Consider the following 69,130-nt stretch of genomic DNA (forward strand, 5'->3'; position numbering starts at 1 on the left):
GTAAAAGGTGAAGACGCACACACACTGGAGACACCTCAAGGGAAGCAGTGGGCAGCAGACTAACTGAAGCAACAGCACAAGAAGCAGCAATGATACTACTTGACACAGAAACATCTCATCTCTCTGTACTCTAATATGGATCCAGAAACGGAGGGAAAATTGCTATCCCTGGAAAAAGATGTCCTAACATCCCAGAAGCAAGCATCCAAAGAAGAGAAGAAGAAGAAGAAGAAGAAAAGGGACCAAGATGGAGCCACACCGATGAAACACGCCTAAGGATGAACAAGGGAAATTGAAGGCCTCAAACAAATGACCCTACATACTTAGTGCTAGACAGGAAACAGTGGAGCTATAGCATAGGGAGTTTTAGTCTTTCCCTTAGGTCTCACATACGCATGTGCACACACACACACACACACACTAGCAGGTCCTACAAACTCAGCACTATAGGACCCTACTAATATTCCCAGTTTAGGATTATACCTTTTCTAACTACAGTTGTCTATATGCAGACTAAGTTTTTTGTTAAATAAGGCATGTGACTAAATTTGTTCTCAAGTTCAATCCATCCCAGATCCTGAGGACCTAGAAGGTGCCCACCAGAACCTGCCCGATGACTGACTCCTCATCACCAAGAGGTTCAAACCTAGAGCTGACAGCCCGTTCCAAGTCCTGTCTACTACCACAGCAGTCCATGGGTCCACGCTTCCCACTGCAAGGAGATGCCAGATCCAGAATCCAGTGGCGGCTGCCACTCTTCATCCGTCTGACACTTATCCTTCACCTAGTCCAAGGGGTAGCCAGTCACCAAGGGGTAGTCACTCATGAGGAGGGTATAGTCACATTTTGATATAATATCTCCACCCCAAGAGTAACATATCAATTTGACTATTGCCTCATAGTAGAATGCCCAGGCCCCATGGCACAGTTTGACATCTGGCTAAACACACAATGCACAAAAGGTAAATTTTGGCTAAGAAGCATAGATACCAGTGGGGGCACACAGGGGGTACCTGATAGATTCAAAGCCAGGAACAAGACAGCAGTTGGGCTTAAACCCACCATTCCCATAAATAAGAACATACAGTGGATAAACTACCTATACTATAATCAACAACGGTTTATAAAATACACTAGGGATACCATAAAGGCACATATTGACCCATTAATTTTGCAATAGCTATTCTATCTGTTTTAACTATATTAAGCCTTAATTCTCTACCTGCATAGCTACATCTCTTAAGAAAATGATGATGAGGACCATGGAAACCAAAGTGATGACGAACATACATGCTGATTTCAAAGATCCCCTAGATGAAAGAAGCTGCTATGAAAACCATGAGAGGATCCACATCCCCCGGAATACGTCTGCCTGAAGCACACTGATGAGGGAGGGACTAGGATCTGACTCCTCCTGTGCAAAGTCCGTTAGGAGGGGGTCCATCTACTAGAGATGGACCGTCTCGTCTATACGGTGAAAATTAGTTAGATAGGCTCCAGATTTAGGCACAACAGAGCAGATCGATAGGCTCGACGAGATCAGAGTTTTGCTTTTGCATATCTCCAAAGGGGGGACTGTTAAGGGGAGAATGTATGGAATATGAAGATATACTTAAATCAAACCAATATGGACGCTTTGCTTAACATTAGACTCGTGTAGCTTTAAGGTTTTCTGATTCACTGTCACAAGACTAAATTCTGTTGATTACTCTGTACCAGGATGTACCAAGATCCGTGTAAGTCCCCTACCCTTATCTAGAGTAAATGTATCTGCACGAAGGTGAATTGATCCCCAATAAACCAAAGATAAGTAGAATACGTGCAGAGACAGATGTCAGCTTGACCCACGAGGCGCCATTAGGGCGATAACGGTACAGACATAGACTAAAAGTAATAATCATTAGAATTATGGTACTATAGTAACAAAGATAATAACATAGAACATGTAAGATCAAAAGAGTTTTCTGATAAGTATTAAGTTGGAAAAACCCATGATGTAATGTGCTGAGACTGCCCAATTTTTCCATAAAAGAGCGGTCCGACGAATAAAGAACCAGAAGTCTTTGAGAGACAATTGCTTGCATTTGTGTCCTGATTTCTCCGGCCGTAATACCTCACATCCAATTTGGCACCAGACAACTAAGATGAGAACACACGCATCCCGTGTGTCCTAACAGTATGACGGTACTATGAGAACATTATACTGTGTGTGGGTATGGCGGTACTGTAGGAACATTATACTGTGTGGGGGTATGGCTGTACTGTAGGAACATTATACTGTGTGTGGGGGTATCGTGGTACTATGAGAACATTTTACTGTGTGTGGGGGTATGGCGGGACTATGAGAACATTATACTGTGTGTGGGGGTATGGTGGTACTATGTGAACATTATACTGTGTGTGGGGGTATGGCGGTACTGTAGGAACATTATACTGTGTGTGGGGGGTATGGCGGTACTATGAGAACATTATACTGTGTGTGGGGGTATGGAAGTACTATGAGAACATTATACTGTGTGTGGGGGTATGGCGGTACTGTAGGAACATTATACTGTGTGTGGGATTATGGCGGTACTGTAGGAACCTTATACTGTGTGTGGGGGTATGGCGGTATTGTAGGAACCTTATACTGTGTGTGGGGGTACGGCGGTACTATGAGAACATTATACAGTGTGTGGGGGTATGGCAGTACTGCAGGAACATTATACTGTGTGAGGGGGTTTGGCGGTACTGTAGGAACATTATACTGTGTGTGGGGGTATGGCGGTACTATGAGAATATTATACTGTCGGTGGGGGTATGGCGGTTCTATGAGAACATTATACTGTGTGTGGGGGTCTGGCGGTACTATAGGAACATTATACTGTGTGTGGTGGGTATGGCGGTACTATGAGAACATTATACTGTGTGGGTGTATGGCAGTACTATTAGAAGATTATGCAGTGTGTGGTGGGATGGAGGTACTGTAGGAACATTATACTGTGTGTGGGGGTATGGCGGTACTATGAGAACATTATACTGTGTGTGGGGGTATGGCGGTACTGTAGGAACATTATACTGTGTGTGGGGGTATGGCGGTACTGTAGGAACATTATACTGTGTGTGGGGGTATGGTGGTACTGTGAGAACATTATGCTGTGTGTGGGGGTATGGCGGTACTGTCGGAACATTATACTGTGTGTGGGGGTATGGCGGTACTATGAGAACATTATACTGTGTGGGGGTATGGCGGTACTATGAGATTATTATACTGTGTGTGGAGGTATGGCGGTACTATGAGAACATTATACTGTGTGTGTGGGGGTATAGCGGTACTGTAGGAACATTATACTGTGTGTGGTGGGTATGGCGGTACTATGAGAACATTATACTGTGTGGGTGTATGGCGGTACTATGAGAACATTATGCCTTGTGTGGTGGGATGGAGGTACTGTAGGAACATTGTACTGTGTGTGGAGGTATGGCAGTACTATGAGAAGATTATGCTGTGTGTGGTGGGATGGAGGTACTGTAGGAACATTATACTGTGTGTGGGGGTATGGCGGTACTATGAGAACATTATACTGTGTGGGGAATGGCGGTACTGTGAGAACATTATACTGTGTGTGGGGGTATGGCGGTACTGTAGGAACATTATACTGTGTGTGGGGGTATGGCGGTACTATGAGAACATTATACTGTGTGGGGGTATGGCGGTACTATGAGAACATTATACTGTGTTTGGGGGTATAGCGGTACTGTAGGAACATTATACTGTGTGTGGGGGTATGGCGGTACTATGAGAACATTATACTGTGTGGTAGTATGGCGGTACTGTAAGAACATTATACTGTGTGTGGGGGTATGGCGGTACTGTAGGAACATTATACTGTGTGTGGGGGTATGGCGGTACTATGAGAACATTATACTGTGTGGGGGTATGGCGGTACTGTAAGAACATTATTCTGTGTGTGGGGTTATGGCGGTACTGTAGGAACATTATACTGTGTGTGGGGGTATGGCGGTACTATGAGAACATTATACTGTGTGGGGGTATGGCGGTAGTGTGAAAATCCCTTTTTTACGAGAGATGCCAGTACTGTGGAAACATTATACTGTGTGAGCGCCATCATATATATTACATTACGGGTGTAAAAAGGAGAGTCATAAAAAAGACTCCGCAGGGCTGTGCTGCATTTGTACAAAAAGACTGCTATCTGCCGTCCAGACGGGACCATGTGACATCAATGGGAAGAGGGAGGGTTTCCGGAGGGAAGAGTCTAGAGGGTGCACCTGGTCAGGAGACCTTGATGATGCAGTTACTGATATTATAAAGGCCGGAGCCCCAAAGGCAGAACAGATTTGGCGCCAACAAAGGAAAGGGGTGCGGGGAAGAATCTGAGGTACCAGCTGATGGTAAAGTGCCCGAGGCAGCTGGGTGTGGGGCAGAACCCTGCTTACAGGGCATAATGGGGGCATTACACTGTGTGGGGCCAAGAAAGGGGCCCTGTACTAGGAGAACAATCCGCTCCCTCACTTCCTGTCCTCCATAGTTGGCTCGTATGTATCTATTACAGGAAACAGAACAACAACGTTATGATTCTTATAAAGAGACTCCGTGCAGAAGGGTTAATGTCCCCGCGCTCAGTAATGGGGAATCTCCACATACCTTCACCTGCAGAGCTGCACTCCACATATATGGCTGCTCTGTGCGCACAGGACCTGTGATGAGGTCACAGGGGGAGGAGTCAGGGGTCACGTGATCCGCAGTGAAGACGCTACATGGAGACTTCTCAGTCAGTTACATTTCCGCCATTATTCGCCCTCACTACTGGCACAATTACCTCGCGCCGCCTTTTCTACACAATGTTATGTGTGGAATGTAACGTGTGATTTCTCTGGAGACAAATAGACCCCACACATGAGGGAATTATTACCGGTTACCAGACGTCTAGTATATGGCGGCATATGATTGTGCTATCGCCTCCACATCGGGGGCTAAAATGCCGATATCTCGCTTATTTACCCCCTTCCAGTGTCCGGCTAAGGGTCATATACGGCCATGCCCCTCTCCAGTCGCTGTGGGGGTTTTGTTAATAGGATCGAGGGCGGCGTCCATGCTTGGACTTCTCACAGTACCGCCATACACCCACACGCAGTGTAATGTTCTCATAGTACCGCCATACCCCCATACACAGAATAATGTTCTCATAGTACCGCCATACCCCCACACACAGTATAATGTTCTCATAGTACCGCCATACCCTCACACACAGTATAATGTTACTACAGTACCGCTATACCCCCACACACAGTATAATGTTCCTACAGTACCGCTATACCCCCACACACAGTATAATGTTCCTACATTACCGCTATACCCCCACACAGTATAATGTTCTCATAGTACCTCCATCCCACCACACACAGTATAATGTTCCTACAGAACCTCCATACCCCCACACACAGTATAATGTTCCTACAGTACCTGTTACATGTTACAGAACCCCGCAGCACCCAGAATATGTTGTGCAGTTATATGTATGTATAATAGGTTCTATGTGAGATGCATGTCCCTAATGCATCAGCCCACAGGCTGCGCCCCTGGGCAGAGGGGACAAGATATTCCCCTTCTGACCTTCCCCCTCCTTTGTAATTCCCACAGTAAATATCGGCAGGCTCCGGCCACCTGCGGCTATTGTAATGTATGTCTGGCCTGCCGCTTTTCTATTGGCCTGCTGTGAGGAAAATGTATATCATAAGTTAGTTTTCTTGCTAGCCTGCGTGGGCTAAGCCCCCCTTCTTGGAGTGATGCTGCAACAGTTTGTAGCTTCAAATTCCTGACTTTCAACTCCCAAATCCCCCATCACCCCTCGCCAAAGGTATTTACGACTGGCATTTCCTGCCGTGTAAGCTCTAACTGGACTAGAAACTTCCAGAAATCCCTGGAAGTTCTTTGTTTTGTTTTTGTAAGATATTATGCAAACCGTTTACGTTACGAACACGAAAATATATATTCTTAATCTCACTTGGTGGACCTACCCATCCCTCAAAACACGGGCTTCTAACTCCATCTGGTAAAGAAGTAGGGATTTCTCTGTAAATATGTATCCCAGATAGGACATATATGATCTCATTAGAATGCTCACGTTAATCCGAGATGAATGATGGGTTTGTTATGACTATGACATGTTTTGTAGCGGAGTTACTGAAATTAGATATAGATTAGGATAAAATGAGTTAACTGAAGAGGTAGGAGGGACGAGGTGATCCAACCCCTTTCTGGGATGTCACAGGCTGAAGCTATAACTGTCTGCCACGATCCCCAGCTCAGTCTTCTTCTTGACTTCTTGTCTTCTCCTGAAGCCCTGAGCACGTCCAATGAACTGGGACGTATGGTTGCCTGCCATGCAATGAACTGAGAACATGTGAGTGTTACCTTTTCTCATTTAATCCCTGTTTATTTTATAATTACCCTTATACAAATTTGCAATTGTCTCATTTCTTTTTGTTTCAATAATTTTTATTTAAATTTAAAGATTAATACATAAATCTCCCAACATGGAAGTTTTGATAGTACAATAAGAAGTCTCTCTTACATCATTAGTGTTATCAAATAACTATTATAATGGACCTATATGTTCCTACTTATAAGACAAAACAAGACAAAGACAAGACAGAAACAGAAGGGTAAATGGGATGGGGTATGGATCATAAAAATCCGTTTTACAGTATTCTTTACCACACTACAGTATACTTTACGTTTACATTTACACCAACAGAGTTCAGATTTTAGGTTACTACTCATAATAATAATAAAACACCCCTCACACCTATATTTATCTCTAAATATTGATTTGCGGTCTCCAGGTCTCTCCTCACGAAGAGAGTGCAAGGGCATGCGTCAGTTGATCTCCTGAATTCAAATCCAGCCACGGGGTCCACACCCGGAGAAAGTGGCTCCAATCATCAGTTCTCGTTGCTTGGATGCGCTCATACAGCATAATTGTACTCATTCTAGTCTTAACTTGGGGCATTGAAAGTGACGGCGTCCTCCATTTTGATGCTATGTGTATTTTGGCCGCCATGCAATTGTCTCATTTCTAACATCTTTATAAAATATTTTTGATAAAGCACTGCCTAATTTTTATGGGATATAATATTTAATATTAGTTCATTCTCCATGCTCTAAACGTACCCTGTCTCCCGAAGGGAATTACGCTACTGTGTTGGGTTAGCTTCGGACCCATTTAATCGAAGCTGGTGGCAGTGATACCGTGTGCAGACTTTTGTGTTATGTTGTAGCGACTGCGGCATTGATAATTATTGTTCCTGTTTGAGTGGGAGTAGTTTATCGCGTCGCTGCAGCGTGCCCATTAGCCAGTACATAGGCAGCCTGTCTGGCGACTAATTACCCAGGGTGCAGTACCTAATCTGACCTGAGAGTAAGGGGGGCGCCAGAGAGCTGCAAGTGTTAAGTGGAACTGTAAGCGGGATATACATAAATCCCTGCAGTTCGTGGTACATTGAAGAGCAATGGGATACCTAGAATAAGCCCCTGCTGTAAACTAAGAGGTCAATAGCCTTGTGTGTGTTTTTTCATCGCATTGTTAGCAGTGGAGGGATAACTAAGATAAGCCCCCCCTGCACATGTGATAGCCGTCTGTTGGCCTAAAGTCACCCCGACCCGTGACGTAGGGGTGATGGTCACGGTGTGAATCGTGACAAATTGGCAGCGGTCAGGGATTTCTGACACCTGCCCTCTGTATCTGTGTGATATATTTTGTGTCCTGTGAGTAAAGTTTTGTCAGACTGGAAATACGTGGAGAAGCAGTGAGATTTTATATGCGCCCATGTAACCAAGGAATTCCAACCAGCGTCCTTCATTCAGACTCCAGCCAAAGCATAGTGGACCTTCTGAAACACGGGGTGGTACTGAAAGAGGTACGCCAGCTTGGTAGACCCCGTTACACTGGTGGCAGACAGCGGGATGTGATATCCCTTCTACAGGAGGAAAGGAATGAATGGAAAACTACTACCTGAAGTTAAAGAGGACTACATTAAAAGATCTGGTGGAAGGCCGAGGGTTAATCGCCAGCAACAAAACAAAAGCGTATTTGATAGCAGCCATCATGGAACACGACAGTGCAGCGCCCCCCAATGTGAACGTGGAGGAGACTGAATTCCAGAGGGAGGTAAAGAACAGACTGGCGTTCTATGGCCCAAACCCTGCAGTAGAGATCATACGAGAGGTGATGGCTGATGTGCGTACTGATCTGAAGGAAACGATGGCCGAGCGGACCAGGATAGAGCTGGCCAAGATGGAGATGGCAGAGAGGAGAGTCAGCGAGCAGGGGGAGCTCTGGCCTCCGACCAGGTACCTTCAACAGTAAGCCACAAAAAGATCCAGTATAATGCCTTCCGACAGTTGGGGGAGTCAGAGGAAGACATTGATGACTTTCTGCAGGACTTTGAGCGGCAGTGTGCCCTTCATCAAGTGAAGCCGGAGGAACGGGTTCAGATTCTGGCCAGCAAGCTGACAGGCCGGGCAGCGGACGCCTATCGCACGGTACCTGATGAGGACTATATGGACTATGAGCGGATCAAAGAAGTGATCTTGGCCCAGTATGCGCTGACACCAGAGGCAAACCGCCAAAAGTTCCGTGGACTTATAAAACGCGTAACCGATACCCACGCTGAATGGGCCTTTAAATTACGGCAGTCACTGCTACAGTGAAGAGACAATTTGCATATTTCCCAGAGGAGCATTGCGGCTTTAAGTCTCCTCACCTCGACATGCTTATCATGTCACTCTCCGCAAGGAGAAACGATACTTCTTGGATCCAGGTCAGACGCCTCTAAATCAGCCAAACCAGATCTCCACTTTGCACTGACGAGGGGCAGTACCCCGAAACACAGTGTCTGCAAATTGAGATTCTGGTTTTGGCTATTATCCTAAGTCATGTGACAAGGCTCATTAGAGGGTCGGCATTGACTGTTAGGATTGCTACTTCCAATAAGTGGCACTAGAGTTCTAGTCATCTTCCTCTCTGAAGAGACAATTTGCACAGTGGTTATAAGGGAGCCAAGCAACCACTAAGGAGGACGTCCTCCAGCTCTTCTTGTTAGGCTGCCGTCACACTAGCAGTATTTGGTCAGTATTTTACATCAGTATTTGCAAGCCAAAACCAGGAGTGGGTGATAAATGCAGAAGTGGTGCATATGTTTCTATTATACTTTTCCTCTAATTGTTCCACTCCTGGTTTTGGCTACAAATACTGATGTAAAATACTGCACCTGATACCCCGATACTGAGCCGCTGCTGCCGTATGTGTCCCTATTACTACACCTCATACCCCAATACTGAGCCGCTGCTGCCGTATGTAACCATATTACTACACCTGATACCCCGATGCTGAGCCGCTGCTGCCGTATGTGTCCTTATTACTGCACCTGACACCTCGATACTGAGCTGCTGCTGCCGTATGTGTCCCTATTACTGCACCTGATACCCCAATACTGAGCCGCTGCTACCGTATGTGTCCCTATTACTGCACCTGATACCCCAATACTGAGCCCCGGCTGCCGTATGTGTCCCTATTACAGCACCTGATACCCCAATACTGAGCCGCTGCTGCTGTATGTGTCCCTATTACTGCCCCTGATACCCCAATACTGAGCCTCTGCTGCCGTATGTGTCCCTATTACTGCACCTGATATCCCAATACTGAGCCGCTGCTACCGTATGTGTCCCTATTACTGCACCTGATACCCCGATACTGAGCCACTGCTGCCATGTGACCCTATTACTGCACCTGCTGTGTGGTTGTCTGTGCCCTCTAAATTCTAAAGCACCCCTCTATGATATAGTAATGTCGGGTGAAATGCCCTAGAAAACAGTGCCTCCTATAAATAGTGCCCTCTGTGTTCCACTTTGATAGTCACAGTAAGACTAGGTTCACATTGCGTTAGTGGGTATCCGCTAATGGAATCCGTTACATAGCGCCACTAACGCAATGCAACGGATCCGTTAGCGCACCCAATGACCGCAATGTATGTAACGCATGCCATTTTTGGCATGCATTAGCGATGTTCCATTATTTTGTGAAGGACCTCGAACGCTGTCTGCAGCGTTTTTGGGTCTGTTCTCGCTAGCGCAAATCGGTCATCTGCGCTAGCGCGATCGCTAAACGCGATCCTTTTTGGACATTGTGTTAACGCAGTCCGCTAGAGCAGTCCGTTTAGCGCATAAACTAACGCAATGTGAACCTAGCCTTATTGCTATAGGGGAACTCTGGTTAGGCTAGGTTCACATTGCGTTAGTTCAGTCCGTTTAGCGCTTACACTAACGGACTGCGTTAACGCAATGTCCAAAAAGGGATCGCGTTTAGCGATCGCGCTAGCGCAGATGCCCGATCTGCGCTAGCGAGAACGGACCCAAAAACGCTGCAGACAGCGTTCAAGGTCCGTCACAAAATAACGGAACATCGCTAACGCATGCCAAAAATGGCATGCGTTAGGGATGCGATACATACATTGCGGTCAGTGGGTGCGCTAACGGATCCGTTACATTGCGTTAGTGGCGCTATGTAACGGATTCCGTTAGCGGATACCCACTAACGCAATGTGAACCTAGCCTAAGTGGCCTCTTTACATTTAATAATGTCCCAAGTCTCCCCCCTCTACAGCTCCCCTATACACAATATGATGCACTCTTTTACACAGTATAATGCCCCCTCACTGTATAGTACCAACCACACAGTATACTGACCCCTTAGTAGCCCCAAACTGTTTGATGACCCCCTCACTGCATTCTCCACACTGTATGATGGCCCCCTAGATAGTCTCTATATAGTATAATGCACCAGATGGTCCTCAATAAAGTATATTGGAATCCCCATAGACCTCCATATAGTATAATGCACTCGTTATAGGCATCCACATAGTATAATGCACCAGATAATCCTCAATATCAGGGGTGTCAAACTGCATTCCTCGAGGGCTGCAAACAGGTCATGTTTTCAGGATTTCCTTGTACTGCACAGGTGAATTTAATCACCTACACACACAATGATTGCAGCACCTTGTGTAATGAATGCTAAGGAAATCTTGAAAACACGCATGGTTTGTGGCCCTCGAGGAATGCAGTTTGACACCCCTGCTCAATATAGTATTATGCATTCTCCATAGGCAGACTCTATAGCATAAGGCAGCTCCCATAGGCAGACTCTGTAATAAGGCAGCACCCCCATAGACAGACCCTGTAATAAGGCAGCACTTCCACAGTCAGAGCCTGTAATAAGGCAGCACCCCCATAGTCAGACCCTGTAGTATAAGGCAGCACTCCCATAGGCAGACCCTGTAGTATAAGGCAGCACCCTAAGAGGCAGACCCTGCACTATAAGGCAACACCCCATAGGCAGACCCTGTAATAAGGCAGCGCCCCCATAGCCAGACCCTGTAATAAGGCAGCACCCCCATAGCCAGACCCTGTTGTAAGGCATCACCCCCATAGTCAGACCCTGTAATAAGGCAGCACCCCCATAGGCAGACCCTGTAATAAGGCAGCACCCCTATAGTCAGACCCTGTAATAAGGCAGCACCCCCATAGGCAGACCCTGTAATAAGACAGCACCCCAATAGTCAGACCCTGTAATAAGGCAGCACCCCCATAGTCAGACCATGTAATAAGGCAGCACCCCCATAGTCAGACCCTGTAGTATAAGGCAGCACTCCCATAGGCAGACCCTGTAGTATAAGGCAGCACCCTAAGAGGCAGACCCTGCACTATAAGGCAACACCCCATAGGCAGACCCTGTAATAAGGCAGCACCCCCATAGCCAGACCCTGTAATAAGGCAGCACCCCCATAGCCAGACCCTGTTGTAAGGCATCACCCCCATAGTCAGACCCTGTAATAAGGCAGCACCCCCATAGGCAGACCCTGTAATAAGGCAGCACCCCTATAGTCAGACCCTGTAATAAGGCAGCACCCCCATAGGCAGACCCTGTAATAAGACAGCACCCCAATAGTCAGACCCTGTAATAAGGCAGCACCCCCATAGTCAGACCATGTAATAAGGCAGCACCCCCATAGTCAGACCCTGTAATAAGGCAGCACCTCCATAGACAGACCCTGTAGTATAAGGCAGCACCCCCATAGGCAGACCATGTAGTATAAGGCAGAACCCCATAGGCAGACCCTGTAATAAGGCAGCACCCCCATAGTCAGACCATGTAATAAGGCAGCACCCCCATAGGCAGACCATGTAATAAGGCAGCACCCCCATAGGCAGACCTTGTAGTATAAGGCAGCACCCCCATATTCAGACCCTGTAATAAGGCAGCACCCCCATAGGCAGACGTTGTAGTATAAGGCAGCACCCCCATATTCAGACCCTGTAATAAGGCAGCACCCCCATAGGCAGACCATGTAATAAGGCAGCACCCCCATAGGCAGACCTTGTAGTATAAGGCAGCACCCCCATATTCAGACCCTGTAATAAGGCAGCACCCCCATAGGCAGACCTTGTAGTATAAGGCAGCACCCCCATATTCAGACCCTGTAATAAGGCAGCACCCCCATAGGCAAACCCTGTAGTATAAGGCAGCACTACCATAGGCAGACCCTGCAGTATAAGGCAGCACCCCATAGGCAGACTCTGTAATAAGGCAGCACCCCCATACTCAGACCCTGTAATAAGGCAGCACCCCCATAGGCAGACCCTGTAATAAGGCAGCACCCCCATAGGCAGACCCTGTAGTATAAGTCAGCACCCCATAGGCAGACCCTTAATAAGGCAGCACCCCCATAGCCAGACCCTGTAATAAGGCAGCACCCCCATAGTCAGACCCTGTAATAAGGCAGCACCCCCATAGGCAGACCCTGTAATAAGGCAGCACCCCCATAGGCAGACCCTGTAGTAAGGCAGCACCCCCATAGTCAGACCATGTAATAAGGCAGCACCCCCATAGTCAGACCCTGTAACAAGGTAGAACCCCCATAGTCAGACCCTTTAATAAGGCAGCACCCCCATAGGCAGACCCTGTAATAAGGCAGCACCCATAAAAAATAAATACTCCTCTCTTCTCCTGGTTCCTCCGCTGCTCTGAGTGCCCGCAGATCTCAGGACCGCGGGTGCCGGGCTTTGACGTCATAATGCCCGCTGTCAGTGTTGGCGACGTCTGACGCTGACAGGGGATGATGGGAGGAGTGTAATGCTCCTTCTCCCATCAATGCGGTCAGCTGTAGCGGCATGTAGCCAATACAGCTGAACCAGTGATGATGGGGGGGGCCCTACTCAGGGGCACGTAGCGGTCGGGTGGCAGAGCAGAGAGATTGTGTCTCTCTGCCCTGCTGCAGAATGTAACTGTATCGGCGCACTGTGCACACCAATACAGTTACAGTAGCGTAGCTCCAGGTGGGCCCCCTCAGAGCACCGGGCCCGGGGCGATGGCCCCCTCTGCCCCCCGGTAGCTAGGCTACTGATAGTGGCTCTCTGTATTAACTCCATATCAGCATGGGTTTATGAGAAATCGCTCCTGTCAAACCAATCTAGACCGCACATGGAGTACTGTGTCCAGTTTTGGGCACCGGTGCTCAGGAAGGATATAATGGAACTAGAGAGAGTACAAAGGAGGGCAACAAAATTAATAAAGGGGATGGGAGAACTACAATACCCAGATAGATTAGAGAAATTAGGATTATTTAGTCTAGAAAAAAGACGACTGAGGGGCGATCTAATAACCATGTATAAGTATATAAGGGGACAATACAAATATCTCGCTGAGGATCTGTTTATACCAAGGAAGGTGACGGGCACAAGGGGGCATTCTTTGCGTCTGGAGGAGAGAAGGTTTTTCCACCAACATAGAAGAGGATTCTTTACTGTTAGGGCAGTGAGAATCTGGAATTGCTTGCCTGAGGAGGTGGTGATGGCGAACTCAGTCGAGGGGTTCAAGAGAGGCCTGGATGTCTTCCTGGAGCAGAACAATATTGTATCATACAATTATTAGGTTCTGTAGAAGGACGTAGATCTGGGGATTTATTATGATGGAATATAGGCTGAACTGGATGGACAAATGTCTTTTTTCGGCCTTACTAACTATGTTACTATGTTACTATGTATTCTCCCGCTCCCTTGATCACAGACACTTGGGTCCTCCGAGCTTGGGGATAGGTGGCTTTTCAGTAGGGGAGCAGCAGCGGCGATCCCCAGTCAGCGTTCCGCTGATGAAGTGTACCAGTACCTATGGACCGCAGGTGGATGGTCCGAAAGCCACAGTCCAACTCTCCCGTCTCGCACCGCCAGCCGCAGCCGCGAAGCACAGATGTTCAGTGTCTAACCTGGGCCGCGGCAATGACCGTGAGGAGGTTTTCATTACTGAGATGTGAGCTCCTTCAGGTCATAGTAATACTGTGTGAGGGCTGCTCTGTATTTACTATTCATCCTATTACATCTCTTGTCAGTGTCAGGTGAATACTATGGCTATGTGAACACATTGCAGAATTGCCGTGGAAATTTCCGAGGCAATTCTGCAACTCTCTGCCGCGGGTGTAACGCATGCAGAATTGGCATGTGTATTCCCGCTAAACACTAACGTTTTCCAAGCAATCTGATTGACAGGTTGGTCACAATTGTCAAACATAGTGTCTATGCAGCATCAGTAGTAAAAAGATAGAATGTTAAAAAAAATTTTTTAAAAAGTAAAAAATCGCGACATTCTCACCTTCCAGCGTCCCCCGCAGGCTTCCAGCTCCTCACAATGCTCCAGTTCCCAGCGATGCCTTGCGACAATGACCCCAGATGATGTAGCATTAAGCAAGACCGTTACATCATCCAGGTGATTCACGCAATGCATCCCTGGGAACGGGAGCTGGCGGGAGCATCACTAAGGCCTGGGCTGGATTTGGGGGCCGCCGGAAGGTGGGTATTTAACTATTTTTATTTTTATTATTTTTTTTTTGTATCAGGGATATGGTACCCAGGGCCTGGAGGAGAGTCTACTCTCCTCCACACTCGGGTACCATCTGCACCTGATCCGCTTACTTCCTGCATGGTGGGCATAGCGCCATGATGGAAGTAAGCAGATCAATGCATTCCTATGTGTGCGGAATCACCACGATTCCACACAAAGAATGAGCATGCTGTGTATTTTTCTGCAATGCGATTCCTCCGTGGAAAAATACGCAGCATTAGCACAGCATAGCGGAATCCCATTTAATTCAATGGGCTGTGTTTTGTATGCGTTTTTGCAGTGAAAAAACGTGGCAAAAATGCATACAATCTGCAACATGTGCACATAGACTAAAGGTTCATAACACTAAGTACTGTTTTTTAACCCCTTAATGACAGCCAATACGTCGTTTAACTGACCTGAGATATAAGAGAATATCCTCCCTATACAGGTGACAATCCTGCAGCTGTCGGCTGTCCACTATAGCTGACAACTTGCTGCATCAGCCACGATCAGTGTTCGCACCGTCCAAATCTGTTTAACCCCTTAGATGCTGCCATCAATAGTGACTACATCATATAAATGGTTAACAGAGTGTGGGGGCTTCCTCTTTATCCCAGTTGGTGCCCTCAGATCATGATTTTGTGGTCCTGATGTTTGCTGGCAATTCATGACCAAATAGCGGCCTTAGAGTCTGACGGCTGTTGTTCAGAAGTTAGAAGCATTTAAGTGGTAAAATACACATTTTCCTTTTTTGTCATGCCACTTTGCATTAATTCCTGAAAATCACCTGAAGGGTTAATAAACTACCTGACAGCAGTTTTCAATATATCAGGGGGTGCCGTTTTTAAAATGATATAACTTTTGGGGGTTTCCCAATATATGGGACCACTAAAGTCACTTCAAACATGGATAAGTCTCTTAAAAAAATAAATTTTGTAAATTTCCTTGAAAAAATGAAAAATTACTGCTACATTTTTAATCCTCCTAAAATGCTAACAAAATAAAAGAACATTTTACAAATTGTGGTGACGTAAAGCCGACATGTGGGAAATGTTATTTATTAATGTTTTGCTATGGTATGAATCTCTGGATTAAAGGGATTCAAAGTTTGAAAATTGCAATTTTTTTTAAAATTTTTCTCAAATTTCTGATATTTTTTCTAAATAAACACAAAACATATCGACCTAAATTTACCATTGTCATATAGTATAATGTGTCACGAAAAAAACATTCTGAAAATCACTGGGATTTGTTGAAGCGTTCCAGAGTTATTACCACATAAAGTGACACTGGTCAGATTTAAAAAATTTGTCTCCGTCACTAAGGGGTTAAAAATGCTGCCGAAAAACAACCATCTAATGGGCAAATTCATCCAAAAGCTAACAAAGCAAAATTGTGTCAAAGATCTGAGACAAGTAAACAATGTGACTCGCGGCTTGAAAAGAAACGGATGAGACCGGCTAAATGTAAGGCAGCTGAGACATCAGAGCAACGGGAATGTCGTCTTCACAAGAATCGGATAAGGCAGGCTGAAGCAAGGAATATGGAAACATCTGAACAAAAGGATGAACATTGTGAAAATGGCCGAATACGACATATGCAACGTGTGCAAAGATGGAGGCAGGCTGAAGCAAGGAATATGGAAACATCTGAACAAAAGGGTGAAGGTTGTGAAAATGACCGAATACTACATATGCAACGTGTGCAAAGATGGAGGCAGGCTGAAGCAAGGAATATGGAAACATCTGAACAAAAGGATGAACATTGTGAAAATGGCCGAATACGACATATGCAACGTGTGCAGAGATGGAGGCAGGCTGAAGCAAGAAATATGGAAACATCTGAACAAAAGGATGAACGTTGTGAAAATGACTGCATACGACATATGCAACGTGTGCAAAGATGGAGGCAGGCTGAAGCAAGGAATATGGAAACATCTGAACAAAAGGATGAACGTTGTGAAAATGACTGCATACGACAAATGCAACGTGTGCAAAGATGGAGGCAGGCTGAAGCAAGGAATATGGAAACATCTGAACAAAAGGATGAACGTTGTGAAAATGACCGCATACGACATATGCAACGTGTGCAAAGATGGAGGCAGGCGGATCTGAGCTTGGAAGCATTTCACTACAACCCAATTCAAGACTGTGATCACGTCAGAAAGTCATAATTGGCAAAATGGACATAATATGCCAACATTGTCAAACAGAGAAGTTTGCCGCCTTCACATCTACCTCCTGAACCACTTCTTTCATACATGTCATGAACAACTCCCGAGTCCAAACATTTTCTGCAGAACATTAGGAGATACAATTCATCTTTCCTTGCTCTTCAGTAGTGCGCAGTGTCAGCCACCGGATTCCTGCTGCTGCCGGCGGTCACGTGTACCGCTACTAAAGAGAAATGAATATTTATTGGATTCATTCATCAGGAGACTATTTAATATTGAGCTATATTCAAGCAGGACTAGACAAAAAAAAAAACTAAAATCATGTATCATGTTATCCGAAACAGTCAGAAAACCAGCCACATATTGGCAGACCCCAGACCTCAAACTATATACTTCGTAAGTTTATAAGCCACTCCAGTGTCAGGAATAGATAGTATGTGAAAATACAGTATATACCGCTCAGGGAACACTTAACTTTCAGAGATAATCTCCATATTCATACTAAATAATGGCACAGATCTTCCAGACATTATGATTGCACACATCCCTAGTCTTTATAACGATATTGCACTCATTCCTTGACAGACCACAGCATGGCCATTAGTTAGAAGCTGCTATTGATCTTTGGAGCAGGTAAGTTTTCCCTGAGTGGTACATATTGGGTCGTCTGAAAACGGAGTTTAGTCTAGGACAATTTGTCTGCACTACTAATTAACAGCTGTTACAATACCAAACTAGGGCAGTCCCTATAGGAGAAAAAACACAAGAATTATACTGTATTGTCACATACTGTTACGCCCACAGGGTGTGACAAGGTAAAGTGGACTCACTAGACCACTGATGGTGCAGTGGCGGCTGTATACCCGATACTCAAAAGACAGGAGAGTAGATCTCATAAACCAAAAGATATTTATTAACAAAAAGGAAACAGGTGTCAGAGGGAAAGAACCTCTGGATCACAGCACTGTACCACGTAGTGGAGCACCGGGCAAGGTGTACCCCTATACAGGGATTCCCCCGTCACAACACCAGGTGGCCTGAATGCTACGAATCCAGGACCAGAGGATGACCCATACTGACAAACTAGCAACACAGTAGAATACTTGGGCCAGCTGGTGGGGACAATCCCAGAAGCTCCATGAAATCCAGCAAGGTAGTTTCCACTGGTAGCAGGGTCTGGAGGATTCCGTGAGGAGAGGCAAGACAACCTGGAGTGAGAACCGGAGAGACCAGAGAAGTCCAGAATGGGATTCACCAGAAGAGGACTCTGTGAAAATAGAGGCATTAGTAAAGTGCAGAGCACAGCACAGAGTGGCCTGAAGCTGCGGCAACAATCCAAAGAATGAACACATAGCCCAGGCACCTCCCTAAAGGGGAGGGTGCTTTTTATGCACAGAGCATCATAGCACAGATGGCCCTAATAGCGAACAGGTGTCCTGCTGTTTCAAGTATGTGCAGGAAGCGGGGCGCGGCTCCTAAGAGCATTTCCAGGAGACCTGCCAAGAGGATGCAGGTTCTTAGCAGAGAAAGAAGCCGCAGATCATCTGGAGCCACGGACAGGGTGAGTAAGGCTGTGTGATAGGCGCCGGTCTCCCTGCACAGCAGAGACCGAACCTGCGGCTGAGGGCATGACTGTACCCCCTCCCTTACGCCCCCCCTTCTTCAAACCTGTCAGGAACCTTCTAAGAAGAACTGGGGCATTAATGTTCTCCACAGGCTCCCAGGATCTCTCCTCAGGACCGTATCCCTTCCAGTCAACCAGAAAGAGGGACCTGCCCCCTCTTTTCTTCATGGCCAGGATGTCCTTCACTTCATAAACGTCCTCGGAACCGACAGGAGAAGGAAAATTACCAGGATCCTGGGTGAAGCGGCTGAGGACAACTGGTTTCAGCAGGGATACATGGAAGGAGTTATGGATCCGTAAGGAGGCAGGCAATTTCAAACGATAGCAGACATCGTTGATTCGGTGGAGTACTTCAAAAGGACCGATGAAACAAGGAGCCAGCTTATAAGAAGGGACTTTAAGTCGGATGTGCCTGGAAGACAGCCATACCTTATCTCCGGGATGGAAAGGTGGAGGATCCAGACGTCTCTTATCCGCATGTTCCTTGGTTCGAACAGATGCCTGCTCCAGTAAGGTCCTCGTCTCACTCCAGACTTTTGTGAAGTCCTTGGCCAGGGACTCACCTACTGGATTGCTGGAAGCAAGAGGCAGTGGAGTCGGGATCTTAGGATGCTGTCCATAAACAATAAAAAATGGGGAGTTAGAGGAGGACTCACCGACATGATTATTGTAGGAAAACTCAGCCCATGGCAGCAGGTGGGCCCAGTCGCTGTGGTGACCATTCACGAAGTGTCACAGATAGTTGGTGAGGACTTGATTCACTCTCTCCACTTGGCCATTAGATTGTGGGTGATAGGCCGAGGAGAAGTCCAGAGTGACATCCAACAGTTTACAGAGGGACCGCCAGTATCGGGAAATGAATTGGACCCCTCTGTCGGAAACAATGTGGAGTGGAAGTCCGTGAAGCCGAAGGACATGCTGAATGAAGAGCTTTGCGAGTTTAGGAGCGGAATATAGACCAGACAGTGGAGTGAAATGTCCCATCTTGGAGAACCGGTCTACAACAACCCAGATTACTGTACAACCGGATGATGCTGGCAGATCTGTGATGAAATCCATGGCAATGTGTTGCCAGGGAGCATACGGAATCGGGAGAGGGAGGAGGTGACTGGCTCGCAGTTTCTTGGGTGTTTTATTACGAGCACAGGAGGAACAGGCTGCAACAAAGTTCAGAACATCTTGGCGCAAAGTGGACCACCAGTAGTGTCGAGAAATTAGTTGTAACTTCTTCTTTTGACCAGCGTGTCCGGCAAGCTTAGAAGAATGACCCCACTGTAAAACTCGCTTCTTGTCTCTTTCAGTTACAAGGGTCTTACCGGGAGGGAGTTGCGACAGCCTGACTGGAGCCACCGTGATCATCTTGGACGGTTCAATGATATGCTGAAGCTCCTCTTCAAGGTCGTCAGACAAGAAGGACCTGGAAAGCGCATCGGCTTTGATATTCTTCTCTGCAGGACGGAAATGGAGAGAGAAATTGAACCGAGCAAAGAACAATGACCAACGAGCCTGGCGAGGATTGAGTCTTTGAGCAGACTGAAGATAGGACAGATTCTTATGATCAGTGTAATTGATGACTGGATGAACTGTGCCTTCAAGCAGATATCGCCATTCCTCTAAGGCTAGCTTAATTGCTAGTAACTCTCTATCACCAATTGAGTAGTTACGTTCACAGGGTGTAAATGCCTTGGAGAAGAAACCACAGGTCACCATCTTACCAGTAGGCAGTTTTTGTGTGAGGACTGCTCCGGATCCGGATGACGAAGCGTCCACTTCAAGGAAAAACTGTTTGTTGATCATAGGCCGATGAAGAGCTGGTGCGGTTGAGAAGGCTTGTTTGAGGGAGGCGAAAGCTGATTCGGCCTCAGGAGTCCAATCCTTTGGTTTGGCTCCTTTACAAGTCAGGGCAGTGAGTGGTCTTACCAGAGAGGAGAATTGTGGAATGAATTGCCGATAGTAGTTGGCGAATCCTAGGAACCGCTGAATGGCCTTGATTCCCTCAGGTTTTGGCCACTTTAACACGGCAGAAACCTTCTCTGGATCCATCTCGAGACCTGTATCGGAAATAATATAGCCAAGAAAGGGTAAAGACCTCCGTTCAAACAGACATTTCTCAAACTTTGCATAGAGACGATTCTCCCTCAATCTTTGAAGAACGAGACGAACATTCCTCCTGTGAGTTGGTAAGTCGGGAGAAAACACCAGGATGTCATCCAGATACACCACCACACAAACATAGAGCATGTCACGAAATACATCATTGACAAATTCCTGAAAAACAGCAGGAGCATTGCTTAACCCGAAAGGCGTGACTAGATATTCGTAATGACCATCTCGCGTGTTGAAGGCGGTTTTCCACTCATCCCCGGATCGTATCCTGAAGAGGTTGTAAGCCCCACGGAGATCCAACTTGGTGAAAATCCTGGAACCTCAAAGCCGATCAAAGAGCTCAGGAATTGGAGGGCGTGTCCTAGCTGGCCATGTGAGTGGAAGCAGGGAAGTGTGCTCCCGCTGCCAGAAGGACAAAAATTCTGTTTTAACCCCGATTTTCGGGTAAACTCACCTAAATCCGGCTGGCTGAAGGTCCGGAGAGTGCAGCGGTGCAGAGCAGCGGGTCCGGAGTTGGCAACGATGACCAGGAGGTGGCAGAAAGACGCTGGCACCAACGATGCAGGAGCCGGCCAAGATGGCTCCAATGCTAGGGAGGATGCCGAGAAGGAGAACGCCGCATGTCAGCGGCGCATGGAGGTGGCCGCAAAGCTGCAGCAGTATGCCAGAGTGGAGGCTGCTGAGGAGGCAGAACCAGGATCTGGAGCTGGAGCTGACCAGGAGGAGGAAGCAAGCAAGGCTGAGCAGCATGAGGTACAGAGGGGGAAGGAGAGAGGCAGCATGGCTGGGGCTAGTGGGGGACCTGAAGCCATATCACAGGGAGAGGAGCCGACTCTTAGAGATGTTATCACACTGATCTCTTCATGACAGCAATCCCTGAACTCCTTGGCCCAGCAGATGCAGGAAGTTAAAGGGGACACGGCACAGATTAATGCGGCTCTGCAGAAAATGGACAAACGTATAGGAGTGGTGGAGGAGAGGGTGAGCACGGCAGAAGATCACATAGTGAAATTACAAAAAGCTGAAAAGAAGAAGTTCGCACAAGCAATAGCCGAGCTCGCTGCCAAAAATGAGGATCTGGAAAATAGATCCAGAAGGAATAACATACGTATAGTGGGGCTGCCTGAAAAGACTGAGGGGAGAAATCCCACTGAGTTTGTGGAGAACTGGCTGTTGGAGAAGATTGGGAGCACAGTGTTGACAAAAGTTTTTGCTGTTGAACGTGCTCATAGGGTCCCGCCGCAGCCCCCTGCCCCAGGAGCGAATCCCCGTACCATGCTTGCTAAAATACTGAACTACAGGGACAGAGACATTATCCTTAGAAAGGCTAGAGAGATGGAGGATCTGACGGCTGGAGGTCAAAAAAAAAATCGCCATTTATCCGGATTATTCCGCTGCGGTTCAGAAACAGCGGATGAAGTTTACTGGAGTCAAGCAGCGACTGAGGGAGCTGGGAGTGCAGTACTCAGTGATGTTTCCCGCCAAGCTGAGACTGGTGGCTTTTAATAAGACACATTTCTTCCTGACACCGGAGGACGCTGCCCAGTGGCTTGACACCAATGAGAAAAAGTTGAAAGGAGTGGGAGACCGATATGCCGGCGAGATTTGGCTGGAAATTGGTTTCTCTGTTGTTGGCGGAGAGTTTTGCGCTGGTTAGCGTTGGTTTTAAAAAAAAAAGTTGAGCAACTGCTGAGGGTTCTGCTAGGCCATGTTGAAGACTGGCCGGAGGGGACAGTACTGTCTACCAAATGTGGGGGAGGAGGGCTATGACGGATCGTGTAAATTGGTTTGCTATTTTTCTTACATGTCATAGAAGTGCAATGTTAAGTTATAATAAAGTTAAAGTTAGGGGGAAATTATGTTTAGTGTGGCAGCGGGACGCGAATGGAGAGGGTTAAGTGAGAGAGAGTGTTCGCAGTGGGCAGTGGAGCCCCACTCTTGCTGAGAGGAAAAATGCGTTACACTGGGGGGGTTAGGGGGGTAAGTTGGGAGGAGGTAGGGGGGCGGGAGGGGGGAGGGGGGATGGCAGGGGTGGGGCAGCTCATACTTGGGAAATTGGATACTATGAGAAATGATGAGCCACAGGGGGGGAGAATGTATTAAAATATTGAGTTGGAATGTGAGAGGTCTGGCGGATAAAACACGGCGAGCGGCAAGTCTACAGTATGTTCAAGAACAGAAGGTTTCAATGATATGTTTGCTGGAAACACATTTAGTGCGGGAGAGGGTGAACGTACTGAGTAGGCGCTGGATACAGAAAGCGTATCATTCTACTTTCTCAACGTACTCTAGGGGTGTGTCTGTGTTGATTCCTGCTGGGGTGCAATATGAGGAGGTAGTGGTAAAGGAAGATTTGGATGGTCAGTATGTGGTGGTGAAGTGTAAAATGAATGGAGTATTGATGTGTATAGTGGCAATGTATATTCCGCCCCCATACTCAAGCAAGAAGATAAGAGAGGTGCTGGAGAGGGTAGAGCGCTGGGGACCGTTACCATTACTAATTATCGGCGACCTTAATAATATATGTGATGACTTTTGGGACAAGAACAAAAACCCCCAGAATAGGACGGCGGGACATACCACTACGTTTGGGACTTATGTCGGGGAAGTGGGCATGGTTGATTTATGGAGAGTTAGGCATATCGGGGAAAGGGCGTATTCATGCTACTCGCCAGCTCATGGTACACTGTCTAGGATTGATCTGGCACTAGGTAACCGATTGTTAGATACGATGGTGGGGGACGTGAGATATTTACCTAGGGCTCTCTCAGACCATAGTCCAGTTGAAGTGGAATTTAGACCAGTGGGGACACGGAACGGGAGCAGAAGGGAGTGGAAAATTCACCCTAATTGGTTACACAGTATAGATTTGGAGAAGATTAAAAAGGAACTAGGGGAATTTTTTGAGATAAATGAGGGAAGTGTAGATGTGCTTACTGTGTGGGAAGCCATGAAAGCGTACTTGAGAGGGCTGTTGTTTAGGGATATTAGCAGGTGTAAGCGGAAATCGAGAGAGGCAGAGAGGTTGGCGATTGATGGGCTGAGGGTGGCTGAGGATGAGATGGTAATAACGGGTACTCTGGAGGCTGGGAGGAGGTTGAAAGCAGCTCAAAACCAGCTAGAGGAGGTCTTGCTGAGTAAGGCTGAAAGGAAGAGGGAATTCATGAATCTGGCCTATTATCAGGAGGGTGAATCAGTGGGTCATTTACTGTCGCTGGTGGCATCTGCCCAGAGAAATACATCCTTTGTTCATTCTCTGGTGACTGGGAGTGGTGTTGCTGTTTCGGAGACTTCAGAGATTTTGGAGACTTTTGCAGATTTTTACGCAGACTTATACTCCTCTCGGGTAGATGGGTCAATGGAGGACACGGTGGCGTTCCTTGAGGAGTTGGAGCTCCCGAGGCTGAGTGAAAGGGATAGGGAGGATCTGGAGGCTCCCATTATGGAAGAGGATCTGGGACGGGCATTACAGTCGATGGCTAATGGGAAGGCGCCTGGCGTAGACGGATTTCCTGCTGAAATTTATAAAAACTTGGGGGAAGTGTTGATCCCTAAATTGAAGGTGGTCTTGGAGGAGGCTAGGATTGGCGGAAGGCTGCCGGCATCTATGCGGGAGGCCACAATAGTGGTGATTCCAAAGGAGGGGAAAGACCTGACACAGCCGGATTCATATCGACCAATTTCTTAACTTACTATTGACGTTAAACTCCTGGCTAAGGTGTTGGCGATGAGGTTGACAAGTGTTATTTCTGGCCTGGTACACTCAGATCAATCTGGCTTTATGCCTGATAGGTCAACTGCGATCAACTTGCGAAGATTGTATGTGAACTTGCAACTCAGAGCTGATAACTGTGGCCAGAGAGTTATTGCATCTTTAGATGCCCACAAGGCGTTCGATAGTGTGGAGTGGGGGTATCTCTGGCAAGTGTTGCAAAGAATGGGGTTTGGACCGCAGTTCATATCCTGGATTCAATTAATGTACTCGATGCCGATGGCCAGGGTTAGGGTAAATGGGGAGTTGTCACGGACCATACAATTGGCTAGAGGGACGAGGCAGGGGTGTCCGCTTTCCCCCCTTTTGTTTGCTCTAGCAGTGGAGCCGCTGGCTGCTAAGCTTCGACGGTCTGATGAGGTGACTGGGTTTAAATATGGGATGATTGAAGAAAGGGTGGCGTTGTATGCGGACGACATTTTGTTGTTTCTGGCAGATCCAGTTGCATCCTTGGAAGGAGCCATTGGGATTATTGAACGATTTGGATCAGTGTCGGGGCTTAGGATAAACTGGAGTAAGTCTATCTTGTTTAAGGTGGACGATGTGGATGGGGAGCCATTGGCGAATGGGCGACTGGAGTTGACGAGTAAATTTAAGTACCTGGGAATATGGGTATCTATGCCGGTCACTGACTATATACATGAGAATCTGACTCCAATCTTGGGTGCACTCAAGGCAAAAGCGGATGCATGGCTCAAGCTACATTTGTCTGTGGTAGGTAGGGTGAATCTAATCAAAATGATTCTGATGCCAAAAATACTGTATATTCTTCACAATGCACCGGTCTGGATACCACGTGGGAGATTTAGACAGATCAACTCTCTGTTTAGGAATTTGATTTGGGGGAGGCAACATCCACGTATTAAACTAGAGACACTTCAGCGACCCAAGGATGATGGGGGTCTGGCATTGCCTAATCCTGAATTGTACTTCCTTGCAGCCCAGAGTCAGCATCTAAGGGGCTGGGCGCATGAAGGTCATCTGGAGCGGTACAGCGGTTGATGGAAGTGGTGACAAAAAGAAGGCCAGTGGTACAATGTTTGGAGGATGGATCCTTGGAGAATTTGGGGAAGCTATACCCGACTTTGCTGTTGATACGCAAGCTGTGGAGTAGATTGAGGCATGTAAGTGGGATCACGGACTTGACTAGATACTCGCCGATATGGCATAATAACAATCTGAAAGAATTTTAGGCATTAGGGGTATTGATAGAATGGTTGGGCAAAGGGATTCAGTATGTGCATCAAATAATTGAACATGGTGAACTGAAATCATTCTCCCAATTGCAGATGGAATTTGGCCTTGGAAATGCAGGGGAGTATCAGTATCTGCGGATGAGGCATGCTTTTGGAGCTCAGAGTAGGAACGGAGGTATTAGGATTCAAAGGGATATAGTACTGGAGTATGTGTGTAATGACGGGACGACTGGAGGAGTCATATCCACTCTGTACAGGGATCTGTTGCACACTTTCCTATTGGGGTTTCCAATAATGGCGAGAGCTAAATGGGAAAGAGATCTGGGCCCAATGGATAATGAGACTTGGGAGTCGGTGTTGGAATGGATCCCAAAACTGTCGATGAGTGAACCGTATAGATTGTCACAGCTTTATGTGGTACACAGAGTTTATAGGTCTCCGATGGTGCTATATAAGGCAGGATTGCGTAATGACTCTGATTGTCCGAGGTGTAGGTCTACGGATGCAGACATTTTCCATATGATGTGGACATGTCCGAGGTTGGTTGCCTTTTGGGTGGTAGTTTTAAGTCGTATGGAAGGTGCGTATGGATGCACGGTGCCAAGGGATCCAGTTGTATGCTTGTTGGGATGCGTGGATGAGATTGGGGTGGATAAACATCTAAAGATAGCTATAGCTAGATTGTTGTACATGGCTAGGAAGGTGATAGCTAGAAACTGGATTAGGGAAGAGCCGCCGTCAAGAGGAGAATTCCTCCAGTACGTAAAACAGGGCCTGACACTAGAAAAAGGGATTTATAAGAAGAAAGGGAAAACTGAAACGTTCAATAAAATGTGGTCTCCATGGATTACTATGGGATAGTAATGTGAAGTGTGGCTTATACGATTGGTTGAGGGATTAGACACTCAATTGTTTTAATGATGGTAGTAATTAACAAGACGAGCTGCTTTGTGGGGTGGGGGAGGGGGGCTTTGGGATCGAAGGGGGTTGTTTGAAGGGAGAGGGGGGAAAAATACTCTGTATTGAAAATGCAAATGAAACCTGTTAATTGTACTGTTATTCTTAATAAAAATTTATTTGAAAAAAAAAAAGAGCTCAGGAATTAAGGGAAGTGGGTATCTGTTCTTTACCGTTATTAGGTTGAGACCACGGTAGTCGATGCATGGGTGAAGAGACCCATCTTTCTTCTTGACGAAGAAGAACCCAGCTCCAGCTGGGGGGGAGGACTTCTGGATAAACCCTCGAGCCAAATTCTCCTTGATGTAATCGGACATGGCTTGAGTCTCAGTAGGAGAAAGAGGGTAGATCCTACCTCGAGGCGGAGTAGATCCAGGGATAAGATCGATGGAGCAATCATAAGGCCTGTGTGGTGGAAGTGTCTCGGCTTCCCTCTTGTTGAATACATCTGCGAAGGACCAGTAGGCAGACGGTAACCCGGGTAAAGCTGCCGGAGGCCGTGGGGTAGAACCAGGCCGTACTGGTATGAGGCAGTGTTCGTGACAAGACTGACCCCATCGAAGGACATCTCCAGACCGCCAATCCAGAACAGGTTCGTGGAGGCGCAGCCACGGAAGACCTAGAAGGAATGGTGGAGAAAGATTCAGTAACACATAGAAGGTAATCTTTTCCCTGTGTAGTGCTCCGATTTGAAGCTCCACCTCTTCGGTGATACCGATAATGGCATCTTTCAGGGGTCTACCATCTACGGAGATGATGCGCCAGGACCGCTGCAGTGGAACAATTGGAATCCCGAACTGCCTGGCCACAGCTTGCTGGATGAAATTTCCACCAGATCCAGAGTCCAGATAAGCCGTCTCGGAGAACCGCACCTTCCTGAAGATTACCTGTATGGATATGGTTAGCGGGAGAGAAGAGTCATTCTCACCTAGGGAGGTCTCCCTTACCTGTCCTAGGTGGAAGAGTTCTTCTGACCACTCAGTTCCACTGCATTGACCGGAAGTGGAGCGTCCACCATAACGATATGGATTCCTAGTGGGAATCTCCTCCTGCTGATTCCTCTTCACCTTCACGTGGTCAAGCTCCATGGGCACATCCTTAAAGACCGGAGCAGGACACGGAAACCGAGGTTTCGGTGAAGAAGACGCTGGATGAGGAAATTGCTTCTCGAGAAGCCTCTCTCTGGAGCGCTGCTGAAGACGCATGTCAATCCGAATGGCGAGGGATATGAGATCATCCAGGGTCTCGGGTAGGTCCCTGCCTGCCAATTCGTCCTTGACTCTTCCAGACAACCCTCGCCGGAAGACTCCGACCAGGGGCTCATTGGTCCACTGGAGCTCCGAAGCCAAGGTACGGAAACGGATGGCATACTGACCGACAGAGAGAGAGCCCTGTTGCAAATCAAAGAGAGACTCCATGGCAGATGTGACACGACCAGGCTCATCAAATATCTTGCGGAACGTGTCCAAGAATACCTGCAGATCAGACACAATGGGATCATTCCGCTCCATTAGGGGGTTGAACCAAGCTAAAGCCTCTCCCTCCAGATGAGAGGCAAGGAAAGCCACCTTGGCCATGTCTGTCTGAAAATGCTGAGGCAAAAAACGAAAATGCAGCAAGCATAGGTTAAGAAATCCTCTGCACAACTTGGGGTCACCATAGTAACGAGGAGGCTTGCAGTGACGAGGAGGACAGTGTCTCATAGTGGGCTCAAGCGTAGGATGCTGTACCTTAGTTAACCGGTCATCCACAGAGGTCACGTAATCCAACAAGCGGGCCTGCGTCTCATGTTGGCGACTGAATTCCAGACGGAGCTCTGCTAGCTGGGTCACGTTGGTGGACTCGGTAGCCTGTGGAGTAGATAAGCGGGTATCCAGAGTTTGCATGAAGGAAACTAGCTGATCCTGGCTTTGACAAAGCGCAGCTAGCTCTCTCTGGGCTGAGAATCGGGTATCAGCGGAGTCCATGGCCTGGGCTAACTGTTACGCCCACAGGGTGTGACAAGGTAAAGTGGACTCACTAGACCACTGATGGTGCAGTGGCGGCTGTATACCCGATACTCAAAAGACAGGAGAGTAGATCTCATAAACCAAAAGATATTTATTAACAAAAAGGAAACAGGTGTCAGAGGGAAAGAACCTCTGGATCACAGCACTGTACCACGTAGTGGAGCACCGGGCAAGGTGTACCCCTATACAGGGATTCCCCCGTCACAACACCAGGTGGCTTGAATGCTACGAATCCAGGACCAGAGGACGACCCATACTGACAAACTAGCAACACAGTAGAATACTTGGGCCAGCTGGTGGGGACAATCTCAGAAGCTCCATGAAATCCAGCAAGGTAGTTTCCACTGGTAGCAGGGTCTGGAGGATTCCGTGAGGAGAGGCAAGACAACCTGGAGTGAGAACCGGAGAGACCAGAGAAGTCCAGAATGGGATTCACCAGAAGAGGACTCTGTGAAAATAAAGGCATTAGTAAAGTGCAGAGCACAGCGTGGCCTGAAGCTGCGGCAACAATCCAAAGAATGAACAAATAGCCCAGGCACCTCCCTAAAGGGGAGGGTGCTTTTTATGCACAGAGCATCATAGCACAAATGGCCCTAATAGCGAACAGGTGTCCTGCTGTTTCAAGTATGTGCAGGAAGCGGGGCGCGGCTCCTAAGAGCATTTCCAGGAGACCTGCCAAGAGGATGCAGGTTCTTAGCAGAGAAAGAAGCCGCAGATCATCTGGAGCCACGGACAGGGTAAGGCTGTGTGATAGGCGCCGGTCTCCCTGCACAGCGGAGACCGAACCTGCGGCTGAGGGCATGACACATACTATCTATTCCTGACACTGGAGTGGTGTATAAACTTACGAAGTATATAGTTTGAGGTCTGGGATCTGCCAATATGTGGCTGGTTTTCTGACTGTTTCGGATAACATGATACATGATTTTAGTAATTTTTTTGTCTAGTCTCGCTTCAATATAGGTCAATATTAAATAGTCTCCTGATGAGTTGCCTTTGGTGAGGACGATGAAACCCGTAGAAATGAGAGGCTTGGAGAGTGAGTGTGTATACGTCACCTCACCCTATATAATGAAATGTGTAGTACATGTGTTTTCTATTAGTCACCTACTAACTAACCTTCAGGGGGTGAATTATGGGTATAGTTTTACAATTGGAATTAATAAAGTTTAGTTGTATCCTTTTGTCAGCAAACATGAGGAATGACAAGAGACAACCCATTTAAGAAGATTCAATTTTGGTTAAAACTATTCCAACATTATGAACATAAAAAGGCTTCTCCCCTATGTGACGTCTCTGATGTTTATTAACAGTTGATTTCCAAGTAAAATATTTCCCACATTAAGAAAATGTAAAAGACTTATCCTCTGCGTGACTGCTCTGATGTCTAACAAGAAGCACTTTCCATTTAAAACATTTCCCACATTCTGGACACGAAAAAGGCTTCTCCCCTGTGTGAGGTCTATGGTGACCAACAAGATGCCCTAACTGGTTAAAACATTTCCCACATTCTGAACAGGAAAAAGGCTTCTCTCATGTGTGAGTTCTTTGGTGTGTAACAAGACTCCATTTCTCGGAAAAACATTTCCCACATTCTGAACAGGAAAAAGGCTTCTCTCCTGTGTGAGTTCTTTGGTGTCTAACAAGAGTCTGTTTGAGGGTAAAACATTTTCCACATTCTGAACAGGAAAAAGGCTTCTCCCATGTGTGAGATATTTGGTGTGTAACAAGATTCCCTTTCAGTTTAAAACATTTCCCACATTCTGAACATGAAAAAGGCTTCTCTCCTGTGTGAGTTATTTGGTGTGTAACAAGATTCCCTTTCAGGTTAAAACATTTCCCACATTCTGAACATGAAAAAGGCTTCTCTCCTGTGTGAGTTATTTGGTGTGTAACAAGATGCCATTTGGAGGTAAAACATTTACCACATTCTGAACATGAAAAAGGCTTCTCTCCTGTGTGAGTTATTTGGTGTGTAACAAGATACACTTTGGAGGTAAAACATTTCCCACATTCTGAACATGAAAAAGGCTTCTCCCCTGTGTGAGTTCTTTGGTGTGTAACAAAATGTGATTTCCATTTAAAACATTTCCCACATTCTGAGCATGAAAATGACTTTTTTGCTTTAGGAGCAGTCTGTTTTTTAATGCTTCTTTTGTGACTTTGATTTTTCTTAGTAGTCAGTAATGAATCAGAAGATGGGACCTGTTTCATAGGATCAGATGACAGATCTTTGCTGTGAATGGATGATGATATATCTGAAGTAATGACATTCACTTCAGTTGTATCTTGCAGGATCTCAAGATCATCAGATTTAAAAATTGAAGATGTCAGCTGTCCCTCTGATCTCCTGGTACAGTCATCTGTTAAGATAAAAAACAATTCTTTTGAATAAAATATCCTTGAGTTTTATATTTTTGAACATTTTTACTTAAACTGTCCATAAAAATGGCAAGCAATGTAAAAAACTTTATTTACCAAGACAATGACAGTTCACAGTTTAATAGAAAACCTTGTTGGATGAACCAGTAGTGCGTGGTGTTTAACTGTTTGTTCATTCTGCCTACCAAATATCAAATAAAAAGAAACCAATCAATGTTATGTAGGCAAAAATAATACCAATTCTCATCCCACAAAAAACAAGTCCCCGCTCAGGTCCATCATCTGTCAATGGAAAAAAAGAGGTTCCCACACTACTAGTGGCTCTAAGGCTGTTAAAAAGCAACAGAGTTTCTATAAACCAATCCAGCAAAATCTACTCTCACTTCTGAGTCTTGCAGTGTGCTCAAACAACATTTAGGATCCCTGTATTTACCAATATTATAGTGAGAAGAATCCACTAAATTTATGGTGTGTGTCTCCTGGAGCACAATCTGGGCAATATGCGCTGGGAAATAAAATGGCAAGTGTGTAATTTTCACTTTTTGAGAGTTCAACCAGATACACATCAGCTTTTCACATTTATGAGGGGAAAGATAGCCAACTAAACCCACCAGGATGTCCTACTTATCTGGGGACATCTGGAAAATTTGTTGAGAGCTGATAACTCCATTATTACATAAATGCTACAATCTGTATGTTGACAACTGCTACACCAGCGTACCCCTATTTAAAAGTCTGCTTGAACATAACATGGGGGCTTGTGGGACCATTCGCAAAAACCGTCAGGGGTTTCCACAATTATTGGTCAATGAAAAGTTCCGAAAAGGGCAGTCAGGGGCTTTACGCAATGGAGAGATGCTTGCCCCTAAGTATAAGAATAAAAAAGATAATTTTATCCTGAGCTCGATCCACCCAGATGCCACAAGGGCCACTGCAGACCAACAGGGATCCACTACTCCAAAACCTGTGTCTGTCATTGACTACAACAAATATATGGGGGGTGTGGACCTTGCAGACCAGGTTCTACAGCCATACCAGGTATCAAGAAAACCATACACCTGGTATAAAAAGTTAGTCATCTATTTGTTTCAGGTGGCCACATATAATTCTTTTGTGTTATACAAAAAAGCCGGAAATGCGAATACTTTCCTTGATTATCAGAAAAAGGTCACTGAAAATCTTGAATATGAAAATGTTGGAAGACTCACTGAACAACATTTTATTGCACTCATTTCAGCAACTGAAACAAGAAAGAACCCCCAGAGAAGATGTCGTGTATGTTCCAAGAGAGGAATGAGGCATGATACCCGCTATTATTGCCCACAATGCCCATCATTGCCGGCCTTATGCCTCCATGACTGATTTAAAATCTTCCACATAGATCCACGTTTTTAAACTGTTTTGACAGTCAAGCATTTTGTTTATTTAGTGACAGACACATCTGAGTAGAGCTGACTTTACAATTTCTGGGGGTAGGTGGGGGATGTCTCCAGAGACACAAGCTGGGCACAATATATTGGGCCACTATGTGCTTCTGGAAATCATCCGTGTAATGAAAATGGTCACTATATCCATAGATGAATTCTCAGAGGGGCGTCATTCCCAAAATGGGGTCACTTCAGGAGGGATTCTGTTGTTCTGGCACTTAGCGGCTCTCTAAAGTGTCATAACAGCAGAATCCCACCTGAAGTGACCCCATTTTAGAAATGACACCCCTCTGGGAAATGGAAATGAAACCCCTCTGCGAATTCATCTATGGGTGTAGTGACCATTTACCCATCTACCTAATTTCCAATGTAAAATTTGGGATTAAAGCAACATTTTAGTGGTTAAAATGAATGGTCCAATGGTATAATTTTCTATGGAACAGCTGTGGTGTCAGTATGCTCACTGCACCACTAGAAGAATTCATTCAGGGAGGTATTTTGTAAAATGCAGTCACTTTTGGGGGCTTATACTGCTCTGGCACCTCAGGGGCTCTGACAATGTGACATGTCACCACAAACAATTGCAGCAAAATCTGGTCTCCAATAAGGCGCTCCTTCCCTTCCGAGCTCTGCCATGCGCCAAAATTTTTGTGAAAGAGAAATGTTTATTTTTTCCTTTCACATTCCATTCATTGATGTGAAGCACCTGAAGGGTTAATAAACTTCTTCAATGTGGTTTTGAGCACCTTGAGGGGTGCAGTTTTTATAATGGTGTTACTTTTGGGTATTTTCTGTCATATTGACCCTCCAAACTCACTTGAAATGTGATGTGGTCCTTAAAAAAATGGTTTTGTAAATTTTGTTGTAAAAATGAGAAATCACTGGTCAATTTTTAACCCTTATGACTTCCTAACAAAAAAAGGTGTTTCCAAAATTGTGGTGATGTAAAGTAGACATGTGGGAAATGTTATTTATTAACTATTTTGTGTGATATGACTGATTCCAGATCATAAAAATAAAAATGTTGAAAATTGCGAAATTTTTAAAATTTTCTCCAAATTTCCATTTTTTTTAAAGTAAGAAACGCAAGTTATATCAAATAAATTTTTATCACTATCATAAAGTACAATATGTCACAAGAAAACAATCTCAGAACCACCAGAATGTGTTGAAGCGTTAGAATTATTATGACCTCATAAAGTGACACTGGTCAGAATTGAAAAAAATGGCCTGGTCATGAAGGCAAAACCCGGCTCTGGCGCAAAAGGGTTAATATTTTGCTGCACAACTTTTTGAGGCAATCACTGCAATCAAACGATTCCTGTAACTGTCAATGAGACTTCTGCACCTCTCGACAGGTATTTTGGCCCACTCCTCAAGAGCAAACTGCTCCAGTTGTCTCATGTTTGAAGGTTGCCTTTTCCAGATGGCTTGTTTCAGCTCTTTCCAAAGATGCTCAATAGGATTTAGGTCAGGGCTCATAGAAGGCCACTTCAGAATAGTCTAATGTTTTCCTCTTAGCCATTCTTGGGTGCTTTTAGCTGTGTGTTTTGGGTCATTATCCTGTTGCAAGACCCATGACCTGCGACTGAGACCAAGCTTTCTGACACTGGGCAGCACATTTCTCTCTAGAATCCCTTGACAGTCTTGAGATTTCATTGTACCCTGCAGAGATTCTAGATACCATGTGACAGATGCAGTAAAACAGCCCCAGAACAAAACAGAGCCTCCTCCATGTTTCACAGTAGGGACAGTGTTCTTTTCTTGATAAGCTTCATTTTTCCATCTGTGAACATAGAGCTGATGTGCCTTGCCAAAAAGTTCCATTTTTATCTCATCTGTCCATAGCACATTCTCCCAGAAGCTTTGTGACTTGTCAACATGTAGTTTGGCAAATTCCAGTCTGGCTTTTTTATGATTTTTTTTTTTTCAACAATGGTGTCCTCCTTGGTCATCTCCGATGAAGTCCACTTTGGCTCATACAACAACAGATGGTGCCATCTGACTGATCTGAACTGATGTTCCTTGAGCTTGAAGTTCACCTTTAATCTGTTTAAAAGTTTTTCTGGGCTCTTTTGTTACCATTCGTATTATCCGTTTCTTTGATTTGCCATCAATTTTCTTCCTGTCCTGTGGCCACGTGCGGGGAGGTTGGCTACAGTTCCATGGATCTTACATTTCTGAATAATATGTGCAACTGTAGTCACAGGAACATCAAGCTGCTTGGAGATGGTCTTATAACTTTTACCTTTAACATGTTTGTCTATAATTTTCTTTCTAATCTCCTCAGACAACTCTTTCCTTCACTTCCTCTGGTCATTATTGATTGTGATACCATGTCACCACACAGCACAGTGAGTATATGTAGCCCTATATACAGGCCACTCACTGATTCCAAGATTGTAGACCCCTGTGATGATAGTTACTGGACACACCGTGATTTAACATGTCCCTTTTGTCACATTATTTTCAGGGGTACAATCATTTCTGTCCAGGCCTGTTTCATTATTTTTTTTTTTTTTTTATTCTGTGGAAGCATGGTAGAAAAGCAATGTCTGACTTTTATTTCTTCATTTTCATAGATCTTTTATTATTACTTTTGTCAGATTCAAGTTATTTCTGTGACCATTGTGGGTTTTCCTGTCATTAAACGAGGTGTACCAACAATTTTGACCACATATGTATAGATTATAACTCTCAGTGAATTAATTTATAAAATGGAATCACTTTATGAGGATTTCGACTATTCTGGTTTTCTGTCATTTAGTCATATTAGGGCTTCTGCATATGGTGTGTCCAATCTCATCTGGGATCTGTTCCTGCTGTCCAGCTGGAGTAATCTGCTCCCTACTTCAGCCAATTGGAAAGTACCACACGCTACTAAAGCTCAAAGCACATGGCCGGAATCTGCCAGAAACAGCGTTGTTCTCCTCTGGTTCAGTCCTCAGTGCTCAGCTTGTGGCTTGTGTATTTGTTCCCTGTTGTGACCGTGGCCCGTTTACTGACTACTCTTGTGTCTTCTGATTCTGTATTCTGTCCTTCTGGTTCTGACCCAGCTACCTGACTATTCTTCTTCCCATCTAATACCACAGAATAGCAGGTAACACCATGGTCCAAGCCTAGGGGTCCCAGTGTAAGTCCAGATCCATGTAATGGTGATAAAGGGCGATGAACAAGGCAATCCTTGGGATATGGAAAGCAGAGAAGATAGTGCCAAGCATGTTCATGGTGGAGATCTTTTGAGCTGCCAGTTGACCATGAACAGTGCTCCCAATACATTGTGTCTGCAAACTATTCCAGCTAGATCTGCAGTCAAACAGCTAAATAGCGCTCCTTCCCTTCTGAACACGGCCATGTGCCCAGAGAGTAGTGTACAATCGTATGTAGGGTATTGTGAGAAGATGGAAAATAATTTGTAAGATCCATTTGATTTCTATTATCCTTTGTGAATAATTCCAAAGTTATCACCACATAGTGACACACGTCAGATTGTAAAAATGGGGCCTGATTAAGAACACAAAACTGGAAGAGGATAAATCAGAGGATTCTGGACACTACTGTAATCAAAAACTGACTATAGACAATAACATCTACTGAAATGCTCAAACTGAACAGTCTCCATCAGTAATAAATGAGCAGCTAGTGGTGAAACCTCTCTGGGGTAATTAGAGCACGGGGCTCGGTGACTTCACAATCTAAACTATCGGAAGCTCCAATATCTTCTGTCAGATGAGTTTCAAGAAGAAATATTACACATTTAAAGAGAACTGTGTATAATAGTGCAGAGCGGAGATGTCTTAAAGGGAACCTGTCAGCAGGATTGTGCTCAGTGACTACAGACACTGTCAGGTCGGTGCCGTTATACTGATTACACCGATATCTGGTGATCAAATCCGTCTTGTGGTTGTTTTAACTGTATTTGTAGTTTGCAGCTAATGAGATTCTCGTGCTCTGGGGCGGGGCTGTGGGCGGGGCTTTGTGTGGTGCCCTGATTACATATGCGTCTGTATTGGCTTATGACAGGTCGCTGATCCCTCACTACATGGTCTGATAGCCTTTGGATCCTAGACTCTGTGGCATGATGCGTGGTTCCGATCGCTGCCATGGAGACCCGATGTCGTCATGCCAACATCCGGGTCTCCAGACCTGAGAGGCTTCCTGTCATGCGCAGTGATGATCAGGAAGTCTCTCAGGTCAGTGTATAGAAGGAGAATATATATAAACAGAACATCAGCAAAAATTATCTATCCAAATAAATGATGGCGACTCAAATCATAATCAAATATCCAAGGAGAACCAAGAGTCAAATAAACTGCCGAAAATTATATGACCAATTAGAATAATATTTATTGAAAATTATACAAAATATGTTAAAATTTGTACCACATATGTAATAACAAGTGATAAATCCGTGAGTACATAAACACAACAGATCCCAGATCGGACCACCATCAAATATACAACATACAACCAATGTTGTAACTGCTGTTACATACCACTGGTACTTTACATATGAACTACAATGGGCAGTCTAAATGCCATGGCTTGTCAGCAGAGTTACATTTATTAGCAAAGCACATTGGTTGTATGTTGTATATTTGATGGTGGTCCGATCTGGGATCTGTTGTGTTTATGTACTCACGGATTTATCACTTGTTATTACATATGTGGTACAAATTTTAACATATTTTGTATAATTTTCAATAAATATTATTCTAATTGGTCATATAATTTTCGGCAGTTTATTTGACTCTTGGTTCTCCTTGGATATTTGTATAGAAGGAGAAGTTGTGGTCTAGAGGCAAAATGGTGATCATGGTAATACGGCCGGACTACACCACCGATAAAGCAGCCACAGCTGGTGACTGAGAAGAATCTGTGACCTCTCTGCATTTAGTGGTCAATACTCACCTGGGTAGTCATATGTGGGAATCTCCTCTTTACACCGCTCATCCCCCCTCACATATGTCTCTGTAGTGTTAATATGGGTCAGATCTTCACCCTGAAACAAATATTATAAAAGTCACCGACAGATGGAGAAGTCACATCTATGATCAGCTCTAATCCTGCCATCTCCACCGCTCTCAGTACACAAGTATAAAACATATATACAATACTAGTGGATAAAGCAAGACTGAGCACAAGACCTTCACCGGCGTCTACACATCATAGGGGAGATCTCCTGACACCTTCTCTCCATCTACCTGATGATCCTGAGGAGCATTGGGATCTTCTTGGTTACAGTCCTGTGGAAGAAGAGGACGGGGACATCTCTCTGGTGTTGTCCTCTTACTGGGTAGATCTGGAGGAAACACATACAGGGAGTGAATTCATTCTTTACATACAGATAATTATAGGCCGTGTGTATTTAGTCCTGTCTATTACCTGGAGATGTGAGGGGCTGGGGAATCTCCATTATGACGTCCTTGTACAGATCTCTGTGTCCTTCTAAATACTCCCACTCCTCCATGGAGAAATAGACAGCGACATCCTGACACCTTATAGGAACCTGACACATACAATGATACCGTCATCCCCCCGATCCCTTCATAGTGGTACTGTATAATGTCCCAGCATTCCCAGCAGTGTCACCTCTCCAGTCAGCAGCTCAATCATCTTGTAGATGAGTTCTAGGATCTTCTGGTCGTTGATGTCCTCATGGATCAGGGAGTGAGGTGGAGGCCCCGTGATTGGGCTCAGGGGTCTTCCCCATCCCTCAGGCACAGGGTCCTGACAGCGATCACTAGAGGTCTTCTTCACCACTGTGTAATCCTGGTAATGGAGAGACACATTAATAAATCTCACTACAGACATTTCCAGAGTCCTCACCTCTCCAGTTCTGTCCATCTGTTATTCCCATAGATAAGAATGATGTAATGTGACGTCATCAGAATCTCTCACCTCTCCAGTAAGCCGGAAGAGGATCTCTAGGGTGAGGTGTAATATTTTCTCCGCCATCTTGTCTCTATCCACATCCATCTTTGATGGGTAAATCAGGAAAGTTTTCTTTTGCAGAAGATCTTCACTGAGAGGATCCGATATTGTAGAGACCTGAATGAGAAGATGAGCCGATGTAACATCATAAGAATCCTGTGTAATAATACAATTACTGGAGATAATAAGGGAAACATATGAGATTTATTATTTTACAGTGTTTAGTTTCCTTCTTTACATCTACTAATAAATCCTATATATTTAGGCCACAGACAACAAGCAGTTTCTTCCTCGGAGTCGGCAGCTGAATACGTTTCTCACAGACTCATCTTCCGTAACGCTAATTCTCGTCTCATTTACCGACCCTGGAATCGGCATTAGCAATACTGCAGGACATATTCATTACACACGACATGAGAAATAACTACTTCATGGTGAGGACGACATCTTCATCTTCTACTACGGCTCTAGAAACATATTTGGCCAGAGTCGGTCACTGACTCCATCACCACCGGCTGTCTATATGAAGGTTTCCCATTTTCCCCGCACTGTAATCTTCTATCACGTTAAATCAGGTCTGATTCACACACATAAGTTTGTTTCTAGCCTAGGAAGGGGGTAATACCCATGGAGTTTTCCAGGCTAGTAATATCAGCTGATAACTGTATACTTAGCCTTTAGTGGCTATTAAAATTGGGGACCCCCCAAAAAAGTGATGTAGGGTCCCCCTATAATTAATAACCAGCACAGGTTATGCAGACAGTTGCGGGTTGATATGAATAGCCTCGGAAGGGGCCATGGATACTGTGGCCCCAGGCTTAAAAAAATCAGCTCTCAGCCACCCAGAAAAGGCACATCTCTAAGATGCTCCAATTCTGGCACTTAGCATCTCTCTTCCCACTTGACCTTTAGTGGATATCGCTGAAATTGTGATGATGGGAAGGAGAGGGTGACCAATACCACACCCCACTGAGCCCTGTCAATTCATAGCCATCATAGCAACCGAGTGGGCTACCATTTTGGATGATGCACTCCTGCCTATCCAACTATTGTATGGTAAATATCTCATAGATCCTGGGTTCATTAGTATTGGCACCAAGAATGAGGCTAAGTGAGTATTTATTAATTGTTGGTGGTCAGAGGTAGTCAGTGAGGTGGATGGTACCATATTGTGCATGTAGGGGGCAGTACTGTGGGAACATTAAAAAGTGGGGGGATGGCAGTACTGTGGGGACATTATAGTGTGTCTGAGGGGGATGCCAGTTCTGTGGAAACATTTTCCTGTGTCTGTGGGAAGCCACTAATGTGGGAACAAAATACTGTGTGTGGTGGGATGATGGTACTGTGGGAACTTTATACTGTGTGGGGGGTATAGCGGTACAGTGAGAACTTTATAATGTGTGTGGTGGGGGTATGGCCTCACTATGAGAAGATTATACTGTATGTGGTGGAGGTACTGTAGGAACATTATATTGTGTGTGGAGGTATGGCAGTACTATGAGAGGATTATACTGTGTGTGGGGGGATGGAGGTACTGTAGGAACATTACATTGTGTGTGGGGGTATGGCGGTACTATGAGAACATTATACTGTATGTGGTGGGATGGAGGTACTATGAGAAGATTATACTGTGTGTGGTGGGATGAGGTACTGTAGGAACATTATACTGTGTGTGGGGGGTAAGGTGGTACTGTGAGAACATTATACTGTGTGTGGTGGGATGGAGGTACTGTAGGAACATTATACTGTGTGTGAGGGGTATGGTGGTACTGTGAAAACATTATACTGTGTGTGGTGGGATGAAGGTACTGTGAGAACATTATACTGTGTGTGGTGGGATGGAGGTACTGTAGGAACATTATACTGTGTGTGTGGGGGTTATGGTGGTACTGTGAGAAAATTATACTGTGTGTAGTGGGATGGAGGTACTGTAGGAACATTATACTGTGTGTGGGTGGGATGGAGGTACTGTAGGAACATTATACTGTGTGTGGGTGGGATGGAGGTACTGTAGGAACATTATACTGTGTGTGGGTGGGATGGAGGTACTGTGGGAAGATTATACTGTGTGTGGGGGTATGGCGGTACTATGAGAAGATTATACTGTGTGTGGGGGTATGGAGGTACTGTAGGAACATTATACTGTGTGTGGTGGGATGGAGGTACTATAGGAACATTATACTGTGTATGGGGGATATGGTGGTACTGTGAGAACATTATACTGTGTGTGGTGGGATGGAGGTACTGTGTCACGGAGTTACCATGACAGAGCAATACTAGAAGACCACGACGTCTGATGGCTTCTGCTTCATCGCTGAGAAGAAGCACTTCTCCTGTGTATTAAAGGGAACCTGTCACCTGAATTTGGCGGGACTGGTTTTGGGTCATATGGGCGGAGTTTTCGGGTTTTTGATTCACCCTTTCCTTACCCGCTGGCTGCATGCTGGCTGCAATTTTGGATTGAAGTTCATTCTCTGTCCTCTATAGTACACGCCTGCGCAAGGCAAGATTGCTTTGCGCAGGCATGTACTATGGAGGACAGAGAATGAACTTCAATCCAATATTGCAGCCAGCGGGTAAGGAAAGGGTGAATCAAACACCCGAAAACTCCGCCCATATGACCCAAAACCAGTCCCGCCAAATTCAGCTGACAGAGTCCCTTTAAAGGTGTTTTGTTTTCTTTCAGCAGGACAGGGGTTAATAGGCCATGTGGAAATTCCTGCTTTCAGCTGTGCTCAGTTAGCCACTCCTCTATCCTATATAAGCTAGGCCTTCTGGTCAGACCTTTGTCTGAGATAGCACTTGCTTGATAGACCTGGAGTAGTGAGGAGCTGGTGTTTGGAGAGTTGGAGGAATTTATTGTGCGACAGTTGTATGGTTTGTACGCTTGCTATATTCCTCATCCTTACCTGCTTTATTTACCCTCCCCGTCCTTCACACCCCGGTGGATACCTTTGTTATTTGTGAGAGCATATTTTGTGTGAGTGGAGTTTTCTTTTTACCCTTGTCTTTGTTCCCCTGTTTGTCGGGTTGGTGTACTGTTGTACACTGTAGCTCCTCTCTTCCCCGGGTGGGGGAGGGGGACAGACGCAGGGCAGCAGTCAGGAGATAGGGCGTGGGTGGAGGCCCCGGCATCCTCGCCATCTGAGGTATCCCGGGGAACAGGGCGAGTTAGGGCGCCCCCTAGAGCTAGGGCCAGGAAAGGTGCCCCTGGTCCCAGTTTACATTATACTGTGTGTGGTAGGATGGTGGTACTATGAGAAGATTATACTGTGTGTGGCGGTACTATGAGAAGATTATAGTGTGTGTGGGTGGGATGGAGGTACTGTAGGAACATTATACTGTGTTTGGGGGGATGGAGGTACTATGGGAATATTATAGTGTGGGTGGGATGGATGTACTGTAGAAACATTATACTGTATGTGTAGGTATGGAGGTACTGTAGGAACATTATACCGTGTGTGTATGGCGCTACTATGAGAACATTATACTGTTTGTGGGTGGGATGGAGGTACTGTAGGAACATTATACTGTATGGCGGGGGTATGGCGGTACTATGAGAACACTATACTGTGTGTGGTGGGATGGAGGTACTGTAGGAATATTATACTGTGTGTGGGGGTATTGCGGTACTATGAGAAGATTATACTGTGTGTGGTGGGATGGAGGTACTGTAGGAATATTATACTGTGTGTGGGGGTATGGCGGTACTGAGAACATTATACTGTGTGTGGGTGGGATGAAGGTACTGTAGGAACATTATACTGTGTGTGGGGGTATGGCGGTAGTGCGAGAACATTATACTGTGTGTGGGGGTATGGCTGTACTGTAGGAACATTATACTGTGTGTGGGGGTATGGCGGTACTATGAGAACATTATACTGTGTGTCTAAAAGTGAGGTATCGCGCTAAAACAGCTACAACAGACTATAAATGTGGGTTTTTTTCTTCCTGAAAACTGTAGTGTGCCCACAAATGACTAATGGTATAAAGACCTGCGGGTGCTGTTGCTGGGGGTTCCGAATAACCAGGCGGCAGGAGTAATTAGAGTAGTTGGAGGACGCGCGGAGCCCGAAGCGCCCCGGCCGGTGGCGTCCCTGGATGCGCGGCTGAAAAAAATGGCCGACAGTGTTCTGCAGCGTGTGACGTCACGAGGCTACGTAGCCCTGCTAGGGCAAAAAGCTAACCAACGCGTTTCGAGGGACTCTGTCCCTCTTCGTCAGGGTTACCGCCCCTTCCCTGCCGATTGCCATATATAGCCGTTCAAAGTAGTTATCGTGTTAACCCACGGTGTACTGGACCAAGAAAGGCTGTGACCGCTTACCAATTAGTCTTAGTGCTCATTTGTATACCGGATCATATCCGCCATATACTGCATGTAATTGCTGACACCAATAGCCTATTTGAGCCAGGAACATTGATTTTAATGCTAATTTGTGTGCGATCTGACTTGCCATGTAATTGTATAGTGTTATTATCCTCAATACAGTTATGCACGAGTTTTGCAATAGAAAAGAGGGATGTGTGTGGCAGCGTTCTAGAGATGTAGGGAAATGCTGCAGAAAGAACGAAGGTGCCAAAAGAAATAAAAGTATTTAAAAATTGGAACTATAATTCCTTTATTAGTAATTAAAATTAATATTTAGAACTGAAAGTGGATATTAGAATACGCTACTGGGTAGGGTTGAGCGACCTTGACCTTTTTAGAGTCGAGTCGGGTTTCGCGAAACCCGACTATCTTAGAAGTCGAGTCGAGTGGAATCGGCCGATTATCGCGAAAAGTCGGGTATCGACCGAAACACGAAACCCAATGCAAGTCAATGGGGGAGCATAGTCGGCAGTGAGTGGAGGCCACTGTAGGCACTTTATAATTGGTTCCAGGGGTACACGGGCAGCAGTGGTCTGGTCAGTGGAGGCCTAGTGTAAGGAGTGACCGCAGACAGGCATCAAAGGCCTAACATAATAAAATTGGGCTGGCTGTTGGCACTTAATAATTGGTTTCAGGGGTACACGGGCAGCAGTGGTCTGGTCAGTGGAGGCCTAGTGTAAGGAGTGACCGCAGACAGGCATCAAAGGCCTAACATAATAAATTTGGGCTGGCTGTAAGCACTTTATAATTGGTTCCAGGGGTACACGGGCAGCAGTGGTCTGGTCAGTGGTGGCCTAGTGGAAGGAGTGACCGCAGACAGGCATCAAAGGCCTAACATAATAAATTTGGGCTGGCTGTAGGCACTTAATAATTGGTTTCAGGGGTACACGGGCAGCAGTGGTCTGGTCAGTGTAGTAGTAGTAGAAAGAACGGGCCGCAGACAGGCTTCGAAGGCCTAACATAAAAAAATTGGGCTTGCTGTAGGCAATTTTAAATTGGTTCCAGGGGTACACGGGCAGCAGTGGTCTGGTCAGTGGAGGCCTAGTGTAAGGAGTGACCGCAGACAGGCATCAAAGGCCTAACATAATAAATTTGGGCTGGCTGTAGGCACTTTATAATTGGTTCCAGGGGTACACGGGCAGCAGTGGTCTGGTCAGTGTAGTAGTAGTGGAAAGAACGGGCCGCAGACAGGCTTCGAAGGCCTAACATAACAAAAATTGGTCTTGTTGTAGGCACTATATAATTGGTTCCAGGGGTACACGGGCAGCAGTGGTCTGGTCAGTGGAGGCCTAGTGTAAGGAGTGACCGCAGACAGGCATCAAAGGCCTAACATAATAAATTTGGGCTGGCTGTAGGCACTTTATAATTGGTTCCAGGGGTACACGGGCAGCAGTGGTCTGGTCAGTGTAGTAGTAGTGGAAAGAACGGGCCGCAGACAGGCTTCGAAGGCCTAACATAACAAAAATTGGGCTTGCTGTAGGCAATTTTAAATTGGTTCCAGGGGTACACGGGCAGCAGTGGTCTGGTCAGCGGAGGCAGATTGTAATGAGTGTCTGCCAGTTAGTAGTCAAAAACAATACATAAATGTGAATGTCTCGCATTACAACACAACGGAAACACTAAAGGGTGCAATCATTAGGTACAGGGGTGGGATCCTCTGCGTAGTTTCTGACCTACTAATTTGGCGCAAAGTATTTACTTGGGTAAATAGAGGACACTGCCTCTGACTATGTTAAGTACCATCATACATGTCAACACAATGGTATTGTCAGTGTCAGGAATGGAAGGATGTCAGCGCATGGTCTAAACATTGGTGGAAGTGTGAGAGATAATTGTGGAAGTGGTAGAGCAATGTTGGACCTTGGTGTTGGTGAACTCTCTTGTAGCCGGCGGTACAGGCCCAGGGCCCCTCATGTTACAACAGTGTGTCTGACGTTGGGTGCGTACCACCACCGCCAGAGACACTTTATTGTACTATGAGGGACCCAGTGGCAGTGCTGTCGACCAAAAGCGGGCACACCCACCTCTTCAGACAAACAGCACTCTCACGGGTGCTTGCGCCAAGTCGCGATACCACGGCCCCGTGTGGGGAGTTAGGCCTTTTAGAGAGGTGTAAACATGTCGTATGCTGGACAATCAGCTGCTTCAAATTAAGACATTAGAAAAGTCATTCACAGTAGTCCACAGGCAAGAGCTTTTCATAGGAAAGCTAGGTGTCGGCCGGGCAAGGTGGGGCAAAAGAATTCGAAATCCAGTTGTGGTTCATTTTAATGAAGGTTAGATCATCAACATTTTGGGTAGCCAGACGAGTCCTTTTTTCGGTTAATATTGAACCTGCAGCACTGAATACTCTTTCTGATAGGACACTAGCGGCCGGGCAAGCAAGCTCCTGCAATGCATATTCTGCCAATTCTGGCCAGGTGTCTAATTTGGATGCCCAGTAATCAAATGGGAATGACGGTTGAGGGAGAACATCGATAAGGGATGAAAAATAGTTTGTAACCATACTGGACAAATGTTGTCTCCTGTCACTTTGAATTGATGCAGCAGTACCTGTCCTGTCTGCGGTCATAGCAAAATCACTCCACAACCTGGTCATAAAACCCCTCTGTCCAACGCCACTTCTGATGTGTGCACCCCTAACACTCCTGGTCTGCTGCCCCCTGGAGCTCGTGTGAGAACGATCACGGGCGCTGTGTGCTGGGAATGCCTGAAGCAAACGGTCAACAAGAGTTGATTGTTTTGTTGCTAATATTAGTTCCAAGTTCTCATGTGGCATAATATTTTGCAATTTGCCTTTATAGCGAGGATCAAGGAGGCAGGCCAACCAGTAATCGTCATCGTTCATCATTTTAGTAATGCGTGTGTCCCTTTTGAGGATACGCAAGGCATAATCCGCCATGTGGGCCAAAGTTCCAGTTGTCAAATCTGCGGTTGTGCTTGGTTGAGGGGCAGTTTCAGGCAAATCTACGTCACTTGTGTCCCTCAAAAAACCAGAACCCGGCCTTGCCACGCCACCAATTTCCAGTGCCCCCGGGAAAGCTTCCTCATTAAAAATATACTCATCCCCATCATCTTCCTTGTCCTCCACCTCCTCTTCGCCCGCTACCTCGTCCTGTACACTGCCCTGACCAGACAATGGCTGACTGTCATCAAGGCTTTCCTCTTCCTCTGGTGCAGACGCCTGATCCTTTATGTGCGTCAAACTTTGCATCAGCAGACGCATTAGGGGGATGCTCATGCTTATTATGGCGTTGTCTGCACTAACCAGCCGTGTGCATTCCTCAAAACACTGAAGGACTTGACACATGTCTTGTATCTTCGACCACTGCACACCTGACAACTCCATGTCTGCCATCCTACTGCCTGCCCGTGTATGTGTATCCTCCCACAAAAACATAACAGCCCGCCTCTGTTCGCACAGTCTCTGAAGCATGTGCAGTGTTGAGTTCCACCTTGTTGCAACGTCTATGATTAGGCGATGCTGGGGAAGGTTCAAAGACCGCTGATAGGTCTGCATACGGCTGGAGTGTACAGGCGAATGTCGGATATGTGAGCAAAGTCCACGCACTTTGAGGAGCAGGTCGGAGAACCCAGGATAAGTTTTCAATAAGCACTGCACCACCAGGTTTAAGGTGTGAGCCAGGCAAGGAATGTGTTTCAGTTGGGAAAGGGAGATGGCAGCCATGAAATTCCTTCCATTATCACTCACTACCTTGCCTGCCTCAAGATCTACTGTGCCCAGCCACGACTTGCTGCAAGAACTCGGACAGAACTTCCGCGGTGTGTCTGTTGTCGCCCAAACACTTCATAGCCAATACAGCCTGCTGACGCTTGCCAGTAGCTGCCCCATAATGGGACAACTGGTGTGCAACACTGACAGCTGACGATGGAGTGGTTTGGCGACTGCGGTCTGTGGAAGAGCTCTCGCTTCTGCAGGAGGACGAGGAGGAGGGGGTGCGAACGCCTACAGCCAACTGTTTCCTAGACCGTGGGCTAGGCACAACTGTCCCGAAATTGATGTCCCCTGTGGACCCTGCATCCACCACATTCACCCTGTGTGCCGTGATGGACACGTACCGTCCCTGGCCATGCCTACTGGTACATGCATCTGTAGTCAGGTGGACCTTTGTACTCACAGATTGCCTGAGTGCTGTCATGCCGTTGCTGCCGCCGCCTCTCCCCACTGCAGCTCGCCGGGTGCGCGCGCGCGCCGCATTCAGCTCTGCACGTGCGCACATCTGATTCCTCTGTTGGCGCTCTTTCCTGTCCTCTCTGTCATCCTGGAGGTCTGTAACCCTGAAGTAGATCCCAGGCTGCTATGTAAACTGCTTCCTGCTGCTTCTCTGTGCCTGATGTTCATTTGTGTTTACAAGTGCTTCTGGCCACCTGTGGTCTCTGTGCGTTCCTAGCTCTCTGACTTTGGGTCTCCTGCGCCCTCTGCAGTGCCTGCCTCTTTCCTGTGTTCCTGCCTTGTTCCTTCAGTTCCTTTTCCTCTGCGGTACCTGCCCGGCTCCTATATCTTTTCCTTGCTCCCGTCAGCCTCGGTGTCTCCATATTGTCCTGCCAGCCTCCGTAGCGTTCCCATCTTCTCCCTTGTCTCAGTAGTTCCTTTCTGTTCCCTCTTTCCCTTTGTGCCTGCTGTGTTCCCTTCTGTTCTTAGTCGACCCTCCAGCTTCCGTGGCGATAGTCCCTCACGGGCTTGCCCCTAACTCTCCCTGTATAGGGGGCGGTCCACCTGGTCAGCTCGTCCGAGAGGGGTTCGTCATCACGGTCCAGTGGGTCCACTCTCTGTTTTTCTGTTTGAATCTACATGCTCTAATAGGACTGCACTCGGGTGACATCCGAGTGCAGCCAGATTCTTACAGCATCACAGTAACATCAGGCCATGGACCCCGCTGGAGTCTCCACCACTCAAAAGGAGTTACTCTTTTTGCGTGAAAACTAGACTAGGATCATGTCATTTTTAAAGAATATGGAGTCTCGCCTAGCGGCTTTACAGCCTTCTGATCCTGGTATTGCTCCGCAGTTGGTTGCCCTTCAGCAGGAGCTAGGTCAACAACGGGACACTCGGTCCCATATTTTGAATTTTATGGCCTCCATTAATGATCGGCTTCTCTCCCTCCAGAATGTGGCCTCTGTTTCCACTCCTGTCTCTGCGCCACAACCCTCGCCCCGACTTGCTAGACCTCCTCGGTATGGTGGGGATTCTAAAGCGTGCCGCGGCTTTCTTAATCAATGCCAGTTGCATTTTGAATTGTCTCCGCTACTTTATCCTACCGACCGAGCTAAGGTTGCTTTTATAGAATCCCATTTGGAGGGTGAGGCTTTGGCATGGGTTAATCCTCTCTGGGAGCGTGATGATCCTTTGGTCTCCCAACTCAATCTGTTCCTGGATACGTTCCGTAAAGTTTTTGATGAACCTGGTCGTCTGGTCTCTACCACTGAGTCCCTCTTTAAACTTTACCAGGGTACTCTCTCAGTCGCCCAGTACGCCATCCGTTTCCGGACTCTGTCCTCAGACCTTGGGTGGAATAATGAGGCTTTGGTTGGAGCGTTTTGGCGTGGTTTGTCTTCACGGATTAAGGATGAGTTGGCGGGACAGGACACTCCCACCTCTTTGGATGATCTTATCTCCTTGGCCATACGCATTGATCTGCGCTTTCAGGAGCGCACTCGTGAGCTTGCCAGAGAGAGGAGATCTCTTCGCCAGACCACTGTTGCTCGAGGGACTTCTCTTTCTCAAGCAGCCCCGGTGGCTTCTTCATCTTCTCCTCAACCCATGCAGGTCGATCGCCTTAAGTCTTCTGAGCAACGCCGCAAGGAGAGACTCGCACAAGGTCTTTGTTTTTACTGCGGCAATGCCTCTCATCTCTTACGCGCTTGTCCTCAGAAGCCGGGAAACGCATCCGCCTAGGACAGGTAAGAGAGGCCTTCCTAGGTGGTTATGACTCCTCTCCGCCTCTGGTTTTGTCTGTTATTCTACATTTAGGTTCCCGTCACTTTTCTCTGGAGGCTTATATTGATTCAGGAGCGGCTGGGAACTTTGTTCAGCTCGATGTTGTTAACAGGCTTGGGATACCTGTTAGACCCTTGGAGACTCCTAGACAAATAGCTTCCGTCGATGGTCAGCCTTTGCGGGAGACCGTCAACTTGGTCACGGAGGAAGTCGAACTTCAGATTGGAGCTCTTCATTGTGAGAAACTGGCCTTTTATGTTTTACCTTCTTTGTCTCATTCTTTCCTTTTGGGTCTTCCTTGGTTGAGAGATCACGAACCCACGCTGGACTGGCGTACTGGAGATGTTCTACGGTGGGGACAGTCTTGTCTGAACAGGTGCCTGCTTCCCGTCAAGCCTGCGTCCTCCTCTCGGTCTGCTTCGGAATCCGTGGGAATTCCTCCAGCCTATTGCGCTTTCTCGGACGTCTTTAACAAGAAGGAAGCGGAGATTTTACCGCCGCACCGCTCTTATGACTGCCCGATAGACCTTGTTCCTGGTTCTACTCCACCTAGGGGTCGTATTTACCCATTGTCTCCTACCGAGACTCAAGCCATGTCCGAATATATTCAAGAGAATCTGGCCAGAGGCTTCATTCGAAAGTCTTCCTCACCTGCAGGAGCTGGGTTCTTCTTCGTTAAAAAGAAGGACGGTTCTCTTCGCCCATGTATAGACTATCGGGGTCTCAACACCATCACGATCAAAAACAAGTACCCACTTCCTCTCATACCAGAACTCTTTGATCGTCTGCGTGGAGCACGAATCTTTACCAAATTGGATCTCAGAGGAGCTTATAATTTGATCCGTATCCGTTCTGGTGACGAGTGGAAGACTGCGTTTAATACCAGAGATGGTCATTATGAATATTTGGTTATGCCATTCGGTTTATGCAATGCACCCGCAGTCTTCCAGGAGTTCGTAAATGATGTTTTTCGGGATCTACTTTACACCTGTGTTGTAGTGTACTTGGACGATATCCTTGTGTTCTCTCCAGATCTGTCTACTCACAGAAGAGATGTACGGCAAGTACTTCAGCGTTTGAGAATCGGCTGTACGCAAAACTGGAAAAATGTGTCTTCGAACAGTCATCTCTACCTTTCTTGGGTTTCATCATTTCCGACGCTGGTTTGTGTATGGATCCGGAAAAAGTTTCTGCCGTGCTCAACTGGCCGCGTCCTCTTGGAGTGAAAGCAATTCAGCGATTTCTTGGATTTGCTAACTACTATCGGCAGTTTATACCTCACTTTTCCTCTCTTTCAGCTCCAATCTCCTCCATGATTCGGAAGGGTGCCAATCCTCATCTGTGGTCGTCTGAGGCCGAAGAGGCTTTCCGGTCCATCAAGCAAGCCTTTGCCTCAGCTCCTATTCTTCATCGTCCAGTGGCCAATAAACCCTTCATCCTTGAAGTAGATGCTTCTGCAATTGGAGCTGGAGCTGTGCTCTCGCAGAAATCCTCTTCTGGTCGTCTTGTGCCCTGTGGTTTTTTCTCAAAGATCTTCTCCTCCTCAGAAAAAAATTATTCCATCGGTGATAAAGAACTTTTGGCAATCAAGTTGGCATTAGAGGAGTGGCGGTACCTCTTAGAAGGGGCTTTACATCGTTTTATAATCTACAGCGATCACAAGAATCTGGCGTATATTCGTTCTGCGCAAAGACTTAATCCTCGGCAGGCCAGGTGGGCCTTGTTTTTCGCCAGGTTTGACTTCGAACTTCGTTTCTTGCCAGGAAATAAAAACTCCAAAGCCGACGCTCTGTCTAGGTCATTCCAGGTGGTGGATTTGGAGGACGAGCCTGCACACATCATTGATCCTGCCAGAATCATCACAGTTGCTCCAGTCTCTCTCACTTCGTTGCCTCCGGGTAAGACCTTTGTCGCTGAAGGGAACAGGAGACGTGTCTTACTTTGGGGTCACGCCTCCAAACTGGCTGGACATGTTGGTTTCAAAAAACCTTTCGTTTGATCTCTCGTTTTTACTGGTGGCCAACGTTGTCTAAGGATGTCCAAAGTTTTGTCGCCTCTTGTCCTTCCTGTGCCAAGAATAAGATTCCCAGGCAACTACCTTCTGGGCTTCTACATCCTTTGCCAGTACCTTCCTCTCCGTGGCAACATTTATCTATGGATTTCATCACTGATCTGCCTCATTCTTCTGGTTCCACCATCATCTTCGTGGTCATGGACCGTTTCTTCAAGATGGCTCATTTCATCGCTCTCCCAGGTTTACCTTCTGCTCCCGAATTGGCAAAGATTTTTGTTCACCATATTTTTCGTCTTCATGGTCTTCCTTTACATATTGTTTCTGACCGAGGTGTTCAATTCACCGCCCGCTTCTGGAGATCCCTCTGCAGATCTATGAACATTTCGCTTGATTTTTCTTCGGCCTACCATCCACAGTCCAATGGCCAGGTGGAACGTACTAATCAGACCTTGGTAACTTATCTCCGTCATTTTTCCAATTCTCATCAGAATGATTGGTCTGACTTATTGCCATGGGCTGAGTTTTCTTACAATAACCATCCCAGCGAAGCCACTAACAAATCTCCATTTTTTATCGTCTACGGTCAACATCCTGGTCTTCCTCTTCCGGTTCCTCCTGTCTCTACTGTACCAGCGGCTGATCTTCTGTCTAGAGAGTTCTCCAGGGTCTGGCAGGAGACCAAGTCCGCCCTTGAGTTGGCTCAAGTTAGAATGAAGAGACATGCGGACAAAAGACGTCTTGATTCTCCTATATTCCATCCTGGGGACAAGGTTTGGGTTTCTTCTAAATTTATCCGTCTCAAAATCCCTTCACATAAGCTGGGTCCTCACTATATCGGTCCATTCGAAGTTTTGTCTCGTATTAATGACGTTTCTTACAAACTTAAGTTGCCTGCCTCTCTGTGTATTTCTAATTCTTTTCATGTGTCTCTCCTTAAACCTGTAGTTTTTAATCAGTTTCATTCTTCTAACCTTTGTTCTCCTTCGCCTGTTTCCGAGGATGATGTCTTTGAAGTTAGGGACATTTTAGCCATGAAAAAACTTAGAGGGAGAACTTTGTTTTTGGTTGACTGGAAGGGTTTTGGTCCTGAGGAGAGGTCCTCGGAGCCTCGAGAGAACATTCGGGCTCCTCGTATTTTGTCCCGGTTTCTTTCTAGTCTTAAAAAGGAGGGGCGTAAAGGTGGGGGTACTGTCATGCCGTTGCTGCCGCCGCCTCTCCCCACTGCAGCTCGCCGGGTGCGCGCGCGCGTCGCATTCAGCTCTGCACGTGCGCACATCTGATTCCTCTGTTGGCGCTCTTTCCTGTCCTCTCCATCATCCTGGAGGACTGTAACCCGGAAGTAGCTCCCATGCTGCTATGTAAACTGCTTCCTGCTGCTTCTCTGTGCCTGATGTTCATTTGTGTTTACAAGTGCTTCTGGCCACCTGTGGTCTCTGTGCGTTCCTAGCTCTCTGACTTTGGGTCTCCTGCGCCCTCTGCAGTGCCTGCCTCTTTCCTGTGTTCCTGCCTTGTTCCTTCAGTTCCTTTTCCTCTGCGGTACCTGCCCGGCTCCTATATCTTTTCCTTGCTCCCGTCAGCCTCGGTGTCTCCATATTGTCCTGCCAGCCTCCGTGCCTCCGTAGCGTTCCCATCTTCTCCCTTGTCTCAGTAGTTCCTTTCTGTTCCCTCTTTCCCTTTGTGCCTGCTGTGTTCCCTTCTGTTCTTAGTCGACCCTCCAGCTTCCGTGGCGATAGTCCCTCACGGGCTTGCCCCTAACTCTCCCTGTATAGGGGGCGGTCCACCTGGTCAGCTCGTCCGAGAGGGGTTCGTCATCACGGTCCAGTGGGTCCACTCTCTGTTTTTCTGTTTGAATCTACATGCTCTAATAGGACTGCACTCGGGTGACATCCGAGTGCAGCCAGATTCTTACAGCGTCACAAGTGCATGGACGATACGCTGTTTAACATGCTGGTGCAGGGCTGGGATGGCTTTTCTGGAAAAAAAGTGTCGACTGGGTAGCTCGTAGCGTGGTTCAGCGTACTCCATCAGGACTTTGAAAGCTTCGCTTTCAACTAACCGGTAGGGCATCATCTCTAACAAGATTAGTCTAGCTATGTGGGCATTCAAACCCTGTGTACGCGGATGCGAGGATAAGTACTTCCTTTTTCTAACCAGAGTCTCATGTAGGGTGAGCTGGACTGGAGAGCTGGAGATCGTGGAACTAGCGGGGGTGCCGGTGGACATGGCAGACTGAGAGAAGTTTGGAGACGGTATTGTTTCCGCCGGTGCCCTAGATGCAGTATTTCCTCCAACGAAACTGGTGATTCCCTGACCCTGACTGCTTTGGGCTGGCAAAGAAACCTGCACAGATACTGCCGGTGGTGCAGAAAATGGTGGCCTTACAGTGACGGAAGGGATGTAGCGTTGCTGACTAGCTTCATTGGCCGAGGGTGCTACAACCTTAAGGGACGTTTGGTAGTTAGTCCAGGCTTGCAAATGCATGGTGGTTAAATGTCTATGCATGCAACTTGTATTGAGACTTTTCAGATTCTGACCTCTGCTTAAGCTAGTTGAACATTTTTGGCAGATGACTTTGCGCTGATCAATTGGATGTTGTTTAAAAAAATGCCAGACTGCACTCTTCCTAGCATCGGATCCCTTTTCAGGAATTGCAGACTGAGATTTAACCGGATGGACACGCTGTCCTCCAACAGTTTTTTGCTTTGCCACGCGTTTTGGGCCAGATACAGGCCCGGCAGATGGAACCTGTTGCGATGTTGATGCCTGCTGCAGCCCGTCCTACTCCGCTTCAGAACTACTGCCGCCTGCACCCTGTTCCCCCAATGGCTGCCAATCGGGGTCAACAACTGGGTCATCTATAACCTCCTCTTCTAGCTCGTGTGCAACTTCGTCTGTGTCACCGTGTAGGTCGGTGGTATAGCGTTCGTGACGGGGCAACATAGTCTCATCAAGGTCTGATTCTGGATCAGTACCCTGAGAGGGCAATGTTGTGGTCTGAGTCAAAGGACCAGCATAGTAGTCTGGCTGTGGCTGTGCATCAGTGCACTCCATGTCAGAATCTACTTGTAATGGGCATGGCCTGTTAACTGTTTCACTTTCTAAGCCAGGGACGGTATGTGTAAAGAGCTCCATGGAGTAACCCGTTGTGTCGCCTGCTGCATCCTTCTCTCTTGTTGTTGTTTTTGCTGAAGAGGACAAGGAAGCGACTTGTCCCTGACCGTGAACATCCACTAACGACGCGCTGCTTTTACATTTACCAGTTTCAGAAGAGGAGGCAAAAGAGCTAGAGGCTGAGTCAGCAAGGTAAGCCAAAACTTGCTGTTGCTGCTCCGGCTTTAAAAGCGGTTTTCCAACTCCCAGATAAGGGAGCGTTCGAGGCCTTGTGTAGCCACACGACGAACCTGGCTCCACAGCTCCAGACTTAGGTGGAATAATTTTTTTCCCACGACCACCTGATGCTCCACTACCACTACCATCATTACCAGCTGACAATGAACGCCCACGGCCACGACCTCTTCCACCAGACTTTCTCATTGTTTTAAAAACTTAACCAAAGTAACTTTATTTGTTGCTGTCAAACAACTTACACGGTGAGCTATAACTTCAGTATGATTTAGATATCCCTTTACAGGTGGGTGAGACCGCAAGGAAAATCAGGCACAATGTTACACACTCTGTTTTCTGTGGCACCAAATCAGAGAGTTGCCACACACGCAGGACTGTCACTCAAGCACAAATGTCAATATTAATCTCCCACTCTATGTTTTTTTTTTCAGGGAGAATTTAGAAAGCAAATTAAAAAAAATATTGCCTTTCTATGGCCCAGTACCCACTTTTTGAGAGAGAGAGATGGCACACCCAGGAGTCAAGACTGGCACACAAGCAGAAAGGGCAATATTAATCTCCCACAGATTTTTTTTTTCAGGGAGACTTTACAAACAAAATAAAATAAAATGATTTTTTTCAGGAAGAATTTAGAAACCAAATAAAATAAAATGATTTTTTTCAGGGAGAATTTAGAAACACAATAAAAAAAAAAATAGGCTTTCTATGGCCCAGTACCCACTATTTGAGAGAGAGAGAGATGGCACACCCAGGAGTCAGGAGTGGCACACAAGCAGAAAGGGCAATATTAATCTCCCACTGATTTCTTTTTGATTTTTTCAGGGAGAATTTAGAAACACAATAAAAAAAAAAATAATAGGCTTTCTATGGCCCAGTGCCCACTATTTGAAAGAGAGAGATGGCACACCCAGGAGTCAGGAGTGGCACACAAGCAGAAAGGGCAATATTAATCTCCCACTGATTTCTTTTTGATTTTTTCAGGGAGAATTTAGAAACACAATAAAAAAAATAGGCTCTCTATGGCCCAGTGCCCACTATTTGAAAGAGAGAGATGGCACACCCAGGAGTCAGGAGTGGCACACAAGCAGAAAGGGCAATATTAATCTCCCACTGATTTCTTTTTGATTTTTTCAGGGAGACTTTAGAAACAAAATAAAATAAAATGATTTTTTCAGGAAAAATTTAGAAACCAAATAAAATAAAATGATTTTTTCAGGGAGAATTTAGAAACCGAATAAAAAAAAAATTGCTTTTCTATGGCCCAGTACCCACTATTTGAGAGAGAGAGATGGCACACCCAGGAGTCAGGAGTGGCACACAAGCAGAAAGGGCAATATTATTCTCCCACTGATTTCTTTTTGATTTTTTTCAGGGAGAATTTAGAAACACAATAAAAAAAAAATAGGCTTTCTGTGGCCCAGTGCCCACTATTTGAAAGAGAGAGATGGCACACCCAGGAGTCAGGAGTGGCACACAAGCAGAAAGGGCAATATTAATCTCCCACTGATTTTTTTTTTAATTTTTTCTGGGAGTATTTAGAAACCCAATAAAAAAGAAAAAGTAATAGGCTTTCTATGGCCCACTATTTGAGAGAGAGATGGCACACTCAGGACTGGCACAGAAGCCCAAAGGCCAATATTAATCTCCCACTGTATTTTTTTTATCAGGGAGAATTTATAAACCCCACAAAAAAGAAAAATGAAAAGGCTTTCTATGGCCCACTATGTGAGAGAGATGGCACACACAGGGATGGCACTCTAGCAGAAATGCCAATTTTAATCTCCCACAACTTATTTTTTTAGGGAGAATTAAAAAAAAAAAAAAAAAAAAGGGACTGTCCTACAATTACTATCTCCCTGCAGTAATCTCAGCCAGGTATGGCAGGCAGGCAGCAATAAGGAGTGGACTGATGCACAAATGAAATAAAAAGTGTGGACAAACAAAAAAGATAGCTGTGCAGAAAGGAAGGAACAAGAGGATTTGTGCTTTGAAAAAAGCAGTTGGTTTGCACAGCGGTGTACACACAGCAATGCAGCTATCAGGGAGCCTTCTAGGGCAGCCCAATGAGCTACAGCGCTGAGGAAAAAAAAAAAAAAATTGTAGCCTCCACTGTCCGTGCAAACCGAAGGTGGTGTTGGACAGTGGAAATCGCTACAGCACAAGCAGTTTGGTGGTTAATGGACCCTGCCTAACGCTATCCCTGCTTCTGACGAAGCGGCAGCAACCTCTCCCTAAGCTCAGATCAGCAGCAGTAAGATGGCGGTCGGCGGGAACGCCTCTTTATAGCCTCTGTGACGCCGCAGACAGCAAGCCAATCACTGCCATGCCCTTCTCTAAGATGGTGGGGACCAGGACCTATGTCATCACGCTGCCCACACTATGCGTTCACCTTCATTGGCTGAGAAATGGCGCTTTTCGCGTCATTGAAACGCTACTTTGGCGCGAAAGTCGCGTACCGCATGGCCGACCCCACACAGGGATCGGGTCGGGTTTCATGAAACCCGACTTTGCCAAAAGTCAGCGACTTTTGAAAATGAACGACCCGTTTCGCTCAACCCTACTACTGGGAATAAAATTATTTACGCATGCAATGAACCGAATGGGCAACTAAAACTTTTATTAAGTAAAAAATGAAAAATAGACGTGAAAAAAAGGCATGAAAAAAATGACATATAAATATATAAAAACAAAAATGAAATATAAATATAAATGGAAATAGAAATAGAGTTAAAATGTGCTCATTCATTTATGACCAAGTATATACGAATGCACTCATCGGTCTATCGAGCACGCTAGTCGCTAAATAAATAATGGCTAATGATTAAAGCAGCCTACTATTAAAATTGCTTTTAATACGCCCTTCCAGGCTTAAAATCTTTTTATGTATATTTTTATTTTTATGTTTATTTTTATTTCTTTACCTACATAAAACCAAAACAGTTTTTTGGGGTTTTGTTTAAAATAAAAAAAACTCCCCCAAGAATCACCCCACTATTCCAAATTAAAACGCATATAACTCCAACTCATAGTTAAGGCCCATAGGGGCCAAACTATTTAGAGTGAAAATCCATTGGGATTCGACCCTGGACATTTTCTTAAAGGGAACCTGTCACCCCGAAAATCGCGGGTGAGGTAAGCCCACCGGCACCAGGGGCTTATCTACAGCATTCTGTAATGTTGTAGATAAGCCCCCGATGTTACCTGAAAGAGGAGAAAAAGACGTTAGATTATACTCACCCAGGGGCGGTCCCGCTGCTGTTCTGGTCAAACGGGTGTCTCTGGTCCGCTCCGGCGCCTCCCATCTTCATTACAAGATGTCCTCTTCTGATCTTCAGCCACGGCTCCGGCGCAGGCGTACATTGTCTGACCTGTTGAGGGCAGAGCAAAGTACTGCAGTGCGCAGGCGCCGGGCCTCTCTGACCTTTCCGGCGCCTGCGCACTGCACTACTTTGCTCTGCCCTCAACAGGGCAAACAAAGTACGCCTGCGCCAGAGCCGTGGCTGAAGATCAGAAGAGGACGTCTTATAATGAAGATGGGAGGTGCTGGAGCAGACCAGAGACACCCGTTTGACCGAACTAGCTCCCGCCCTGACAAGGGCAGTCGCCAAGTCAGTCTAATATATTGTACCCACTAAAACAAAGTAACCTTCCCTACGCGTTTCCTCTCCCATAGGGCAGAATCATCAGGGGAACTGACTGAAAAGTAAATGTGGGGTATTCCTATCAAGAAGAATAGGCATGTAACCCCCGTGTCTAGAGCTCCCAGTTGTGGGACCAGACCTATGGGAGAGGAAACGCGTAGGGAAGGTTACTTTGTTTTGGTGGGTACAATATATTAGACTGACTTGGGGACTGCCCTTGTCAGGGCGGGAGCTACACAGGGGCACGACTGGGGTAGTATAGGACTTCTCTCTCCCCCTCCCCCTAAGAATATTGTTGGATGCTCCCGCAAAGAAAAAGGACCATTTGGTGAGACAAAACCATTTTTTTAATATAGCACTGGTTGTACGAGCACTTTTTTTGCACTTTATCACATGTTGCGCTATTATCCGTTTGATATTTTAAACATTGTCCATTAAAAGCTATGTTTTAGGTCTAAGTGTTCATATTAGTTGTTCTCCTAGCTGATTTGCCTACTGTATTTTGAGGACCTCTAGGGGTATCATATCAGGATACACGCCATACGTGGTTTGTAATGTGAGGTGGGATCACCCGTCAATTGCTTACAAGTCACTTGGTCTTGCAGAAGTCGAACCGATTCCTCATGGTACATGGATCGGTCGAGAACCACAATGCCACCCCCTTTGCCTGCAGGCCGTACAATAATATCCTGATTGGCCTGGAGGTCTTTAATTGCCTTCTTCTCCTGACACCTGCTGGTGTAACTTTCGCATTTGCACTTTATTATTATTTTATTCAGAGTATTGTGTTTACAGTGGACACGTTGACACACAATTGTGAATCTTTGCACTCTCTTGCACTTTACTATTTTATATGCAAAAAAATGTTTATTTATGTTTATCATACGCACTATATATAACACTTTGGTTTTGTAATTGTGCACTTATATATATTTGGTAATTGTGCACTGCATATTTTTTGTTGTGACACTTTTTTTGATATTTTTGCCTAGTTGCACCCTGAGATATTTCCACATCTATTTTACATATTCTTTTGTAGTGCGCCCCCTTTTTCTTGTACCATACAGATATGCATTGTATTTATCATTTTATGTAGTTTTTTGATTGTATAGCGGTACTGTATGAACATTATACTGTGTGTGGGGGTATGGCAGTACTATGAGAACATTATACTGTGTGTGGGGGTATAGCGGTACTATGAGAACATTATACTGTGTGTGAGGGTATAGCGGTACTATGAGAACATTATACTGTGTGTGGGGGTATAGCGGTACTATGAGAACATTATACTGTGTGTGGGGGTATAGCGGTACTATGAGAACATTATACTGTGTGTGAGGGCATGGCGGTACTATGAGAACATTATACTGTGTGTGGGGGTATAGCGGTACTGTAGGAACATTATACTGTGTGGGGGGGTATGGCTGTACTGCATGAACATTATACTGTGTGTGGGGGTATAGCGGTAATATGAGAACATTATACTGTGTGTGGGGGTATGGCGGTACTGTAGGAACATTATACTGTGTGTGAGGGCATGGCGGTACTATGAGAACATTATACTGTGTGTGGGGGTATAGCGGTACTGTAGGAACATTATACTGTGTGTGGGGGTTTGGCTGTACTGCATGAACATTATACTGTGTGTGGGGGTATGGCGGTACTGTAGGAACATTATACTGTGTGTGGGGGTATGGCAGTACTATGAGAACATTATACTGTGTGTGGGGGTATAGCGGTACTATGAGAACATTATACTGTGTGTGGGGGTATAGCGGTACTATGAGAACATTATACTGTGTGTGGGGGTATAGCGGTACTATGAGAACATTATACTGTGTGTGGGGGTATAGCGGTACTATGAGAACATTATACTGTGTGTGAGGGCATGGCGGTACTATGAGAACATTATACTGTGTGTGGGGGTATGGCGGTACTATGAGAACATTATACTGTGTGTGGGGATATGGCGGTAGTGTGAAAATACCTTTTTTACGAGAGATGCCAGTACTGTGGGAACATTATACTGTGTGAGCGCCATCATATATATCACATAAGGGGTGTAAAAAGAAGAGTCATAAAAAAAGACTCCTCAGGGCTGTGCTGCATTTGTACAAAAAGACTGCTATCTGCCGTCCAGACGGGACCATGTGACATCAATGGGAAGAGGGAGGGTTTCCGGAGGGAAGAGTCTAGAGGGTGCACCTGGTCAGGAGACCTTGATGACGCAGTTACTGATATTATAAAGGCCGGAGCCCCAAAGGCAGAACAGATTTGGCGCCCACAAAGGAAAGGGGTGCGGGGAAGAATCTGAGGTACCAGCTCATGGTAAAGTGCCCGAGGCAGCTGGGTGTGGGGCAGAACCCTGCTTACTGGGCATAATGGGGGCATTACACTGTGTGGGGCCAAGAAAGGGGCCCTGTACTAGGAGAACAATCCGCTCCCTCACTTCCTGTCCTCCATAGTTGGCTCGTATGTATCTATTACAGGAAACAGAACAACAACGTTATGAGTCTTATAAAGAGTCTCAGTGCAGAAGGGGTTAATGTCCCCGCGCTCAGTAATGGGGAATCTCCACATACCTCCACCTGCAGAGCCGCACTCCACATATATGGCTGCTCCGTGTGCACAGGACCTGTGATGAGGTCACAGGGGGGAGGAGTCAGGGGTCACGTGATCCGCAGTGAAGAAGCTACATGGAGACTTCTCCTCAGTAATGCTGTAGCCATGTTGGTTGTGGCATTACAGTGATTGGCTGGCGGCACAGCATCATCAGGTCTATAAGAGACCTGGTGCCGCCCTGCTCGTCACATTCAGCTCCGGATTCAGACAGTGTAGGGAGAGCTTCTGCCGAGATAGGGTCAGATGTGGGGGGGTTTTCAGTTAGTGAGGGTCTACCATCATAGAATCCACAAATCCAGCTAAACCAACAGTCCTTCTAAGGACTAATTCCGGAGTATATAGATTGCAGTGCTAGGTAGGCAGGGGAGTGTATGTGGCTCTATACATATCAGTGCAAGGCCTGCAGGCGCTGTATGTGTGTATATAGATATCATCGGGTCCATTCCATTATTGTCTGCTGCTGCCTATTACATATATACATAGCCCCAGGTATCAGTGGCCAGGAATATTTTTTTTTTCATCTTAATCCTGATTATTTTATTCCAGAGCCCCTTTTTTTCCCCATTTGCTTGTTGACACTGCAGACTACAGCCAGATCCTTTCCATAGTTCAGCGTAAAAATCCGGCTATTTTACACGGGTTTGCCCTTCCCAGCGATCACATCTGAGTGCGCAGAAAATTCTGCCATTTTTTGTGGTACTGTAACATTTTTTGGGAGTGTTTTATCCAATTTCTTGACACCATTTTGCTGCCCAAAAATATTTAGCAACAGGGCAGATATTGTAAACTGAGTTTTGTACTCCACACGGATCACATATCATTGCGCTCATGATTGTGCCATTTCAGGGCTCCATAGAATTTTGTTGTTGTGCCATTGCAACTTATTGACACAGTTTGCCTGGCCAAAAAATAAAATACAGGCCACATATTTTACAGTGTGGTATCTCTGTCACACGCCTCATCTATCTGTGGGCTACAAATTGTGGCATTTGAGGCCTCCACTGAACTGTTTTTGCTGTGTGTTACCCTAGTTATTGACACCAGTTTGCTAAAAAAAAAATTGTTACCTACAGGGCAGATATTGTAAACTGTGGTTTTCCCGCACACGGATCACATATAAGTTCGCTCCAAATTCAGCCATTTGTAGTGAACGTGGAAAATATTGTAGTCCATATAAAATGGGCAAGGCATGTGGCAAGGGATGGGAAAGTGGACGTGATGGTGATGGTGCCTGCAGAGGTCATGGGCAAGCTGAAAGTGGCCACAACAAACACCCACATCAGCTGGATCAACCTTCCTGTCCCAATTACTAGGGGACCGCAGCAGGACAGCAGTATTGGAGCCAGAGCAGTGAGAAAAGGTTGTTGGTTGGATGGTGGATAATAGAAAATAGCAAAAAATGGGAACCTAAAATAAATATTTAATAAGACTATTAAAGTGACTTGACACAACAACAAAATCAAACATATACTGGATTTAGGAAAACTAACCACATAGGAAGCTGATTATAAGTCCAGAGACCACTCGTTAATATAGGCAGACTTCCCTGCTCCCTTAACTTGAAACAGTCACTAAACTGATAAACATTTATAATCAAGCAGAGGAAAGAAGCAAGGTACATAGATCCAAAAGAATAATACCACCACTGCCAGTAATCTGGAAAAGGAAGGAGGAGTAGAAAAGCCGGTGCCATCCGTGTTTATTTCTGCAGGTGGCATCATTCCATACGGCGACTTTATCAGCAGTTATTAGTTCATCGTGCGATTACTAAGCCTGTAGTATTTTTACAGGTTGTTACAACTTGTGCGTTATCTTCACAATAAATATGGGAAACTTTCCTGTGCTGAGATTTCCCCAGGCTGACGATGTATGACCTGCTGCAATAACTTCCATTCACTCTGCCCAGATTCATGTTCAAAAGCCTTGACCCATATGTGACCGCAGCCTTAAAATGCCCATTGGACCTCATGGTTGTCCAGCGCTGAGAACATTTCTTTAAGCATGGATGTTTTCAAAATAACCAACAGGAAAAAACAAAATATTAAACAAATAAAAAAAATAAACTCCCCTTCGGTCACCCAGTGGATAGTTTGCAGGCTGCTCTGGAGGTCTGCGCCAGCTTCAGAAGTGATATTCGGGTCATCCAGATATTAACAGGTCAACTGAAGCCTGTGATTGGCTGCCACAGCCCGGTGACTAAAGGAAGATGCTAACCAAGAAGAATCCAATGTGCTCTTCTAGTCATCTATGCCTAAAAAATGTCAGCAAACAACCCCTCTAAAGCGACCTACACTCCCCCCATGTTAACTGTAATGATACATTTCTAATATCTTGTCACTACCGGAAGCCTCCGCTCTGCTGCTGATCTTTACTTATTTACCATTGGTTCATCATTTTCTTCTTGGCCACTGCAGATTCATGGGGGGGGGGGAAGCTGTGCAAAGTCTGAGCCTCGCCCTCCTGCCATTCTCTGCCCTTGGATGGAGAAACCAACATGTTTATCGGCACTGGTGCGTCTCACACCGATGGCATGGCAGGGAAGCCATGGTACCAATTTACCAGTGATCCCAATAAAAGGGATTGATTGGGGGACCCAATTCATATTAGGCAACTTCCATGCTTGTGACTGATCAGCACGCTTCCCAGAGCGAGCACTGTCTGAATACGACTGGCATGTGTGCATATGATGGGGCTGCAGTGTACCCCTGGTGTAGCCAAGAATTCTCTGGGCTGTAAGGCCACCTCTTTGGCATATTAGGCGACTTCCATGCTTCTGACTGATCAGCACACTTCCCAGAGCGAGCACTGTCTGAATGTGACTGGCATGTGTGCATATGATGGGGCTGCAGTGCACCCCTTGTGTAGCCAAGAATTCTCTGGGCTGTAAGGCCACCTCTTTGGCATATTAGGCGACTTCCATGCTTCTGACTGATCAGCACTAGGGTTGAGCGAAACGGGTCGGCCATTTTCAGAAGTCGCCGACTTTTGGCAAAGTCGGGTTTCATGAAACCCGACCCGACCCCTATGTGGGGTCGGCCATGAGGTCGGCGATCTTCTGAATCTGGTATCGGAATTCCGATACCGAGTTCCGATATGTTTGCAATATCGGAAATCGGTATCGGAATCCATATTTAAGTGTAAAATAAAGAATTAAAATTAAAAATATTGCTATACTCACCCTCTGACGCGCCCTGGTACTAACCGGCAGCCTTCCTTCCTTAGAATCAGCGCGTAAAAGACCTTAGATGACGTCGCGGCCTGTGATTGGTTGCGCGACTGCCCATGTGACCGCTCACGCGACCAATCACAAGCCGCGAAGTCACCGAAGGTCCTTCAAACGCTGATTCTTAGGAAGGAAGGCTGCCGGAAAGAAGCAGGGCGCGTCCGAGGGTGAGTATATTCCTATTAGGTATATACTCACCCTCGGGCGCGCCCTGCTTCTTTCCGGCAGCCTTCCTTCCTAAGAATCAGCGCTTGAAGGACCTTCGGTGACGTCGCGGCTTGTGATTGGTCGCGTGAGCGGTCACACGAGCGGTCGCGCGACCAATCACAAGCCGCGACGTCATCTAAGGTCTTTCACGCGCTGATTCTAAGGAAGGAAGGCTGCCGGTTAGTACCAGGGCGCGTCAGAGGGTGAGAATAGCAATATTTTTTATTTTACACTTAAATATGGATCCCAGGGACTGAAGGAGAGTTTCCTCTCCTTCAGACCCTGGGAACCATTAGAAACCCAATGCACTGCATTGGGTTTCGTGTTTCGGCCGACCCCGACCCCGTCTTTTCTATAGGATCGGCCGATTTCACTCGACCCGACTTTTGAGAAAGTCGGGTTTCGTGAAACCCGACCCGATCCTATAAAAGTAAAAGTCGCTCAACCCTAATCAGCATGCTTCCCAGAGCGAGCACTGTCTGAATGCGACTGGCATGTGTGCATATGATGGGGGCTACAGTGTACCCCTGGTGTAGCCAAGAATTCTCTGGGCTGTAAGGCCACCTCTTTGGCATATTAGGCGCCTTCCATGCTTCTGACTGATCAGCACGCTTCCGAGAGTGAGCACTGTCTGAATGTGACTGGCATGTGTGCATATCATGGGGCTACAGTGTACCCCTGGTGTAGCCAGGAATTCTCTGGGCTGTAAGGCCACCTCTTTGGCATATTAGGCGACTTCCATGCTTCTGACTGATCAGCACGCTTCCCAGAGCGAGCACTGTCTGAATGCGACTGGCATTTGTGCATATGATGGGGCTACAGTGCACCCCTGGTGTAGTCAAGAATTCTCTGGGCTGTAAGGCCACCTCTTTGGCATATTAGGCGACTTCCATGCTTCTGACTGATCAGCACGCTTCCCAGAGCGAGCACTGTCTGAATGTGACTGGCATGTGGGCATATGATGGGGCTGCAGTGTACCCCTGGTGTAGCCAAGAATTCTCTGGGCTGTAAGGCCACCTCTTTGGCATATTAGGCGACTTCCATGCTTCTGACTGATCAGCACGCTTCCCAGAGCGAGCACTGTCTGAATGCGACTGGCATGTGTGCATATGATGGGGCTACAGTGCACCCCTGGTGTAGCCAAGAATTTTCTGGGCTGTAAGGCCACCTCTTTGGCATATTAGGCGACTTCCATGCTTCTGACTTATCAGCACGCTTCCCAGAGCGAGCACTGTCTGAATGTGACTGGCATGTGTGCATATGATGGGGCTGCAGTGTACCCCTGGTGTAGCCAAGAATTCTCTGGGCTGTAAGGCCACCTCTTTGGCATATTAGGTGACGTCCATGCTTCTGACTGATCAGCACGCTTCCCAGAGCGAGCACTGTCTGAATGCGACTGGCATGTGTGCATATGATGGGGCTACAGTGCACCCCTGGTGTAGCCAAGAATTCTCTGGGCTGTAAGGCCACCTCTTTGGCATATTAGGCGACTTCCATGCTTCTGACTGATCAGCACGCTTTCCACAGCGATCACTGTCTGAATGTGACTGGCATGTGTGCATATGATGGGGCTGCAGTGTACCCCTGGTGTAGCCAGGAATTCTCTGGGCTGTAAGGCCACCTCTTTGGCATATTAGGTGACTTCCATGCTTCTCACTGATCAGCACGCTTCCCAGAGTGATCACTGTCTGAATGCGACTGGCATGTGTGCATATGATGGGGCTACAGTGCAACCCTGGTGTAGCCAAGAATTCCCTGGGCTGTAAGGCCACCTCTTTGGCATATTAGGCGACTTCCATGCTTCTGACTGATCAGCACGCTTCCCAGAGCGAGCACTGTCTGAATGTGACTGGCATGTGTGCATATGATGGGGCTGCAGTGTACCCCTGGTGTAGCCAAGAATTCTCTGGGCTGTAAGGCCACCTCTTTGGCATATTATATAATAATAATAATAATAATTTTATTTATATAGCGCCAACATATTCCGCAGCGCTTTACAAATTATAGAGGGGACTTGTACAGACAATAGACATTACAGCATAACAGAAATACAGTTCAAAACAGATACCAGGAGGAGTGAGGGCCCTGCTCGCAAGCTTACAAACTATGGGGAAAAGGGGAGACACGAGAGGTGGATGGTAACAATTGCTTTAGTTATTCGGACCAGCTATAGTGTAAGGCTCAGGTGTTCATGTAAAGCTGCATGAACCAGTTACCTGCCTAAGTATGTAGCAGTACAGACACAGAGGGCTAATACTGCATAAAGTGTATGAGAACATGATGCGAGGAACCTTTTTTTTTTTTTTTTTTTTTTTTTTATTATAAATAGGCCACACAGGGATCGTTAGGTTAATGCATTGAGGCGGTAGGCCAGTCTGAACAAATGAGTTTTTAGGGCACGCTTAAAACTGTGGGGATTGGGGATTAATCGTATTAACCTAGGTAGTGCATTCCAAAGAATCGGCGCAGCACGTGTAAAGTCTTGGAGACGGGAGTGGGAGGTTCTGATTATTGAGGATGCTAACCTGAGGTCATTAGCGGAGCGGAGGGCACGGGTAGGGTGGTAGACTGATACCAGGGAGGAGATGTAGGGTGGTGCTGAGCCATGGAGTGCTTTGTGGATGAGGGTAGTAGTTTTGTACTGGATTCTGGAGTGGATGGGTAGCCAGTGTAATGACTGGCACAGGGTAGAGGCATCGGTGTAACGGTTGGTGAGGAATATGATCCTGGCTGCAGCATTCAGGACAGATTGGAGCGGGGAGAGTTTTGCAAGAGGGAGACCGATTAGTAGAGAGTTACAATAGTCCAGACGAGAATGAATAAGTGAAACAGTCAGAGTTTTTGCAGAGTCGAAATTAAGAAAAGGGCGAATTCTAGAAATGTTTTTGAGATGCAGGTAAGAAGAGCGAGCCAGTGATCGGATGTAGGGGGTGAATGAAAGGTCAGAATCAAGGATGACCCCAAGGCAGCGGGCATGTTGCTTTGGAGTAATGGTGGAACCGCACACGGAGATGGCAATGTCAGGCAAAGGTAGGTTAGTAGAGGGAGAGAACACGAGGAGTTCAGTTTTTGACAGGTTTAGTTTCAGATAGAGGGAGGACATGATGTTAGAGACAGCGGTAAGACAATCACTGGTGTTTTCTAAAAAGGTCGGTGTGATATCGGGAGCAGAAGTGTATAATTGGGTGTCGTCAGCATAGAGATGGTACTGGAAACCAAATCTACTGATTGTTTGTCCAATAGGGGCAGTATACAACGAGAAGAGTAGGGGGCCTAGGACTGATCCTTGAGGAACCCCAACAGTAAGGGGAAGGTGAGAGGAGGAGGAACCAGCAAATTAGGTGACTTCCATGCTTCTGACTGATCAGCACGCTTCCCAGAGCGAGCACTGTCTGAATGTGAATGGCATGTGTGCATATGATGGGGCTGCATTGTACCCCTGGTGTAGCCAGGAATTCTCTGGGCTGTAAGGCCACCTCTTTGGCATATTAGGTGACTTCCATGCTTCTGACTGATCAGCACGCTTCCCAGAGCGATCACTGTCTGAATGTGACTGGCATGTGTGCATATGATGGGGCTGCATTGTACCCCTGGTGTTGCCAGGAATTCTCTGGGCTGTAAGGCCACCTCTTTGGCATATTAGGCGACTTCCATGCTTCTGACTGATCAGCATGTTTCCAAGAGCGAGCACTGTATGAATGTGACTGGCATGTGTGCATATGATGGGGCTGCAGTGTACCCCTGGTGTAGCCAGTAGGGTTGAGCGACCTTGACCTTTTTAGAGTCGAGCCGTGTTTCGCGAAACCCGACTATCTTAGAAGTCGAGTCGAGTGGAATCGGCCGATTATCGCGAAAAGTCGGGTATCGACCGAAACACGAAACCCAATGCAAGTCAATGGGGGAGCATAGTCGGCAGTGAGTGGAGGCCAGGAAAACACCTATACTGCCCATTTTAATGGCAAAAACATCCATTCTTGTTACAGAAGCTTGTCAATCATAATTTAGCTTATAATAATTGGAAGGCATTTGAAATTGGGGGTCATTTGGCTAAAGTTGTGGGGGGTAGGGCTGGTTCAAGTAATTAGTGGGCCCAGTAAATCTGGACCACGTCACGGCAGTGGAGCAGGGAGAGGTAAGTATTTCAACTTTGCAAGTGCTGTGATCCTGAGCAAGCAGGGGGGGGGCCCACTCGTTGGCATTGGCACTGGCACAGGGCCCCTCAAAGTACAGTGGTGTGTTTGCACGGCGGGGGCGCCTCCCACCGGCAGCAACACTTTTGCGTACTATGAGAGGCCCTGTGCCAGTGATGTCGCCAACTAGTATTCCTCCCCCCACCTGATGAAGGAACCTGCACTTTCATCTGCACCTTCCCCTTTGTCCTCGTGTAAGGTGGTATGGTATGCGGGAAGGGGGACCTGACTTTCAGCAGGGTCACAATCTTGCAGTGTAGCGTGCACGGGAAATGTTGCGTTATGGGTCAATGTACCAGCAGACTCATCTATCACTGGCTGGGCAATGGGCAGGATGAGGAGGAAACACAGATATAGGCCCAAAGAATAAAGTGGGCTAAATGCAGTTCAAAATTGGTAACACAGGAGTAACTAGGGGGTTATTGCAGTGGAGGACAACTGGAATGAGAGGCTGACACAGAGAGTAGGCCCAAATCAGTAAGTAGTCGAAATGCAGTTCAAAATTGGCAACAGTAGTAAACAGGCGGCACAGCTTTGTTCAGTGGAGGAGAACAGCAAGGAGTGGCAGACACCGATAGTAGGCCCCAACCCAACTAGTAGGCCAAATGCAGTCTAACATTAACAACTACTTAACGAGAGCCTGAAAATGGAATTTCAGGACAGGAAACCAGGAGAACAGCAAGGAGCGGCAGACACTGTTAGTAGGCCCCAAACCAACTAGTACGCCAAATGCAGTTGTTCCATTTAACCACTATTTAACAAGAGCCTGAAGATAGAAGCTCAGGAAAGGCAACCTGGAGAACACCTTGGAGCGGAAGACACCGTCTCTACACCCCATACCCAATTTGTAGGCCTAATGCAGTGTAGTTTTCACCAACTACTAAACGAGAGTAGGAAGATCGAAGCAATGTGGACGAAACCTGGGGAACACCTTGGAGTGTAACACACCGTCTCTCTACACCCCATACCAAATTTGTAGGCCTAATGCAGTGTAGTTTGCAACAACTACTCAACGAGAGTAGGAAGATCGAAGCAATGTGG

General features: G+C 46.4%; 2 protein-coding genes across 4 annotated transcripts; both read right to left on the reverse strand.

Annotated features, from left to right (window-relative positions):
* Positions 1-26,942: 26,942 nt before the first annotated feature.
* On the reverse strand, positions 26,943-28,842 carry LOC138662956 (uncharacterized). 3 transcript variants are annotated; one of them, XM_069748971.1, is made up of 3 exons: positions 28,498-28,842; positions 27,715-28,359; positions 26,943-27,386 (listed from the first exon to the last, which is right to left on the reverse strand). In XM_069748971.1, exons 1-3 carry the CDS (start codon positions 28,732-28,734, stop codon positions 26,946-26,948), a joined length of 1,323 nt encoding a protein of 440 aa, XP_069605072.1. In that variant the 5' UTR covers positions 28,735-28,842; the 3' UTR covers positions 26,943-26,945. The 3 variants fall into 3 exon arrangements, with proteins under 3 accessions (XP_069605072.1, XP_069605071.1, XP_069605070.1); XM_069748970.1 differs by having other exon boundaries at positions 27,715-28,158; positions 28,243-28,842; XM_069748969.1 differs by having other exon boundaries at positions 27,715-28,842.
* Positions 28,843-30,064: 1,222 nt separating this feature from the next.
* LOC138662955 (gastrula zinc finger protein XlCGF57.1-like) lies at positions 30,065-60,466 on the reverse strand. The gene is made up of 7 exons (XM_069748968.1): positions 60,430-60,466; positions 38,487-38,636; positions 38,178-38,357; positions 37,971-38,094; positions 37,790-37,887; positions 37,497-37,587; positions 30,065-31,139 (listed from the first exon to the last, which is right to left on the reverse strand). Exons 1-7 carry the CDS (start codon positions 60,454-60,456, stop codon positions 30,310-30,312), a joined length of 1,500 nt encoding a protein of 499 aa, XP_069605069.1. The 5' UTR covers positions 60,457-60,466; the 3' UTR covers positions 30,065-30,309.
* Between the last annotated feature and the right edge of the window lie 8,664 nt (positions 60,467-69,130).

This window comes from Ranitomeya imitator, chromosome 2 (assembly GCF_032444005.1).
Source record: "Ranitomeya imitator isolate aRanImi1 chromosome 2, aRanImi1.pri, whole genome shotgun sequence".
Classification (NCBI taxonomy): Eukaryota; Metazoa; Chordata; class Amphibia; order Anura; family Dendrobatidae; genus Ranitomeya; species Ranitomeya imitator.

What these genes read in the sequence shown, in the direction of transcription:
- LOC138662956 (XM_069748969.1), bottom strand. Translation starts at nt 28,734, where the DNA reads ATGGACTCCGCTGATACCCGATTCTCAGCCCAGAGAGAGCTAGCTGCG. An exon ending in AACTCTTCCACCTAGGACAG is followed by an intron (nt 27,387 to 27,714) that starts GTAAGGGAGACC and finishes CATTCCTTCTAG; the next exon opens with GTCTTCCGTGGCTGCGCCTC.
- LOC138662955 (XM_069748968.1), bottom strand. Translation starts at nt 60,456, where the DNA reads ATGTGGAGTGCGGCTCTGCAGGTGGAG. An exon ending in GTGCGGCTCTGCAGGTGGAG is followed by an intron (nt 38,637 to 60,429) that starts GTATGTGGAGAT and finishes CTTCTCATTCAG; the next exon opens with GTCTCTACAATATCGGATCC. An exon ending in TCCCACATATGACTACCCAG is followed by an intron (nt 31,140 to 37,496) that starts GTGAGTATTGAC and finishes TTATCTTAACAG; the next exon opens with ATGACTGTACCAGGAGATCA.